Source organism: Hordeum vulgare, chromosome 7H (genome assembly GCF_904849725.1).
Source record: "Hordeum vulgare subsp. vulgare chromosome 7H, MorexV3_pseudomolecules_assembly, whole genome shotgun sequence".
NCBI lineage: Eukaryota > Viridiplantae > Streptophyta > Magnoliopsida > Poales > Poaceae > Hordeum > Hordeum vulgare.
In genome coordinates this window covers 373161535-373233623 of record NC_058524.1, presented here as the reverse complement: position 1 = coordinate 373233623, position 72089 = coordinate 373161535, and the positions used below count along the sequence as shown (strand labels likewise).

The 72089-nt window shown below is 45.1% G+C and overlaps 1 protein-coding gene across 2 annotated transcripts; it reads left to right on the top strand.

Annotated features, from left to right (window-relative positions):
- The first annotated feature begins 23198 nt into the window (after positions 1 to 23198).
- LOC123408317 (transcription factor MAMYB) lies at positions 23199 to 29580 on the top strand. 2 transcript variants are annotated; one of them, XM_045101445.1, is made up of 2 exons: positions 23199 to 24319; positions 29282 to 29580. In XM_045101445.1, exon 1 carries the CDS (start codon positions 23362 to 23364, stop codon positions 24295 to 24297), a length of 936 nt encoding a protein of 311 aa, XP_044957380.1. In that variant the 5' UTR covers positions 23199 to 23361; the 3' UTR covers positions 24298 to 24319; positions 29282 to 29580. The 2 variants fall into 2 exon arrangements, with proteins under 2 accessions (XP_044957380.1, XP_044957382.1); XM_045101447.1 differs by having other exon boundaries at positions 23199 to 24336.
- The last annotated feature ends 42509 nt before the right edge of the window (positions 29581 to 72089 follow it).

The following is a 72089-nucleotide window of genomic DNA, read 5'->3' as shown; positions in this document are numbered from 1 at the left end:
CACATCATTAGGGAATGATGTGATGGAGACGACCCAAATTATGAACGTAGTATATGATCGTGTCAGTTTGTTACTACTGTTTGCCACATGTCAATGTATCTATTCCTATGACCATGAGATCATGCAACTTCTGGGCAACGGAGGAATACCTTGTGTGTATCAAACGTTGCAACGTAACTGGGTGACTATAAAGGTGCTCTACAGGTATCTCTGAAGGTGTCTGTTGTATTGGGGTGAATCAAGACTGGGATTTGTCACTCTGTGTGACGGAGAGGTATCTCGGGGCCCACTCGATAATACAACATCACAATAAGCCTTGCAAGCAATGTGACTAAGGAGTTAGCCACGAGATCTTGTATTACGGAACGAGTAAAGAGAATTGCCGATAACGGGATTGAACTAGGTATAGAGATACCGACAATTGAATCTCGGGCAAGTAACATACCAAAGGACAAAGGGAACAGTATACGGGATTAACTGAATCCTTGACATAGAGGTTCGACCGATAAGATCTTCGTAGAATATGTAGGATCCAGTATGGGCATCCAGGTTCCGCTATTGGATATTGACCAGAGAGTGTACCGGTCATGTCTACATAGTTCTCGAACCCGCAGGGTGTGCACACTTAAGGTTCGGTGACGTTTCAGTATAGTTGAATTATTGATGTTCGTAACTGAATGTTGTTTGGAGTCCCGGATGAGATCCAGGACATCACGAGGGTCTCCGGAATGGTCCAAAAATGAAGATTGATATATATAGGATTGTTGCGTTTGGCTTTCGGAAAGATTTCGGGCATTACCCGTAAAGTACCAGGAGTGACGAATGGGTTCCGGGGTTTTACCGGGAGGGGCCACCCACCCGGGAGAGGACCTAATAGGCCCATGGGTGGCGCACCAGCCTTTAGTGGGCTGGTGAGGCCAGCCCAATAAGCCTATTTCGGCTGGAAGCAATAATAAGAAGGAAAAATAAAAATAAAAGGAAGAGGTGGACAAGATGGGAAGGAGTCCTCCACCAAACCGAATTGGAGGAGGAGGAGTCCCTCTTGGGCTCGGCCGAACCCTCCTACTTGGAGTAGGAGGCAAGCCACCCTCCCTCTTGTTCCTCCTATATATAGTGGAGGTTTCAGAGGCTTTTTGCAACACCAAGACTTTGTGCATCCCTCTCTCCCTCCACTACTTCGTGACACCCCGTAGCTAGTTCGGTACGGCACGGGAAGCCCTGGGAGAGTAGCTCCACCACCATCACCGCCACGCTGTCGTGTTGCCGGAGAATTCAGCTACCCCTTCGTCTCTCTTGCTGGATCAAGAAGGCAGAGATCGTCATCGAGCTGTATGTGTGCTAAACGCGGAGGTGTCGTCCGTTCGGTACTAGATCGGGACGAAGTTCGTGGGATAGATCGTGATTGGATCGCAAAGACGTTAGACTACATCAACCGCGTTTCTTAATGCTTCCCGCTTAGTGATCTATAAGGGTATGTGGATCCGATCTCCCCTCGGGTAGATGATCATCACCATGATAGGTGTTTCGTGTGCGTAGGAAATTTTTGGTTTGCCATGCAGCGTTCCCCAACACAAGCATGTTGTAATCAAAACATCCATCACAAGCACTCAAAAAGTTTTAATTGGTCCAAATTTTGTAAAAACATAATGTGGCAAAGTGGTACAAACACATGGTGTGACAGGTAGGGAGGAGGATGATGGATTTCGGCTCCAAGTGCAGTGCATGAATCTGGTAATGCGAGAGCACGACGTCGAAGAAGTCTGAGAATGGGGGCAGCAACCCGGAGAAGAGCGCTCGGAGATGGATGTCAATTGTGGTGGTCTCTAGTTCAAGGAGGTCCACGAAGTCGGCCAGATATTGGTCACCCCCACTAATTGGTAGTGGCGACAGTCACCGGAAGCACCTTATGGAGCCCTTCGTGGTTGAGCACCGTGGACTTGCTAAGGACAGGTTCCCGCGTCGATGGCTCATTGATGTCTACTACACAAGTTGTTCTCGTAGACTCGTGTTGGGCCTCCAAACACAAAGTTTTGTAGGAAAATAGCAAATTTACCTCAAGTGGATGACCTAAGGTTTATCAATCCGTGGGAGGCATAGGATGAAGATTGTCTCTCTCAAACAACCCTGCAATCAAATACAAAAAACTCTTGTGTACCGAACACACCCAACACAATGGCAAATTGTATAGGTGCACTAGTTCGGCGAAGAAATGGTGACACAAGTGTAATATGGATGGTAGAAATATATTTTTATAATTTGAATACATAAAAACAGCAATGTAGCAATTCGTAAAACATAGCACAAACAGTATTGCAATGCTTGAAAATGAGGCCTAGGGTTCATACTTTCGCTAATGCAATCTCTCAACAACGCTAATATAATTGGATCACATAACAATCCCTCAACATGCAATAAATAATCACTCCAAAGTTCCTATCTAACGGAGAACATAAGAAGAAATTGTTTGTAGGGTACGCAACTACCTCAAATTTATTCTTTCCGATCAGTCTTTCCAAGAGTTCGTACTAAAATAACAAGTTATCCTTTCCGATTGATCTATTCAAGAGTTCATACTAAAATAACACCACCGATGCATATTAATCAACCCTAATGTCACCTCAAGTGTACGTGAACTAATTATATGAGATGCATCAAACAATTTCAGATTCTTCATATTCAATCCAACACAAAGAACTTCAAGGAGCACCCCAAGATTTCTATCGGAGAACATAGTATGAAAACATGCAATCAACCCACATGCCAAGATCCCCAAGGTCACCGAAATCCACAAGTTGATGCCATAACATATATCAAGTGAATCACTTGAATACCCCAATGTCACTACGGGTATCCGCATGCAAGACATACACCATGTGTTCTCAAACCAGAATATTCAATCCAACATAATGAGATCTTAAAGCGAAATATTCAATTCATTAAAACAATAGCATGGGACAAACACCATATGATCCAACTATATTAACAAGGCCCGTGATATTTCAAGATCGTGACATCTCAAGAACACGAGAGAGAGAGAGAGAGAGAGAGAGAGAGATTAAACACATAGCTACCGGTACAAACCCTCAACCCCGATGGTGGACTACTCCCTCCTCGTCATGGCCTCCGCCGAGATGATGAAGATGGCCACCGGAGATGATCTCTCCCTACGGTAGGGTGTTGGAAAGGGCTCCCGATTGGTTTTTCGTGGCTACAGAGGCTTGTGGCGGCGGAAATTCTGATCTAGAATTATTACTGGAGGTTTCTCCATTTATAGGTTTTTTAGCGTTGGAATCATGCCAAGATGGGCCACGAGGTGCCCACTAGGTACCGCTGCGCGAGGGGGGCAGGTGCACCCTCATGCCTAGTGGGCAGCATGGGCCTCCTCTCATTGGCTTCCTTGGTCCTATGGATGCCTTTTGGGCAAAAAAAATCTCCAAAAAGTCCCGTGACATTGGGACTCCGTTTGATATTGATTTTCTGCGAAATAAAAACAATAAAAAAATAGCAACTACCACTGGGAACTATGTCAATAGGTTTGTCCCAAAAAAGGATATAAAGTTGTTATAAAATGATTGCAAAACATCCAAGAATGATAATATAACAACATGGAAAAATAAAAAATTACAAAGGGAAACAAAGATTTGTAGAGGTGCGAGAGCTCAAAGCTCAAATTGAGAGAAAAAATTATTTTGGATGGCATGCTTTTCGTGTCAACGAAAATGACTAAGAGTTTTCAATATCTTCCATGCTAAACAAATCATAGACAGTTCCCAAGCTGGGAAAAAAACTTTATTCCTTTTTCCACCATTCTTTCACACTCCACGGCTAGCCGCATCCACGGGTACCGTCCATACCAACACTTTCCAAGGAATTTATTATTTGACAACATAAAATAAATTTTCTTTGTTTTTCGGGACTCGGCATCCCTATTACCGCCGTACTGTTATGCAATGACAAGTGAATAAACACCCATCTTGAGAATAACCTATTTAACATGGAAGATATTGGTCACCCTCGCCGTTTCATGAGCGGTACGAGCACACAACAGAAGTTTATTTTGAATATTAGAGTTGGCACATACAAATTTACTTAGAATGACACTGAAATACCGCATATAGGTAGGTATGGTGGACTCATTTGGCACAACTTTGGACTTAGGATTTGGATGCACAAGCATCATTCCCGCTTAGTAGAAGTGAAGGCTAGCAAATAGATTGAGAAGCACCCAACCAAGGAACAAAAACCATCATAAGCAAACATTAAACATAACTAACACCGAGTAATGCAACAAAAGTATGATGTAATTTCATAGCATAATTATTGACTTAATGTGCATGCATAGGGAATCACAAACCTTAACATCAATATTCTTACTGAAGTATAATTACTCATCAACATAACTCACATATCACTATCTTCATATCGCAAAACTATTGCAAAGAATCAAGTTTAACATCCAATGATCTTCATGAAAGTTTTTATTATATCTCCCTTGGATATCTATCACTTTGGGACTAATTTCATTTAAAGAAAATTACCATTGCTAATAACAAGCTCTCAAACAAATATAAGTGAAGAATGAGAGCACAAGTTTCTTTAAAATTTTCAACTCTCAAAATAATATAAGTGAAGCAAGAGAGGATTATTCAAAGTTTCTAATAACTCTCAAAATAATCTAAGTGAATCATGAGAGAATATTTCTTCAAAATAACAACACCATAGTGCTAAAAATATATAAGTGAAGTACTAGAGCAATTCAATCAAACTACTCTCAAAAGATATAAGTGAAGACCAATAAGTAGTCAAACAATTAAGTGGCTATGTGAGGACTCTCTCTCAATAAATATTTTCAGATCTCATATTTTATTTTAAACACCAAATAAAACTAAAAACACTCCAAGAATAGCACATATCATGTGAACAAATAAAAATTTAGGCTTAACATAGGTAACCGATAGTTGTTGACGAAGAAAGGTGGGTTGCATAGCATCCCCAAGCTTAGATGCATGAGACTTCTTGAAATATTTACTTGGGGTGCCTTGGTAACTCACAAGCTTGAGTTTTTGTATCTCGTTCAATCCTCTCATATCACCTAAGTCTCAAAAACTTCATCCACACAAAACTTGAAAAGAACTCGTGAGACAGCTTAGTGCACATAAGCATAAATCAACTCTTTATGTACTGCCAAGACAAGTTTAATAATAATTTTCAAACATTAGGTACTGTATACTATCATTTCCATAATTTATATCTACCAATATAAGCTATGGAAACTATATGATAAGTAGATAACAAAATTATGACATCAATCTGTCTAAACAGAACAATCTTCAGCAATCTATATAAAAATTGTACTTATGTATCTCAAACAATTCTGAAAATTTAGGACCTTATAAATAAAGTGTATGATAGTACCGTGTAAAAATTTCAGAAACTTTCCATGTTCTAGTAAAATCTGATAATTCAAATACTACATCATAAGTTTCTGTTTTTGTACAACACACATCGCACATGCAATTCAAGCATTCTAAAGGCAATTCTTGGAAATTTTTATTGATAAAAAAAGATAATAAAGACCATATAACAGAGTAGAACATAATAAAATAACGCTCCAAGCAAGACACATATCATGTGATGAATAAAAATATAGCTCCAAGTAAGATATACCGATAATGTTGGAGACGAAAGAGGGGATGCCTTCCGGGGCATCCCCAAGCTTAGGCGCTTGAGTCTTCCTTGGATATTACCTTGGGGTGACTTGGGCATCCCCAAGCTTAGTTTCTTGCTGCTCCTTATTCTCCTCATATTGGCATCTCACCCAAAACTTGAAAACTTCAATCACACAAAACTTAACGGAACTTCATGAGATGGGTTAGTATGATAAATATAGATCATTCACTTAGGTACTGTCATGACAAGATTCATAATTGTTCACACATAATACCTATTGTATTATATCATTCCCATAATTTATATCACTCAATATAAGCTATGGAAAGACTAAAACAAGCAAACTATGCATGCAAAACAGAATCAGTCAAAAACATAATAGTGTGCCAAGATCTGAATGAAAACCTTATTTCCCTGACACTAAAAATTCTGAAAAAATAGTACAAGCACAAAATTTGCATACCAAAACTGTAAAATTTTAGGGATTTTTTGATGCCGCAGTAAAATCATAGAACTTCTGCAGTGGGCGTAAAAGTTTCTATTTTTGCATAGAATCAAACAAGCAAGTATCCACACTATCCCAAAGGCTTTACTTGGAACTTTATTTAAATAAAATCTATGAAACATGATTAATACAGTAGATTAATCAATATAACACTCAAAAACATCAAGGATAATTATTGAGTTATCTCCCAGCAAGCGCTTTTCTTCAATGCCTTTTAGCTAGGCATGATGATTTCAATGATGCTCGTGTAGGAATAGTATTTGAAACATGCAAGAGAGCATCATGAATCACATGAAAAGCACATTTAAGTGTAAGCCAATTCCTATGAATAGTGATTTCGCAAGCAAACATTTTATTGTAGAAATAGTCATCTTGCATAGGAAGGCAAAACAAGCATGACTTCAAAACTTTGAACATAAAGAGAGGAAACTTGATATTATTGAAATATGTAGAAACATATGTTCCTCCCTCATAATAATTTTCAATAGCATCATGAATGAATTCAACAATATAGCTATCACATAAATCATTATTTTCATGATCCACAAGCATATAATTTTTACTACTCTCCACGTAAGCAAATGTCTTATCATTCATAGTAGTGGGAGCAAACTCAATAAAATAACTATCATGTGATATTTAATTGATATAATCCATGTGAAAAAAAAATCATGATGACAAGTTTCATGGTTATCCTTATCCTTTGTAGCATAAATATCATCACAATAATCATCATAGATAAGAGTCATGATTTCATCATAATAAATTTGCTCATTAAAACTCGGGGGGCTAAACATAGCATCTCCAAGATTGTTCCTTTGCATACATTAGCATCATGGATATTCAGAGAATTCACACCAACAATGTTGCTATCATGCTCATCATTCAAGGATTTTAAATTAAGAATTTTCATAAATTCTTCCTCTAGCAATTGAGCACAATTTTCCAAACCATCATTTTCATGAAAGACATTATAAAGATGAACAATATGAGACCACCTCTATTACATTTTTTATAATTTTATTTTTATAAACCGAACTGGTGATAAAACAAGAAACTAAAAGATTCAATTGCAAGATCTAAAGATATACCTTCAAGCACTCACCTCCCCGGCAACGGCGTCAGAAAAGATCTTGATGTTTACTACACAACTTGTTCTTGTAGACTCGTGTTAGGCCTCCAAGAGCAAATTTTTTTAGGACAATAGCAATTTACCTCAAGTGGATGACCTAAGGTTTATCAATACGTGGGAGTCTTAGGATGAATATAGTCTCTCTCAAACAACCCTGCAATCAAATACAAAAAATCCCTTGTGTCCCCAACATACCCAATACAATAGCAAATTTTATAGGTGCACTAGTTCGGCGAAGAGATGGTGATACAAGTGTAATATGGATGGTAGAAATATATTTTTATAATCTGAATAAATAAAAACAACAAGGTAGAAATTCATAAAACATAGCACAAATGATATTGCAATGCTCGAAAATGAGGCCTAGGGTATGTAATTTCGCTAGTGCAATCTCTCAACAATGCTAATATAATTGGATCACATAACAATCCCTCAACATGCAATAAGGAATCACTCCAAAGTTCCTATATAGGGGAGAACATAAGAAGAAATTGTTTGTAGGGTACAAAACCACCTCAAAGTTATTCTTTTCGATCAATCTTTCAAAGAGTTCATACTAAAATAACAAGTTATCCTTTCCGATCGCTCTATTCAAGAGTTCGTACTAAAATAACACAATGATGCATATCAATCAACCCTAATGTCACATAGATACTCTAGTGTCACCTCAAGTATCCGTGGGCTAATTATACGACATACGTCAAACAATTTCAGATTCTTCATATTCAATCCAACACAAAGAACTTCAAGGAGCACCCCAAGATTTCTACCGGAGAACATAGTATGAAAACATGCAATCAACCAATATGCCTAGATCCCCAAGGTCACCGGAATCTGCAAGTTGATGCCATACCATATATCAAGTGAATCACTTGAATACCCCAATGTCACTACGGGTATCCTCATGCAAGACATACATCATGTGCTCTCAAACCTGAATATTAAATCCAACATAACGAGATCTTAAAGTGAAAGATTCAATTCATCACAGTAATAGCATGGGACAAACACCATATGGTCCAACTATATTAACAAGGCCCGTGATATATCAAGACCATGACATCTCAAGAACAAGAGAGAGAGAGAGAGAGAGAGAGAGAGAGAGAGAGAGATATTAAACACATAGCTACTGGTAGAAACCCTCAGCCCCGAGGGTGAACTACTTCCTCCTCGTCATGGCTTCCGTCGGGATGATGAAGGTGGCCATCGAAGATGATCTGCCACTCTGGTAGGGTGCCGGAACGGGCTCCCGATTGGTTTTTCGTGGCTACACAGGCTTGGGGTGGTGGAATTTCTGATCTAGGGTTATTTCTGGAGGTTTCTCCATTTATAGGAATTTTTGGCGTTGAATCACGCCATGATGTACGACGAGGTGCACACTAGGTACCAGGCGGCGCTAGGGGGTATGCACGCCCTGGTGCCTAGTGGGCAGCGTGGGCTTCCTCTGGTTGGCTTCCTTGGTCCTCTGGATGTCTTCTAGGCAGAAAAAAATCTTGAAAAAGTTTCAAGACATTTGGACTCCATTTGATATTGATTTTCTGCGAAGTAAAAGACAAGCAAAAAAATCAAGTGGCATTGGGCACTATGTCAATAGGTTAGTCCCAAAAAATGATATAAAGTTGCTATAAAACAATTGCAAAACATCCAAGAATGATAATATAACAGTATGGAACAATAAAAAAATATACATTGGAGACGTATCACTCATTTGTCGTTGCTGCCGCTCTGTTTCTCGCGCCAGGGGTGCCATGATGGTGCGACGAAGCGGAAGGTTGCAGGGGTCCGACGACGATCGGGCGGTCTGGCACGAAAAGGAAAGTGTAGGAGGAAGGGCAAGAAGGGCAATGGCAGCCCCGCGCCACGCGCGGGCTTTATGTCAGCCTGAGCAGTTGTCGAGGCGTCGTGGGGAAGTGGGGGGTATCCAGTGTCCCGTCGTGTGCCATGTGTCGTGCCTAGGTCGCACGCAGTTGCCCCCCCCCCCCCCCCGTCATTTCGCCCCACTGAATGGCAAGGTCGTGTGCATCGTGGACCCGGGGGCCACTATGGGGCCTTTGGGACTCGGGGTACCCAGGCCCATCTACCTGTGGCCCAAGATACGACACACATCATGGGCTTTGGATGGCGAGCCATTAGACTTCACGAACGAGGCCCTCGCAAGGATTCCCCTACGTCGTGAGGCACGTGGCGGCGGGCATCGAGAGGAACCACGCGTTGCCCCCTCGGGAAGGCGCCTCCCGAGGCTGCTCTCGAGGCCCTCGCGAGGCGGGATAAACATGAGCGACCCGACGAAGTCACCTAGTCCAGCGCTATCACGTGGGGAGGCGCACCCTATGCCACATGGCGCGAGGGGGTGTGCCAGCAGGCGCAAATGAGGGGGCTTACCCTTTTTGTGCTAAGGGAGCAGGGCCACCACCGGTTCCCAAAGCAATCCCTAAAGGTTTCCTCTTTTGTGCAAGAAGACCAGGACCACGGGCTCGCTAGGACGGAGGTCATCCACGAGCCCACCAGCGCGTCATGACAGGAAGCTTTTGCAGGCAAAGACCACTTTACTCAGGGTAGGGTAAAATTGTGTCCCCTTTTGAAATGGCCGTTGTGGTAGCTGTTACCGTCGGGTGTGTTTCCGGGGGAAGAGGGTCGAGGCTAGTATAAGAGAAAACTAGGCTGCCATCATAGAGGGGGCGGAAAAAGCACAGCTAGGAACCACCCTTGTACGTGCTATCTCTCGAGTTCTCGAGCAATCTAGACAAATCACGAGTAGGGTTTTACACTGCAAGGTGGCCTGAACCTGGGTAAACTGTTGTGCACACTGTTCTTCTTCCTCAACCCCTAAAACACCAGAGAGTTACCGTGAGGTGGCGTCGTAGAATAGGGCAGGAGAGCCCGCACACCTCAGAGTTCGAACCTCTTGGGTCCCAAGAGCCCTGATCCCGACACGTCCCACTCAATTGTTTGCATGTCCTCACTATCGTATTAGTCTAGAACTAACATCTCAGCCCGCTCTTTCTCCTCATCATCAGTGTCATCAAATCCAGCAGGGACAATTGGTTCTTTTGGGTATTCATCCTGCATTACTTGTTTGCTAATTTATCAACCAATTCAGGGTACATCGTTTCATCCTCATCATCGTTTCTAGGCATTAGTTCATGAGGTTTTGCATCATCTTCTACATCCACTATAACACTCGCCTAGCTTTCACTGCTAGTAGGTTTAGCCGACCTGGACCTACGAGGAGTGCGGGGCCGGTCACTAGTAGTAGAGTTATCACATGCGACATCCTTTCCCTTTTCTCATTCTTTTGGCGGCTAGAGCACGTCGATTTGAATTTTACCGAAACGGTTACACCATTCAAACTAAAAAGTAATTATAGATGCTCATCGCAAGTTAGTAGAACACATTGTTACTCACCGGTATCGAAAAATTCCAGATCAACAACATTCGCTTGACTCCAGGGATAATTAGAATAGAGGGATTTGCACAAACCTTTAAACAAAATAATTGTTTCTTCCACCTTTGGATAGCAAAATGAAGACAAACAATGCACTTTTGTTCCTCGCGGGATGCTAGTTTCCATCCTAAATGCGAGCTAAAAGGCAAACATTGTATCAATCCTACAGTTAGGAAGGCAATAATTCAGTCAGGCATGCAACAATTCATGTGCCCATTGGTCAAATGCTAGGCATTTTTTCGAGTTAGATCACATATTACAAGGGGTTCAAGGCTTACCAAGCCGGATTCCATGATTTCTCTAGTGCCCCAGGTTGGACCCAATCCTCCCCAGGGTCGATGGGATGGAGGGCGATATCCCTCGACATGGCCCAAGCCTATGCAACTCAAGCTACCGCTTCATGTTCACCTTCCACCCCCCCCCCCTCTACTCACTACAAGCCTGGGTCACAGAACACGGTGGATCAGTGCACCGTGGGCGAGGTTTCCTGCCAATTGCAGGCTTGATTGGGCGACAGTGGTGGAATCAATGGGTAGGGGTGGGAGGGGGGCGTACGTGCGGTGCAATACTTCTTCGGTCGACGCGCCGACTATCAAAGGATTGTGCGACGATGACGGTTGTGTGGGAAACAACTCAGGTACTAGGTGTTCGAGATGGGTAAGAGAGAAAGAAAGTCGTCCATCTACGAGGCCCCACTTGTTGTAAGCTGCTTCACCCTTACGTGTCGGGGTATAAAGTGGCCTCATTTGTGAGGAGCTAGTTAGGTGATAATGGTCAAAGGTTTTGACCGGAGGACAGTGCAACGCATGGGATTTTGTGAAGAGATGGTGGAGGGAAGGAAAAAATGGCTGCTTGGGTTTTAAAATGAGCAAAATTAGTTGCTTGGGTTTTTCTCTCTCTTATCTGGGCCTTGTTTGGGCTGTCCGGGAGGAGGGAATGGGTTCAGTGCCTTGTCCAGGCAGTCTGGCAGATGTTTAGGCCTTCCACTATGTAGGCCAAAAGAGGTGCCAAATCCACTTTATCATTATTTGGTACCGGTGCCCTCCATAGCCCATGTGGTGCCACATAAAGTTTTTTGGGAACCGGAGCAAGTTGTTGCTCCGATGCCCACTTTCAACATTGCAATATAATATATTATACTGTAACCATCATATGTACAGGAGCATTCCTATCTCAACTACCACTGAACAACAACCTTCAATTCCCAGCAAACAACATTAATTCACAACATATGACCGTTGCATTCCACCAGCAAAAAATGTCCATTTGGAGAAGTTGAAGATCTCTATGTAATGTACATCACAAAGTTCAGAGAGCACAATAGCTCCTGGGAAACCTATCCCCAAACCATGGATCATTCATCTTCTGAAAGCTTCACAAGCATGATGATCTCCTTCTCACCTTCAGATGCACATAGCCCAAATAGCCTACAAAATCCACAAAACCCCATTAGCCTGCAACACAATCCTAGTTTTCAGCCCCATCATCTGTTGGAAATATGCCCTAGAGGCAATAATAAATTAGTTATTATTATATTTCTTTGTTCATGATAATCGTTTATTATCCATGCTATAATTGTATTGATTGGAAACATAGTGCATGTGTGGATACATAGACAAATCACTGTCCCTAGTAAGCCTCTAGTTGACTAGCTCGTTGATCAAAGATGGTCAAGGTTTCCTGACCATAGGCAAGTGTTGTCACTTGATAACGGGATCACATCATTAGGAGAATCATGTGATGGACTAGACCCAAACTAATAGACGTAGCATGTTGATCGTGTCATTTTGTTGCTACTGTTTTCTACGTGTCAAGTATTTGTTCCTATGACCATGAGATCATATAACTCACTGATACCGGAGGAATGCTTTGTGTGTATCAAACATCGCAACGTAACTGGGTGACTATAAAGATGCTCTACAGGTATCTCCGAAGGTGTTCGTTGAGTTAGTATGGATCGAGACTGGGATTTGTCACTCCGTGTGACGGAGAGGTATCTCGGGGCCCACTCGGTAATACAACATCACACACAAGCCTTGCAAGCAGTGTGACTTAGTGTAAGTTGCGGGATCTTGTATTACGGAACGAGTAAAGAGACTTGCCGGTAAACGAGATTGAAATAGGTATGCGGATAGTGACGATCGAATCTCGGGCAAGTAACATACCGAAGGACAAAGGGAATGACATACGGGATTATATGAATCCTTGGCACTGAGGTTCAAACAATAAGATCTTTGTAGAATATGTAGGATCCAATATGGGCATCCAGGTCCCGCTATTGGATATTGACCGAGTCACTCGGGTCATGTCTACATAGTTCTCGAACCCGCATGGTCTGCACACTTAAGGTTCGACGTTGTTTTATGCGTATTTGAGTTATATGGTTGGTTACCGAATGTTGTTCGGAGTCCCGGATGAGATCCAAGACGTCACGAGGAGCTCTGGAATGGTCCGGAGGTAAAGATTGATATATAGGAAGTCCTGTTTTGGTCACCGGAAAAGTTTCGGGCTCATCGGTAGTGTACCGGGAGTGCCGGGAGGGGTGCCGGGGACCATCGGGAGGGGTGTCACGCCCCAAGGGGTCTCATGGGCTATGGGAAGAGATAAACCAGCCCCTAGTGGGCTGGAATAAGTTCCCACTAAGGCCCATAAGGTTTGAGAAGGAAAAAACACAAGGTGGAAAGAGTTTCCAAGTGGGAAGGTGGAATCCTACTCCAAGTAGGATTGGAGTAGGACTCCTCCACCTCCAATTTCGGCCAAACCTTGAGAGTTTGAGGCTGCCTCTTCCCTCCCCCTCCCTCCTATTTATACTGAGGTATTAGGGCTGATTTGAGACAACTTTTGCCACGGCAGCCCGACGACATACCTCCACGGTTTTTCCTCTAGATCGCGTTTCTGCGGAGCTCGGGCGGAGCCCTGCTGAGATTAGATCACCACCAACCTCCGGAGCGCCGTCATGCTGCCGGAGAACTCATCTACCTCTACGTCTCTCTTGCTGGATCAAGAAGGCCGAGATCATCGTCGAGCTGTACGTGTGCTGAACGCGCAGGTGCCGTCCGTTCGGCACTAGATCGGAGCGGATCGTGGGACGGATCGCGGGACGGTTCGTGGGATGGTTCGCGGGGCGGATCGAGGGACGTGAGGACGTTCCACTACATCAACCGTGTTTCTTAACGCTTCTGCTGTGCGATCTACAAGGGTACGTAGATTAGAAATCCCCTCTCGTAGATGGACATCACAATGATAGGACTTCGTGCGCGTAGGAAATTTTTTGTTTCCCATGCGACGTTCCCCAACAGTGGCATCATGAGCTAGGTTCATGTGTAGATGTCTTCTCGAGTAGAACACAAAAGTTTTTGTGGGCGGTGATGTGCGTTTTGCTGCCCTCCTTAGTCTTTTCTTGATTCCGCGGTATTGTTGGATCGAAGCGGCTCGGACCGACATTACTCGTACGCTTACGAGAGACTGGTTTCATCGCTACGAGTAACTCCGTTGCTCAAACATGACCGGTGAGTGTCGGTTTCTCCAACTTTAGTTGAATCAGATTTGACCGAGGTGGTCCTTGGATGAGGTTAAATAGCAATTCATATATCTCCGTTGTGGTGTTTGCGTAAGTAAGATGCGATCCTACTAGATACCCATGGTCACCACGTAAAACATGCAACAACAATTAGAGGACGTCTAACTTGTTTTTGCAGGGTATGCTTGTGATGTGATATGGCCAACGATGTGATGTGATATATTGGATGTATGAGATGATCATGTTGTAATAGTTAATATCGACTTGCACGTCGATGGTACGACAACCGGCAGGAGCCATAGGGTTGTCTTTAAACTAACGTTTGTGCTTGCAGATGCGTTTACTATATTGCTAGGACGTAGCTTTAGTAATAATAGCATGAGTAACACGACAACCCCAATGGCGACACATTGATGGAGATCATGGTGTGACGCCGGTGACAAGAAGATCGTGCCGGTGCCTTGTGATGGAGATCAAGAAGCACATGATGATGGCCATATCATGTCACTTATGAATTGCATGTGATGTTAATCCTTTATGCACGATGGTAGCATTATGAGGTGATCTCTCACTAAAATTTCAAGATGAAATTGTGTTCTCCCCGACTGTGCACCGTTGCGACAGTTCTTCGTTTCGAGACACCACGTGATGATCGGGTGTGATAGACTCAACGTTCACATACAACGGGTGCAAAACAATTGCACACGCGGAACACTCGGGTTAAGCTTGACGAGCCTAGCATGTGCAGACATGGCCTCGGAACACATGAGACCGAAAGGTCGAGCATGAATCGTATAATTGATATGATTAGCATAGAGATGCTTACCACTGAAACTATTCTCGACTCACGTGATGATCGGACTGGAGATAGTGGATTTGGATCATGTACCACTCAAATGACTAGAGAGATGTACTTTTTGAGTGTCAGTTCTTAAGTAATATGATTAATTGAACTAATTGTCATGAACATAGTCTAATGGTCTTTGCGAATTACGATGTAGCTTGCGCTATAGCTCTACTGTTTTTATATGTTCCTAGAGAGAATTTAGTTGAAAGTTGATAGTAGCAAACTTTGCAGACTGAGTCTGTAAAACCAAGGATTGTCCTCATTGCTGCGCAGAAGGCTTATGTCCTTAATGCACCACTCGGTGTGCTGCACCTCGAGCATCGTCTGTAGATGTTGTTAACATCCGACATACACGTTTCTGATGACTACACGATAGTTCAGTACAAAATACTTAATGGCTTAGAAGCAAGGCGCCGAAGACGTTTTGAAACGTCACGGAACATAAGAGATGTTCTAAAGAGATGAAATTGTGATTTCATGCTTGTGCCCTTGTTAAGAGGTATGAGACCTCTAACAAGATTATTTGTCCACAAAGTAAAGGAGAAAAGCTCAATCGTTGAGCATGTGCTCAGATTGTCTGAGTACGACAATCGCTTGAATCAAGTGGGAGTTAATCTTCCAGATGAGATAGTGATAGTTCTCCAAAGTCGCTGCCACCAAGCCGTGAGAGCTTCGTGATGAACTATAACATATCAAGGATAGATACAATGATCCTTGAGCGATTCGCGATGTTTGACACTGCGAAAGTAGAAATCAAGAAGGAGCATCAATAGTTGATGGTTTGTAAAACCACTAAGTTTCAAGAAAGGCAAGGGCTAGAAGGGATACTTCGTGAAACGGCAAAACAGTTGTTGCACTAATGAAGAGACCCAAGATTAAACCCAAACCCGAGACTAAGTGCTTCTGTAATGAGGGGAACAGTCACTGAGGCGGAGCAACTCTAGATACTTGGTAGATAAGAAGGCTGGCAAAAGTCGAAAGAAGTATATTTGATATACATGATGTTGATGTGTAATTTACTAGTACTCCTAGTAGCATGAGGGTATTGGATACTGGTTCGATTGCTAAGTGATTAGTAACACGAAATGATAGCTACGGCATAAACGGAGACTAGCTAAGGCCGAGGTGACGATACGTGTTGGAAGTGTTTCCAAGGTTGATATGATCAAACGTCGCACACTCCCTCTACCATCGGGATTGGTGTTAAACCTAAATAATTGTTATTTGGTGCTTGCGTTAAGCATGAACATGATTGGATCGTGTTTATTGCAATACGATTATTCATTTAAAGAGAATAATGGTTACTCTATTTGCTTGAATAATCACCTTCAATGATTTATTGAATCTCGATCGTAGTGTTACACATGTTCATGATATTGGTGCCAAAAGATACGAGGTAATGATGATAGTACCACTTACTTGTGGCACTGCCGCTTGAGTCATGTTGGTATAAATTGCATGAAGAGGCTCCATGCTGATGGATCTTTATACTCACTTAATTTTGAATCACTAGTGACATGCAAATCATACCACATGAGCAAGGCCTTGTTTTCATTGAGATGAAACAAGATAGTAACTTGTTGGAAGTGATACATTTTGATGTATGCAGTCCAATGGGTGCTGAGGCACGCAGTGGATATCATTATGTTCTTACTTCAATGACGATTTGAGTAGATACAAGAGTATTTACTTAATGAATCACAAGTCTGAAATATTGAAAAGTTCAATTCTGTTTCAGGAGTGAAGTTCGTCGTAACAAGAGGATAAACTGTCTACGATTTGATCATAGAAATGAATATCCGAGTTACGAGTTTTGGTACGTAGTTAAGACAATGTGGAAATTGTTTCGCAGTTCATGCCACCTTGAACATCATAGTGTGATGATGTGTCTGAACGTCATAGCCACACACTATTTGGTATGCTGCATGCTATGATGTCTCTTATCGAATTACCACTATCGTTTATGGGTTATGCATTAGAGACAACCGCATTCACTTTAAATAGGGCACCGCGTATTTCCGTTGAGATGACACAGTATAGAGTGAGGTTTGGAGAAATCTAAACTGTCGTTTCTTGAAAGTTTGGGGCTTCGACACTTGTGTGAAAAGGTTTCAGTCGAATAAGCTCAAACCCAAAGCGGATAAATGCATCTTCATAGGATATCCAAAACAGTTGGATACATCTCCTATCTCAGATCCGAAAGCAAAGTGTTTGTTTCTAGAAACGGATCCTTTCTCGAGGAAAGGTTTCTCTCGAAAGAATTGAGTGGGAGGGTGGTAGAACTTAATGAGGTTATTGAACCATCACTTCAACCAGTGTGTAGCAGGGCGCGGGAAGTTGTTCCTGTGGCGCCTACACCAATTGAAGTGAAAGCTGATGATGGTGATCATCGAGCATCGGATCAAGTTACTACAAGCCTCGTAGGTTGACAAGGTCGCGTACTACTACAGAGTGGTACGGTAACCCTGTCTTGGAGGTCATGTTGTTGAGCAACAATGAACCTACGAGTTATGGACAAAGCAATGGTGGGCCCGGATTCCGACAAATGGCTCGAAGCCATGAAAACCGAGAAAGGATCCATGTATGAAAACAAAGTGTAGACATTGGAAGAACTACCTGATGGTCATAGGACTATTGAGTAAAGATGGATCTTTAAAAGGAAGACAGACGATGATGGTGATAAGTCACTATTAAGAAAAGCTCGACTTGTCGCAAAGATGTTTCCGACAAGATCAAATAGTTGACTATGATGAGACTTTCTCACTCGTAGCGATGCTGAAAGTCTGTTAGAATTATGTTAGTAGTTGCTGCATTATTTATGAAATATTGCACATAGGATGTCAAAACATTGTTTCCTAGACGGTTTCCTTGAGCAAACATTGTATGTGATACAACCAGGAGGTTTTGTCGATCCTAAAGATACTAGCAAGTATGCAAGCTCCAGCGATCCTTCAATGGACTGGTGCAAGCATCTCGGAGTTGGAATATACACTTTGATGAGATGATCAAAGATTTTGGGTTTGTAAAAGGTTTATGAGAAACTTGTATTTCCAAAGAAGTGAGTGGGAGCACTATAGAATTTCTGATAAGTATATGTGGTTGACATATTGTTGATCAGAAGTAATGTAGAATTTCTGTGAAGCATAAAAGGTTGTTTGAAAGGAGTTTTTCAAAGGAATACCTGGATTGAGCTACTTGAACGTTGAGCATCAAGATCTATGGAGATAGATCAAAACGCTTAATAGAAGTTTCAACAAGATGCATGCCTTGACAAGTTTTTGAAGGAATTCAAAATAGATCAGCAAAGAAGGAGTTCTTGACTGTGTTGTAAGGTGTGAATTTGAGTAAGACTCAAAACCCGACCCCGGCAGAATAAAGAGAATAGACGAAGGTCGTCTTCTATGCCTTGGCCGTAGAATCTGAAGTATGCCATGCTGGGTACCGCACCTGATGTGTGCCTTGACTCAAAGTCTGTTGAGAGGTACAGAGAGTGATCCATGATTGAATCACTAGCAGCGGTCAAAATTTATCCTTAGTAACTGATGGACTAAGGAATTTTTCTCGATTATGGAGGTGGTTAAAGAGTTCGTCGTAAAGGGTTATGTCGATGCAAGCTTTGACACTAATCCGAATAACTATGAGTAGTGAAACGGATTCGTATAGTAGAGTAGATATTTGGAGTATTTCCGAATAGCACATAGTAGCAGCATCTATAAGATGACATAAAGATTTGTAAAGAACACATGGATCTGAAAGTTTCAGAACCGTTGACTAAAACCTCTCTCACGAGCAAGACGTGATCAGACCCCGTAACTATATGGGTGTTGGATTCGTTGGAATCACATGGTGACGTGAACTAGATTATTGACTCTAGTGCAAGTGGGAGACTGTTGGAAATATGCCCTAGAGGCAATAATAAATTAGTTATTATTATATTTCTTTGTTCATGATAATCGTTTATTATCCATGCTATAATTGTATTGATTGGAAACATAGTGCATGTGTGGATACATAGACAAAACACTGTCCCTAGTAAGCCTCTAGTTGACTAGCTCGTTGATCAAAGATGGTCAAGGTTTCCTGACCATAGGCAAGTGTTGTCACTTGATAACGGGATCACATCATTAGGAGAATCATGTGATGGACTAGACCCAAACTAATAGACGTAGCATGTTGATCGTGTCATTTTGTTGCTACTGTTTTCTGCTTGTCAAGTATTTGTTCCTATGACCATGAGATCATATAACTCACTGATACCGGAGGAATGCTTTGTGTGTATCAAATGTCGCAACGTAACTGGGTGACTATAAAGATGCTCTACAGGTATCTCCGAAGGTGTTCGTTGAGTTAGTATGGATCGAGACTGGGATTTGTCACTCCGTGTGACGGAGAGGTATCTCGGGGCCCACTCGGTAATACAACATCACACACAAGCCTTGCAAGCAATGTGACTTAGTGTAAGTTGCGGGATCTTGTATTACGGAACGAGTAAAGAGACTTGCCGGTAAACGAGATTGAAATAGGTATGCGGATACTGACGATCGAATCTCGGGCAAGTAACATACCGAAGGACAAAGGGAATGACATACGGGATTATATGAATCCTTGGCACTGAGGTTCAAACGATAAGATCTTCGTAGAATATGTAGGATCCAATATGGGCATCCAGGTCCCGCTATTGGATATTGACCGAGGAGTCACTCGGGTCATGTCTACATATTTCTCGAACCCGTAGGGTCTGCACACTTAAGGTTCGACGTTGTTTTATGCGTATTTGAGTTATATGGTTGGTTACCGAATGTTGTTCGGAGTCCCGGATGAGATCCAAGACGTCACGAGGAGCTCCGGCATGGTCTAGAGGTAAAGATTGATATATAGGAAGTCCTGTTTTGGTCACCGGAAAAGTTTCGGGCTCATCGGTAGTGTACCGGGAGTGCCGGGAGGGGTGCCGGGGACCATCGGGAGGGGTGTCACGCCCCAAGGGGTCTCATGGGCTATGGGAAGAGATAAACCAGTTCCTGGTGGGCTGGAATAAGGTCCCACTAAGGCCCATAAGGTTTGAGAAGGAAAAAACACAAGGTGGAAAGAGTTTCCAAGTGAAAGGTGGAATCCTACTCCAAGTAGGATTGGAGTAGGACTCCTCCACCTCCAATTTCGGCCAAACCTTGAGGGTTTGAGGCTGCCTCTTCCCTCCCCCTCCCTCCTATATATACTGAGGTATCAGGGCTGATTTGAGACAACTTTTGCCACGGCAGCCCGACCACATACCTCCACGGTTTTTCCTCTAGATCGCGTTTCTGCGGAGCTCGGGCGGAGCCCTGCTGAGATTAGATCATCACCAACCTCCGGAGCGCCGTCACGCTGCCGGAGAACTCATCTACCTCTCCGTCTCTCTTGCTGGATCAAGAAGGCCGAGATCATCGTCGAGCTGTACGTGTGCTGAACGCGCAGGTGCCGTCCGTTCGGCACTAGATCGGAGCGGATCGTGGGACGGATCGCGGGACGGTTCGCGGGGCGGATCGAGGGACGTGAGGACGTTCCACTACATCAACCGCGTTTCTTAACGCTTCTGCTGTGCGATCTACATGGGTACGTAGATCAGAAATCCCCTCTCGTAGATGGACATCACCATGATAGGACTTCGTGCGCGTAGGAAATTTTTTGTTTCCCATGCGACGTTCCCCAACATCATCCACATACAAAATATCCACCCACACAACTTATTCCTACTTTCCAACATCAACACCCACACCAAGCAAATTTATATGCCCAAGGAGGTTACCAGCAAGTTCCATCCATATCTTCAGACTACCATGGTGTTTCCTTCCAAGGTAACATGGGGAAGTACCCTCTAGGAGCAATTGGAGCAGGCTCAAGTAGCAGTCCTCATTCTCCTGTTGGATGCATGCCTTCTCTTGGATCTGCAAGAGGCACTAGTTCAAGAGGAGATGAGAATAGTCGAGTTGGAATAAGTTCTCCCATGTCACCAGCATATCAAGTGGATGAAGATCTGGCTGCCAACAATCAAGATGACAATGATAGTAGTCCTGATGAGATTCAAGAAAAGGGAAAAGGCAAGAACTGGAGTAAGCGCGAGGATGAATTACTCATAGCAGCTTGGGTGCACAATTCATATGATCCGATTGATGGAAACTCCAAAAGGACAGAGACCTATTGGAAGGAAGTCGCAACCGAGTACAACCAATATGCAACGAAAGAGCAAAAGAAAACAGTTGTGCAATGCAAGATGAGAGGCACACCTACAAGTGCTATGCCAAATATTTCTTGTTGCCGCATAGTGCAATGGTGAACATTTATTTCTTGTTGCCGCATAGTGCAATGGTGAACATTAATCACTGAATATTGCTATCTCCTAACTGAACAAGGGCACACCATGAATAGACTCAACACCATGCATATTTCTATTACCCAATTCATAGACTGAACATTACTATCTCCTAACTAAATATTGTAAGCCTTTTTTTCTTCTTTGTATCCGGCATGTAAACACCACGCATCCTCACCTATGATGCTTCCAGTTGCGTACCTGCTCGTGTAGCAGCAACGTCTGCCCGACTGTCCACGCATCCTTAACAACAGCGGCCGGCCGTCCACCAGTCCGGACGGCAGCGCTTGCTGCAGCATCGGCCAGCCACCCCTCACTGCACATCAGCCCGCTCACTGTGCCGCCTCAGATCATCTGTCCGCCACGGCACAACACCTCCACTCCCCGCGATGCCTCGGCGGATATCGCCAGATTCTTCTCCTCGCTCCTCGGATCTGTCGAGACCTTGGGCCGACCAATACGTAGCCTGGAGGTGAGGAGGTGAAAAAAGAGATCCACACTGGATCGGGACGAGGAGGTGAGGAAGGAGATAGATCTGAGGAGAAAGGGGATTTTTCTGTAGGTGGACGAGAGGAACTCGCGCGAAGGATGACTCGAGGTTGGCTTCCTCGATTTTTTATGTATGTATGAGTCTCATTTTTTTACGGGCTACACCTACACGATGTGAGACCGATGCCAAAGAAATTTATCAGGACATCGATGCCCAGTTTACTACCTAGTGGAAAGCACCTCCAACAACCTTTGTATATTGGTTTACTAAAAACTTGTTATAGCAAGAGGAGAGAGAAAGTTTACAAAGCCAACATGTTTTTTTTTGCTTTGGTAGCATTTCTATATTGGATTGCTATATTTGCAAAAAACACACAATGACATGTGGGGACAGTTTGTCATAGACACATTGCACATTAGCATACGTACATGTATATGTATACTAGCACATCTCGCGTCCACGTACACATGCACATACGCGTACACTTACACACATGCAACACACACACGTATACATGCAACACACACGCACACACACCTACATACACGTACACATGCATCACACACGCACACACACCTACATACACGTACACATGCATCACACACACGTACACGTACACACACGCACACACATAGCGCACACGCAACATACACTAGTACACGGGCCCATCTGTCATTGAGATAAAGTGAGGCTTGCTAAAAATTTACAAAGTGACATTTGGCTTGGCAAATATGCAATGTGTGGATGCAAATATAACAAACTTTGTAAAAATTGATGGGAGACCACTTATACAAAGACTGTTGAAGAAGGATTTTTGACCAAGATTTGTAAAATAGCAAGTGAATACAAATATACAAAGGCTGTTGGAGATGCTCTTCTCCAACATCATTGCTATTCTGACTTGGTAAAAATTGATATAGCAAGAGGAAAGAAAAGATTTAGCAACCCTAACAGTTTTTTTGCTCCAACAACATTGTTATAAAATTTAGGAAGCCTCTCAATGATACGTGGGGACCTGTGCCAATCTCAGGGCAACAAGAATCTAGGGGGTGGTGGGGTCCACTTATCAATGGAACAAAAGATGTAGGGGACCACAAAAAATGGGCTGTTAAAAATTATAGCAAATGCCTCTACATTTTACAAATATACCAAGTGTGGGTGTAAATATAACAAGCTTTGTAAAATAATTTATGAAAGGACCACTTATATAAAGGTTGTTGGAGCAATATTTTTGGCCAAGTTGCTGTATTTTCAGTTTTTAGCAGTCGTACGCAAAGGCTGTTGATCTTAGTGAGGAAATTGGGGGTTTTGGTCTTGTGGAGTAGCAGATGCTCTGAAACTCCGAATCTCGCCTCTTCCCTCCGCGGCTCCGCCTTCGGCGGGCCTCAACCTCGCCGCCGCCGGCTATGGAGTTCATCGACGACGACTGGGACTCCCAGCCGCGCGCGCGCGTCGTCCACTCTCGCGCCGATGACGCCGCCAATTCCTCTCCCCGCAATGCGAATCTCGCGTCCCGCTCTCTCCCCCACGTCGCCGCCTGCTCCGCTGCAGCCGTGCTCCTCCTCGCCGCAGCCTACTCTCTCGACTCGACCTACCAGGTCTTCGCCTCCATTCTCTTTTGGATCGCATCCTCGCTGCTCCTCGCTCCCTTCGCGCCATCGTCCGCCACCGGCGGCGACATCTCCGTCGGACGCGGCAGCCTCCTCCCCGACCAGGAACCGTCCCAGGAGCCCACCCCGGACCCCACCGCCCCCTCCCGCCGGGGTCGCCGCCAGAACGCCGCCCCGCCGCCCCCAAAGTCGTCAGATCCGGTCGCTCCTCCCGTCCAGCCGCCTCCACGGCGGCAGGAGGCGATGCGTGCGGGGACCGCTGTTCCTGACGCCGGGGAGAGGGAGGAGGAGGTTGGCGAGTGGACCGACCAAGAAATGGAGCTTCTCCGGCGGCAGATGCTGAAGCACCCTGCAGGAGAGCCCCAGCGCTGGGAGAAGATCGCCGCAGTGTTCGGCGGCCGCCGCACACCGGAGAGCGTCATCCGCGCAGCAAAGTCGGGCGGCGCCACGGCGGCTGGTGGCTCGTTCGAGCAGTTCCTGCGCAAGCGAAAGCCGCTGGACCCAAGGGCCGGGACAGCTGACGCTGACACAGGTGGCAATGCTGGAGGAGGGGACGGTAGTTGGAGTGCCGGCGAGGACCGTGCTCTGCTGAACGCGCTGAAGGAGTTCCCTAAGGACACGACAATGAGGTGGGAGAAGGTGGCTTCAGCAGTGCCTGGGAAGACAAAGGCGGGGTGCATGAAGAGGGTCACCGAGCTCAAGCGTGACTTCCGGAGCAGCAAGGAGTCATAGGAGGCAGCACCATAGCTTGAAGGTTGTCTTCCTTGCCTGGTACAATCTCGGTTTTTCATTTTAACGGCAGTAAAATGCTGGCTATCTTTATATGTTTCTACTTGACAATAGATTTATGTTTTGAGCTAATCATCTTGAAATCAGTGTTACATTTTGGTGAAGCTAAACGGCATCTTTTTATCATTCAGAAGTTGGAAACATGAAAACTAGGAGTACTATATTGTGTTGGCTGTCAAACCTTCATTCATTTGAAATGTTGGCATCATGCAAATTTGAGCGAAGCCTAAATGTTGCCCAAGAATGCAACGGAAATGATAGTGGTGTGATTTTCTGAGAACTGATTATAGTTATCAGTATTTACTAAAGTGTTGTACATGTCTTGTATTCGCGCGCTAGATGAAACCAGATACCTCATGATACGCATCCAGTTTGGCTTATGTCGCCTGCCTCATAAAGGTGACATGTTACTTGTCTTTACAAGGACCATAAGAAAAAGCTATTATGTGGCAATTACCACAAACACCTCATTCTTGATCACCATAGTATTCTTCCTCGTTTTAATTTTTGGAACTTCAGTATTGTTCAACGGAGCGAGAAGCCTAGATTTCCCCAACTAAACAATAGGATAATATTGGTTCAGTTCTAGAGTTGATCCTAGTGATGACGTGACACTCATCTTTATTAGTATTGCTGTTAAGCATATCACTAGTCTCACTAGATGACGCGTCAACAACAACAACAACAACAACAACAAAGCCTTTAGTCCCAAACAAGTTGGGGTAGGCTAGAGGTGAAACCCATAAGATCTCGCGACAAACTCATGCTTGTGGCACATGGATAGCAAGTTTCCACGCACCCCTATCCATGGCTAGTTCTTTGGTGACGCTCCAATCCTTTCAATCTCTCTTTACAGACTCTTCCCATGTCAAGTTTGGTCTACCCCGGCCTCTTTTGACATTATCAACACACGTTAGCCGTCCGCTGTGCACTGGGGCTTGTGGAGGCCTGCGCTCAGTATGCCCAAACCATCTCAGACGATGTTGGACAAACTTCTCTTCAATCGGCGCTACCCCAACTCCATCTCGTATATCATCATTCCGGGTGCGATCCTTCCTTGTGTGGGCACACATCCATCTCAACATGCGCATCTCCGCCACACTTAACTGTTGCACATGTCGTCTTTTAGTCGGCCAACACTCAACGCCATACAACATTGCGGGTCGAACTGCCGTCCTATAGAACTTGCCTTTTAGTTTTTGTGGCACTCTCTTGTCACAGAGAATGCCAGAAGCTTGGCGCCACTTCATCCATCCAACTTTAATTCGATGGTTCACATCTTCATTGATATCCCCATCCTTCTGCAACATTGACCCCAAATATCGAAAGGTATCCTTTTGAGGCACCACCTGCCCATCAAGGCTAACATCCTCCTCCTCCTCGTGCCTAGTAGTACTGAAAGTGCATCTCATGTACTCGGTTTTAGTCCTACACTCCTACTAAGTCTCAAACCTTTCGATTCCAAGGTTTGTCTTCAAGTTGACCCCTCCAACTATCATCGATTAGCACCACATCGTCCGTAAAGAGCATACACCTCCAACTATCATCGATTAGCACCACATCGTCTGTAAAGAGCATACACCATGGGATATCTCCTTGTATATCCCTTGTAACCTCATCTATCACCAAGGCAAAAAGATAAGGGCTCAAAGCTGACCCCTGATGCAGTCCTATCTTAATTGGGAAGTTGCCATCACTTGTTCGAACACTTGTCACAACATTATCGTACATGTCCTTGATGAGGGTAATCTACTTTGCTGGGACCTTGTGTTTCTCCAAGGCCCACCACATAACATTCCGCGGTATCTTATCATAGGCCTTCTCAAAGTCAATGAAGACCATATGCAGGTCCTTCTTTTGCTCCCTATATCTCTCCATAAGTTGTCGTACCAAGAAAATGGCTTCCATGATTGGCCTCCCAGGCATGAAACCAAACTGATTTTTGATCACGCTTGTCATTCTTCATAAGCGGTGCTCAATGACTCTCTCACTAGATGACATGACACTTGTCTTTAATATGATTGCATTGTTTGATGTTATAACTATAGAACAAATGCATTTTCTTCTTCTTTGCCTCGAATTTACCAGGATTATGCTTGAGGAAGAAATGTCGGAAGAGATAGCCTATCTGTTAACTTAGCTGATTTCTGGTGCCAATATGGCAGTTGGCCATAATTTATGTGCCGACAAAATGGATGATATGTGTTTCCTTTTTCTTAACCCTTCTTTTCAACAGATGTATGGGATTTGTCCATATCTTATAATGCAGATACTCCTGCATTGTTTGAACTTACTCTTGGAGAACTAGTGTAGATCAATGTATTCTGGATCAAGAAGCAGATGGATTGGGGAAACATAGATAATTATATTTTTCTTTGTACGTGAAGTAGTTACATAATACATGCTCCTATTCTTGTTCATGAAACATCGTTAAAAGTCACTACAAAATATGAAACGAGAAAAAAGGTAGAACTGTTGGGGATGTATGCAAACTGGTATTGTGATGTCTTTGCGCAAGGTGAAAGAGTGTTGTTTATGCCAAACTGTGTTTTTTTGCTATGATCACCAAAATGCCATGTTTTTGTATATCATGCACGATCGAGGGGGAGGCAGCTCAGACTTTCAAGGGGAGGGTTATCAAGGAGGGCCCTTAGGAGAAAGGAGGTGATGCAAACAACATGTGGATGAAGATTGCGATTTGTGTTAGTAAGGTGGCTTTTAGGAGTTTGGGTTGACGAGGGGAAGTGATACCTGGTGGTGGAACGATGACATCGAGAAGGCTATTAAGGAGGTGAAAGACTGTTTTAGACGGTTACATCAGGATAGAAGTGCTGACAATATAGAGAAGTACATGGTGGTAAAGAAGACTGCAAAACGAGCCGTAAGTGAAGCAAGTGGTCGGGCATACGAGGATCTCTACCTGCATTTAAACAGGAAGAAAGGCGAAAGGAATATCTATAAGATGGCCAAGAGTCAAGAGAAGAAGAGGGATATCAACCAAGTCAAATGCATCAAGAACGAAGTAAATGGAGAGAGTGAGAGCTCTACTTTTGAGCTGGACGACTCCTTTGATGATACCAGTAGGCATTTTGTGCGATGAATTCCGGAGTCTGAGGTCAAGGTGGCTTGAAAAAAGGATGAAAGGGGGCAAGGCGATGAGTTTTGATTGTATCCCAATTGAGTGTGGAAAGGCCTTCGAGAAATGGCAATAATGTGATCAATTAAACTTTGCAACCTCATTTATCAGGCAAACAAGATGCGAGGCAGAGTATATTGGTACCACTCTTCAAGAACAAGGGGATTTAGTTACCGTGGAATTAAGTTGACGAGCCATGCAATGAAGCTATGGGAGAGCCCCTAAGCATCGCTTAAGAAGAATGACAAGTGATATCAAAAATCAGTTTGGTTTCATGCCTGCTAGGTCAACCATGGAAGCCACTTCATGCCTGCTAGGTCAACCATGGAAGCCACTTCATGTCTGCTAGGTCAACCATGGAAGCCACCTCATGCCTGCTAGGTCAACCATGGAAGCCACTTCATGCCTGCTAGGTCAACCACGGAAGCCATTTTCTTGGTATGACAACTTATGGAGAGATCAAGGAGCAAAAGAAGGACATGCATATGATGTTCATTAACTTGGAGATACTATGAAATGGAATGTCATGTGGGCTTTAGAAAAACACAAAGTCCCAACAAAGTACATTACCCTCATGAGAGACATGTACAATAATGTTGTGACAAGTGTTTGAGCAAGCGATAGTGACTCTGATGACGTTCCATAAAATAGGACTGCACCAAGGGTTAGCTTTGAGCTCTTATCTTTTTCTTTGGCCATTTATGACGTCACAAGGGATATACAAGGAGATATCTCATGGTGTATGCTCTTTGTGGATGATGTGGCGCTAGTTGATGATAGTTGGATCGCGATTAATAGAAATTTAGAGCTGTGGACACAGACTTTGGAATTGAAAGGTTTTAGTCTTAGTAGAACTAAAACTAAGTACATGAGGTGTGGTTTCAATACTACTAGACATGAGGAGGTTAGCATTGGTGGGCATGTAGTATCTCAGAAGGACACCTTTTGATATTTTGGGTCAATGCTGCAGAAGGATGGTGATATTGATGAAGATGAGAGGCATCGAATCAAATTTGGATGGATGAAGTGGTGCGAAGCTTCTGGCGTCCTCTTTGACAAGAGAGTGTAAAGGGAGGTTTTGTAGGGCTGCAATTCGACCTACGATGTTGTATGTCATTGAATGTTGGCCAGCTAAAAGCGACATGTCCAACAGTTAGGTGTAGCGGAGATGCACATGTTGAGATGGATATGTAGCCACACAAGAATGGATCGGGTCCGGAATGAGCATATACGTGATAGAGTTGGGGTAGCACCGATTGAATAGAAGATTAGAAGCTTGTCCAATCTCGTTTGAAATGGCTTGGGCATATACAACGCAAGCCTCTCGCCGGTGCATATCAGATGGTTAAAGTGTGCTGCATATCAGATGGTTAAAGTGTGCTGATAATGTCAAGAAAGATTGTGTAGACCAAACTTGATATGAGAGGAGTTTGTTAACAGAGATATAAAGGACTAGGATATATCAAAGAACTAGTCATGACAAAGGTGTGTGGAAGTTAGCTATCTGCGGGCCAAAACTATGAGTTGGTTTCAAGATCATATGCGTTTCAACTCTAGTCTACTCCCAACTTGTATGACACTAAAAGGCACTGTTGTTGCTGTTGTTATTTTTTTACCAAGCAGCTGATCCTCGGTGGAGCGTAAATAGATATTTGTTTATCTTAGCCCAACGATCAGGTTTATTGTATACTAGTACTCTCTCATAGGACGGAAGGAGTATATGATAAACTCACTGTAAGATCTTTCCAAATATATGATAAACTCACTGTAAAATCTTTCCAAATATTTCAGGTACCGGACTCGATGCAGCAAATCATTGTCATAATTTCTCTTTCTGAAGTCAAGAAGAAGCGAATGACCATTGGTCTCGCTGAATCGGGAATCATGATGATGTTATATGAAGGAAACAATAGAGTTAAACAACATATGTTGTAGTTTTATTGTTTTATATATCAGAGTCAAGATTTGCCAAACAGAACAACACTAGACCTGTAGAAAAAAGGGTCACACGGAAAAGGAACAGCAGTCTCTGATGGTTTGGGTGTAATGTCAAGCTCCAAATTTTATGTTAGTCAGTTGTCAATGTGTCATTGCCTTCGTTGCTTCTATGCCCAATCGTTATGCTTCACGTTGTTCCCCCGGCTAACAGTGGCCCGTGTATCCTTCTAAAACTTTATAAGCTCCCAGGAAATGCTTGTCCCTGGTGCGTTGAGGGCTTTTCCTAGCGTTGTTGGGCACACTTGTAGGGAAGAGGATGGCAGGTGTGCGCGTTTTGGGTCTACTGCCATGTCAACGTGGCGTGCCTATGGTTATTCCTGTGTCATGTTCACGATTGAGGTTTTGTGTTGCTGGGAGAGGGATGGTTTTCTTTCTGCCACGTGTGGGGAGGGTTTGTCCCACCTGTCCCTTCCAGGGTCGGCCCTGAGGGAGGACAGGAGGGGCGGCCGCCCCGGCCCCCAAATCGAGGGGCCCCCACCCAGGTACGATACGAAGTAACCCAAGGATCTGGTTAACACATGCAGCTAGCGGGCTCTGCCAAACTAAGTAGTTTTGCATGCAAATCGCTCTACTCAAACAAAATTACTGTATGTATAGCCCACGATTCTAGGGGACTAGAGATCGTTCTTTCCTTCTGTTCGCTATGATCTTTTTAGCACAAGATCTTTACAATCCTTAATTTCCTATTTTGCTATTCCAAGTTCCAAAAGGCCTATCACTCCGATCTCGCCGATTCATGAATCGCGAGCGACGCCGACATAGATGAACTCCTTTCTACACTACCCGTTTTTAAATATAAGTCTTTTTAGAGAGTGTTGGCGGCGGTGGCTTGCCGAGTGCTTGCGCCACCACTTTGGCCGCCTTCCGCGTTGGTGTCCTCTGGTGCCTGGTGATGAATTCCTGCTGTTCAGGTCCCCGTGATTCACTCCGCCTTCTGCATTGCTCTCCTAGGCAATCTGGCCTTCCTTCACTCTGGTTGAGGTGTTGTTTCCCTTCTCTTATGATATGATTAATTCAGTTTTTGTACTTGGCTGTAGTTTGGGTGGTTTGTGGGTGGGGTTTCTCTGGAAGGGGGGATGGGGTGGGGTTTGTCCGGTGGATGCTGGTTTGGGGATGTGTTCATGTGGTGTACTTTCAGTTTGGTTTGGCAAAGGCCCTGTTTGGATACTCTAACTTAGCTAGAGGTTAGAGTTAGTTTCTAGCTCATGACTAGCCTTAAACTAACTCTAGCCAAAGAGGTGTTTGGATGATAGGGTTAGATTGATAATAGTTGTACTTGATGGAGAGAGGAAAGTGATTTTTTAGTGAGTCATTACCTGGTGGATAGAGAGAGAAAAATGACTTTTTAGTGGGCCCCATGAAAACTAGTTCCAATTAGCACCTCTTAGGTGGGCTAGTTTTTTTAGGTGGGTTAGATGCAACTAGCTCTAATCTAACCCTCATGTTTGGATACTTTAGTGCTATTTGAGTCTCAACTAGCTCAAACTAACTCTAGCCTATGGATCCAAACAGGGCCAAAGGTGTACGCGCCAACATCTTTTTTCAGCTTTCCATCCCTAGAGGATCATGACCATGCCGAGGGATTATAGGGTCATCACTTGTGGCTGTTCTAGGGATGCTTCATTTTGAGCGTGTACCCTGTGTAGTTGGCTTGCCGAGATTAAGGTTTCTTTGCTTGATTTATCGTGCATCTTGATGTGGCGGCTGATGAGCCTTTTTTCTTGAAACGAGGCAAAAAGATTTGCCATTTGCATTGATTAAGGAAGAAGGTTAAGAGTTGAGGTCGTAGGTCAGATAAGATACATCACTTTCGTGGCATTATATTACACAAATATTTCGCATCCATTAAGCTCCAAAGCAAGCACTTCTTGATCTTGGTGACCACCACACCAACCGGAACGGTCATGTTACGAAAAACTCTCGCATTGCGCTCTTTTCATATTTCCCAAGAGATGAGCATCATCAGGGAGACAATGGGCCCTCTTAGTGGCATTCTGACTCCACCAATCCTTAATAGAGTGCAAATTCGTTCAATCGTTGGGTAGTACATCGTGAAGAGCCATCCAGGTTTTGATCATGTTCCAAATCCAAATAGTGTATGGACACTTGAAGAGAATGTGGGCCATCGTCTCCTGAACTTGTTGGTAGAGCAGAGATAGGTTGCAGTTCGGCCATCTGCGATGATGCAGTCTGTCAGCCGTCCAAATCCTATTGTTAATAACAAACCAAGCAAATAATTTGCACTTTGGGAGGACCAGTTTTTCCACACATAATGGTTCATTTCCGTGCCCACCAAAACCATGAACTGATCCCCGTATGCGGAGGAAGCTGAGTAGTGACCGTCATATGTGAGCTTCGAGCTGATGGAGTCCCGCCTGGTCGGGTTCAAGTGGAAGTGGGTGAGTCTTTCCCAAAGCGTGACAAACTGGGTGATTTGCCAAGGGGAGACGACCGAGGCTGCCTTCACCTGAGAGATCCAGAAGGCATTAGACAATGCCTTGTGAACCGAGCAATTCTTCTTGTTGGAGATTTCATAGATTTTCGGAGCAATATCTTTGGGTCTTATGCCATCCCGCCAAGCTGACTCCCAAAGAGATGCACGGATGCTCCGTCCTGAACCTTGGAGACCGACGTGAAGATGTTGTGGTCATGCTTGTTGCAAGGAGTGCCCAAGCCCACCCAGAGCTTGGTCGGGTCCTGCCAGTCAAACCACAACCAACGGAGCCTCACAGCAGTCGCAAACTTTCCGAGGTTTAGAATCCCAAGACCATCGTGCAACTTTGACTTGCAAACTTGCTCCCAATTCAACTTACATTTGCCTCCCGTGACCTTGTCACACCCGGCCGAGAGATAGGCATGACGAAGAGCATCAATCTTTTTCAGGACTTCAACCGGGAGATTTAGAGCCGTCATGTAGTAGATGGCGATGACCGTGATGACGGACTTAACGAGAACCATTCTTACAGGGGCAGCAACGTGCTTTCTCATCCGAGATGTGAGCTGCGCCGCGATCTTGTCTTCCACGGGCTGAAAATGGATCCTTTTCAGACGCTTAACTGACAGAGGCAAGCCAGAATACTTAATCAGGAATGAGGAACGTTGAGCCGAGAAGGATTGCAGGATGTCCGGGAGGTCCATATTATTGCATCTTATAGGTGCAACCATGGTCTTGGAGCAGTTTGTGACCAATCCAGAAATATGCTCAAGACTCTTGAGGGTGTCGACGAAGAAGATCCTCCTTGATCGGGGCAATAAAAACTGCAACATCATCCACATAAAGGGAGGCTCGAATCGACATAGCACGTCTGCCAATAGGACGAAGGTGCCCTTGTGATGTGGCCTTCTCAAGAATGTGATGAAGCGGATCGATGGCCAGCACAAAGAGAAGGGGGACAAGGGGTCCCCTTGTCTCAGTCCACGGCCAAGCCGGAAAGGGTCTCCAGGCACACCATTGAGCAAAACACGCGAAGAGGCTGTGGACAGGAGGGCGGACACCCAGCCCCTAAAGCGCGGTGGGAACCCAAGGTGGTTAAGCAAGTCCAGAAGATAGTCCCAACGCACATAGTCAAACGCTTTCTTGATGTCAAACTTGAACAAAAGAGCTGGGGTCTTCTTGTGATGCAAACGTTTGGCAAGGTTGCGCACGTACGTGAAATTCTCATAAATACATCTCTTCTTGATGAAAGCGCCTTGGGCTCGGGAGACAAGATCATTCATATGGGGTGCGAGCCTTTTGGATATCATCTTCGCAATGATGTGAGCAATGGCATGAATTAGGATTATGGGGCGAAAGTTAGCAATATCCTCAGCACCATCCTTCTTTGGGATAAGCGCAATGTCTGCTGAGTTCAACCAATGAAGATGAGCGGTCTGTAGAACGGAGAAGTGATTGATAGCAGGCATTATATCAAGCTTGATCGTATTTCACTATGCTGGACATTGGTTTGATTTTGTCAATAGCTTAGTATTGTCTGTTTTAGCTTTGAGAAATTTAGTACTACTCCCTCCATATATAAATAATTGTAGTTGAAGAAAACTAGACTAGTTCTCTTCAACTACAATTATTTAGATATAGCGTGAATATTATTTTTGTCAAGGTTTCTTGGCAATTTTGTTGACCCTATTTATAAGGTGACAAGCGAGTTGGCATACCCTCTAGGAACAGACGACCGCCATGTGGTTAGCTCCTTGCTAGCCATATTTATGATTAATATAACATATATTTGTTGAGCATTTTATTAAGTTTCTTATGTGAACGAGTACATGTCAAATTATGCCTTGTAGCACAAATTCAGATGATACATTTGTCCCGCAAAATTATACTACAAAAAATGGTAAAACACTTAGGCCCCGCTTGTCGGTTCACTATATCTGGCCATCACTCGGGCCGGGCTAGACCAAGCCCGGCGTAGAAAACCTAGGCCCGAGCCCAGCCTGGCTCGGTTGTCGGGCCTAGATTTCAAGCCTAGGCCCGACCCGTCACTGCTAAATCCCGTCGGGCTTCGGGCCTCGGGCCAGGACCCTTTCCTAAAACGGAAAAGCACCAAGCCCAGGCCCGGCCCGAAATACTCTTCGTGCTCAAAATTTAGGCCCGAGCCCATCCCACGGGCAAGATTGGCCGGGCCGACTGGGCCGGGCTGTCCATAGCCAAATATACGGTTCATCTTCGTAAAACAGGGGCCGGTAAGATAAAGTTGCTTCGCTTGCCGTTTTAGATATGTAATATTTACACTGGTTTTCCGGACGCGGACGTTTGATCTATAAAACATCTACACCCTATATGTAAAAATAAACAATTCAACAAACGGTAAAAAAAATTTGAAAATATTTTTGAAATAAACTTGACCTTTCATTATACTTGTGAAAAAAATTCCACAAAAAGAAAAATCCCATTTAACTTATTTTCAAGAAAGATAAATTTTCGATTAAAATAGTGTGAATAATAGCAAATAAATTTTCGGTCGAAGTGCATTTCCCCCGGTTTTCCCTGCTACACTCGTTTCTAACCTGTATGCCGATACATGCCTTCATCCATCATTTTGTTTTCGGGCGAAATCCCTTGCGGCTGGTAAGATATATCTGTAAGATATAAATACCTCTGTATAAAATTACATGTATACCAAGGGCGGCCCTCCAAACCTATCAGATTGGATGAAGCCTCTACATACGGAGAATGGCAAGCGTATGTGCTAAGCGCGTATACCCAGTAGCTCTAAACCTATCAGATTGGATGAAGCCTCTACATACAACGACATACCTTCTAGCACTCTTGAAGCCGCTGAAGAGAAAGCAGAAGAGAACCTCATCGCTCTTTTATACAGGAAGTACAAGCCTGACATCAACGTTGTGATCAGCAGCATGTTAAATAATAGAGTGAATTTCATCTTTTACCCTATGGTTGTACGTTTGTGACACATATTATCCTATCTAATGAAACTTCTATCAAAATATAAGATTTTGGAGACTTTTGACACGGTTTTACCTTAGTTTTGCCTTTTGTTTGTTTATGTTACATATAGGACCGGCATGTTGCATCAATAATTCATAAAAAAATATACAAAGAACGGAGGGCATAATTGACGATTATGTGCAGACTCCTTTTGTTTACCTGTTCCATTCCTCGTCGTCGTTCAGATATTTTTGGACGTCAGACATCACCTCACACCTTGCTTAATGAAAGCGCATCAGAAAAGGGGTTCAAATCTTTTAAAAAGTCCCAAATGCATGTTTAGGGCGTAAATTATGAAATTTACTCTAAATAATATCTAGTAAATAGTCTTAGGTGGCTGGTACACACTTGTCGCTTACATGGGGTAGTAAGAGCATCTCCAGCAGATCCCGTATAATGTCTCGATCCGCAAAATAACCGTTAAAATACGGGTCAGTGCGAAAAAAACTGCCTAATCAGACCACACAAACGCGTCGGACCCGTAAATATTTTTGCAGGATGTGGCAAAATTCTCACCCCAACCAGTGAAAACACGGGTTCTCCTCCTTGCCCCGTCGGTGCCTTGTATATACCGGGAGGGATTGGCCGGGGGGGGGGGGGGGGGGGTGTGGGGGGCAACCGCTCCCGGTATATCAACATATGTGCTGAGGGATGAACACTCCTGGTTCACCCGATATGTCAAGTCACCAAACTTGGTCATATCAACTCTTTCAGATAACACCATTAAACACACACACACACACACACACTTGGTTTATGCGAAAACGACTGGACGTAATTTAAGCAGCACCATCCAACTGTCCTTGACCGTGGACACGACTATTCGAATAGTTTTACACTCTGCAAAGATTGTACGCTGTACCCACGAGATCCGGGAAACTGCCGTGTCATCCACGACTCGCAGTATATAACATACCCGAGATAAGTACCCAATCAATGCCTTTCCCCTGACGATACTAGACAAAGAGTTCCACTCGACTGGTACCCAGCCCACATGATGTACGTCTTACGAGCGCCAACTCTGGACAGTATCATTCATGTGGGGACCAACGGTGTTCCCGAAACACGTAAAAACGACGTAGTCGTCCTACCTGGCACGACCCTGTCACGAGAGTGGCCACATATCACTCTGCCACTAGTAATGTGGTTCTTTGCTAGCACCGACCAAAGTAATCAACAAAGCCCCATCTCATAAAGGGGTTTCGTGATCGTACATGTAAGGTTGGGACGGTCGATACATCATAAATCTAATCCCATTTCTGAAACCACTCACACCAAATATACCCGGTGCACCACTTCTTCACAAGTGGCCACCTAACTCATCATCACCCTCGGGCTTTAGTGGCACCCGACGGGGTTTTCATAAGCCTTTGATATTTACTAACATCATGCTCATGCTTCTACTGTCTACTTGTCAACATAATATTAGCGTGACCCTCATAGGTGGTAGGATCATGCTCAAATGCAAGGGCTCCGGCGGAGCCATCAGTAACATCATATTAATGATTTACCGAATACTCATGATTATACGTAACATAATAATTGCTCTATTAGCATGCAATATAATATTTTGCTCAAACATGGTCAAATGACTGCTTGCCTTTGCTCACATAAGTCCTCGTGGTCTTTGAGGTCTTCCGGTCCAACTTCGAGTACTCCGTCAACTATCGTCGGAAACGAACACAGTAAGCCATACATCAAGCAGAAACAAAAGTGTTATATAAATGGAAGTTTTATTTTTCTTGGACCTCTCTAGTCATAAGAAAAATACCTGAAGCTTGCCATAGGAGATTTGGATAATCAAGGATTTTGGATGGATGAAAGGAGGAATAGGTGATCTTTAAATAAGCCTACAGAAAATATTTTGATAAAAATGAGTGGACACACTCATTTAACACATCATGATTTTAGAAACAGTCAGGAAGTTGTTTCACTGGATTTGGAGTTGATATGTATAGCCTGAGGATTTTCTAATATAGGATAAATAGTAAGAGGGAGCTATTTATTTTATGCAACAGAAATATGGCATATAAAAATGTTGGCTAAGGCTCCAAAAATAGGGCATGATATATTAAGTCTCTGGAAATTCGAATCACTCCATTTGGATTTGATTTGAATGCTATAGGAGTTTACAAAGTGGGGTTTTAAAATATTCAAATGGGCATTTGAATATTAATCCCACAGAAAGTCTTATGAAAAATGTGCAATGCACATATTTTGATAGGTCTTGATTTTAGAAACCTGCAGAAACTTGAATCATCAAATTTGGAGGTCAAATGGATTTTTGGTGAAATTTACAAGTTCATGGTAAAAGAAAAATGCAAAGGGGGAGGGGGGTTACCCTCGAGCTAAGATGTGCTCGGGTGATAGTGAGGCAGATGGGCCGGCCCGGTAGCTCAGCCTGGGGCAACTGGCCATGCAGGAGGCGTATTCTATAGAATACGCCTTCGGCGAGGGGAAGCCGCAAGGCGCGGGGGCGCCTCCACTTACCTGCTAGGCCTGGCTCGCGGGTCGCCGACACCTGGGGCCCGCCAGTCCCCTCCTCTCTCCTCTACCCCTTTCTTCAACCTAACGACGGGTGGTAGATGGGGTGTGCCGGCCGCCATGGCTGGAGCCACCTGCCGGGCCAGCAGCCAAGCCAAGGGTGCGGGTGGGTGGCCTGCTCTCTACCGAGCCTGGTGGCGGTCTTGGCGGCCGTGGGGATGGCCGGGGTGAGTGGCCCGCCGCGAGGAGCGGCTGACAACTCCGGCCGCTGCAGAGGGGCATGGCGTGACCTCGGGGAGGGGCCCTAAATAAGTCCAGGAGGATGGGGGAGCTGAGGAGGCTCGACTGAAGGGAAGGCCCGAGGCCAGGGGAGGTTGGCTAGGTCGGGCACAAAGGAGGCCGAGGCGGCGCCATGGCGGTCGAAGGAGAAGGAGGAGAGCTTGAGAGCTCCAACTGCTGGGTCACGGAGGCTTCTGGGAGCTAGGAGGAGCTGGGAGAGCCAGAGAGGGCTCGGGTAGAGGATAAGACAGAGGGGAACACAAGAGGGCTCGGGAGCACCTCGGAGCTCGCTGGCATGGGGGAAGACACGCGTACCTGGGGCACTTTGGAGGCTAGCGAGCGTCGGGAAGGGCTTGAACCAGTCAAAGGGGATGCTTTGGTGCTCTGAGACACGCAACAACGACCGAAAATGAGCTGCATCAAGAGAACAAGGGGTAGAGCACCGTTATTGCATGTTGCCAGCGTGGTCACCGTGGCCACTCATGTCTACAGGGCACTCATGACCATTCAAACATGTCCAACATGTAGGGCACACATGCAAGAAGGAGATTGAGGTGTTTGGTCTCTAGTGGAGCTGGTTTGAATGGTTTTGACTGAAGTTAAGTCCGCAACAACAAACTTGGAGCTAAGAAAAGTGAGTCTCAGATGGGGAGTCTTGGGGAAGCAATGTCTGGCTGTGTTAGCTTTGCAAGGACTACAACACTGCCAAGTTTGAGCTCAAGCAGAGGAGGGTAGCTAGTACTTGCTGTACAAAGCTACATTTCAGCCAGAAATCAACTTGTAGATGTGCTGCACATTTTCCTACATGAGCATGCCATATCTTGGTTTGAAATGATGTATTGACATATTAGAGATGCCCTGGAAGAATGTGGGGGCTTTGGATTAAGTAGAAGTATAGGAGGAGGGGTAAAAATGGTGGTGCCATGGTGAAAATGAAGGGTAGCTACAAGGAGTCTCCCTCCAATAATTGACCAGTGGCCGTGGCAAGGTTACTGGAGGTAAAAGGTAACTAGGGAAGGCTATGGTAAAAGTTTAAGCTCAAGGGTAATAGTGGAAGGGGCCAAAGTAGCCAATTTGGTGAGTGCACACTGTTGGGGAACGTCGCATGGGAAACAAAAATTTCCTACGCGCACGAAGACCTATCATGGTGATGTCCATCTATGAGAGGGGATGAGTGATCTACGTACCCTTGTAGATCGTACAGCAGAAGCGTTAGTGAACGCGGTTGATGTAGTGGAACGTCCTCACGTCCCTCGATCCGCCCCGCGAACAATCCCGCGATCAGTCCCACGATCTAGTACCGAACGGACGGCACCTCCGCGTTCAGCACACGTACAGCTCGACGATGATCTCGGCCTTCTTGATCCAGCAAGAGAGACGGAGAGGTAGAAGAGTTCTTCGGCAGCGTGACGGCGCTCCGGAGGTTGGTGATGACCTTGTCTCAACAGGGCTCCGCCCGAGCTCCGCAGAAACGCGATCTAGAGGAAAAACTATGGAGGTATGTGGTCGGGCAGCCGTGAGAAAGTCGTCTCAAATCAGCCCTAAAACCTCCGTATATATAGGTGGGAGGGAGGGGAGGAGGCAGCCTCAAAACCTAAAGGTTTGGCCGAAATTGGAGGTGGAGGAGTCCTACTCCAATCCTACTTGGAGTAGGATTCCACCTTCCCACTTGGAAACTCTTTCCACCTTGTGTTTTTTCCTTCTCAAACCTTATGGGCCTTAGTGGGAACTTATTCCAGCCCACTAGGGGCTGGTTTATCTCTTCCCATAGCCCATGAGACCCCTTGGGGCGTGACACCCCTCCCGATGGTCCCCGGCACCCCTCCCGGCACTCCCGGTACACTACCGATGAGCCCGAAACTTTTCCGGTAATGCACGAAAACCTTCCGGTAACCAAATGAGGTCATCCTATATATCAATCTTCGTTTCCGGACCATTCCGGAAACCCTCGTGACGTCCGTGATCTCATCCGGGACTCCGAACAACATTCGGTAACCAACCATATAACTCAAATACGCATCAAACAACGTCGAACCTTAAGTGTGCAGACCCTGCGGGTTCGAGAACTATGTAGACATGACCCGAGAGACTCCTCGGTCAATATCCAATAGCAGGACCTGGATGCCCATATTGGATCCTACATATTCTACGAAGATCTTATCGTTTGAACCTCAGTGCCAAGGATTCATATAATCCCGTATGTCATTCCCTTTGTCCTTCGGTATGTTACTTGCCCGAGATTCGATCGTTAGCATCCGCATACCTATTTCAATCTCGTTTACCGGCAAGTCTCTTTACTCGTTCCTTAATACAAGATCCCGCAACTTACATTAAGTTACATTGCTTGCAAGGCTTGTGTGTGATGTTGTATTACCGAGTGGGCCCCGAGATACCTCTCCGTCACACGGAGTGACAAATCCCAGTCTCGATCCATCCTAACTCAACGAACACCTTCGGAGATACCTGTAGAGCATCTTTATAGTCACCCAGTTACGTTGCGACGTTTGATACACACAAAGCATTCCTCCGGTGTCCGTGAGTTATATGATCTCATGGTCATAGGAACAAATACTTGACACGCAAAAAACAGTAGCAACAAAATGACACGATCAACATGCTATGTCTATTAGTTTGGGTCTAGTCCATCACATGATTCTCCTAATGATGTGATCCCGTTATCAAGTGACAACACTTGCCTATGGCCAGGAAACCTTGACCATCTTTGATCAACGAGCTAGTCAACTAGAGGCTTACTAGGGATAGTGTTTTGTCTATGTATCCACACAAGTATTGTGTTTCCAATCAATACAATTATAGCATGGATAATAAACGATTATCATGAACTAAGAAATATAATAATAACTAATTTATTATTGCCTCTAGGGCATATTTCCAACAGTCTCCCACTTGCACTAGAGTCAATAATCTAGTTCACATCACCATGTGATTCCAACGAATCCAACACCCATATGGGGTCTGATCACGTCTTGCTCGTGAGAGAGGTTTTAGTCAACGGTTCTGAAACTTTCATATCCGTGCGTTCTTTACAAATCTTTATGTCATCTTATAGATGCTGCTACTACGTGCTTTTCGGAAATGCTCCAAATATCTACTCTACTATACAAATCCGTTTCACTACTCATAGTTATTCGGATTAGTGTCAAAGCTTGCATCGACGTAACCCTTTACGACGAACTCTTTAACCACCTCCATAATCGAGAAAAATTCCTTAGTCCATTAGTTACTAAGGATAAATTTTGACCGCTGCTAGTGATTCAATCATGGATCACTCTCTGTACCTCTCAACATACTTTGAGTCAAGGCACACATCAGGTGCAGTACACAGCATGGCATACTTTAGATTCTACGGCTAAGGCATAGAAGACGACCTTCGTCTATTCTCTTTATTCTGCCGTGGTCGGGTTTTGAGTCTTACTCAAATTCACACCTCACAACGCAACCAAGAACTCTTTCTTCGCTGATCTATTTTGAACTCCTTCAAAAACTTGTCAAGGCATGCATTTTATTGAAACTTTCATTAAGCGCTTTTGATCTATCTCCATAGATCTTTGATGCTCAACGTTCAAGTAGCGCAATCCAGGTATTCCTTTGAAAACTCCTTTCAAACAACCTTATATGCTTTACAGAGATTCTACATCACTTCTGATCCACAATATGTGAACCACATATACTTATCAGAAATTCTATAGTGCTCCCACTCACTTCTTTGGAAATACAAGTTTCTCATAAACCTTGTACAAACCCAAAATCTTTGATCATCTCATCAAAGTGTATATTCCAACTCCGAGATGCTTGCACCAGTCCATTGAAGGATCACTGGAGCTTGCATACTTGCTAGTACCTTTAGGATCGACAAAACCTTCTGGTTGTATCACATACAATGTTTGCTCAAGGAAACCGTCGAGAAAACAATGTTTTGACATCCTACGTGCAATATTTCATAAATAATGCATCAACAACTAACATAATTCTAACAGACTTTTAGCATCGCTACGAGTGAGAAAGTCTCATCATAGTCAACTGTTTGATCTTATCGAAAACATCTTTGCGACAAGTCGAACTTTTCTTAATAGTGACTTATCACCATCATCGTCTGTTTTCCTTTAAAGATCCATCTTTACTCAATAGTCCTCTGACCATCAAGTAGTTCTTCCAAAGTCTACACTTTGTTTTCATACATGGATCCTCTCTCGGATTTCATGGCTTCCAGCCATTTGTCGGAATCCGGGCCCACCATCGCTATCTCCATAATTCGTAGGTTCAGTGTTGCTCGACAACATGACCTCCAAGACAGGGTTACCGTACCACTCTGTAGTAGTATGCGACCTTGTCAACCTACGAGACTTGTAGTAACTTGATCCGATGCTCGATGATCACCATCATCAGCTTCCACTTCAATTGGTGTAGGCGCCACAGGAACAACTTCCTGCACCCTCCTACACACTGGTTGAAGTGATGGTTCAATAACCTCATCAAGTTCTACTACCCTCCCACTCAATTCTTTCGAGAGAAACCTTTCCTCGAGAAAGGATCCGTTTCTAGAAACAAACACTTTGCTTTCGGATCTGAGATAGGAGATGTACCCAACTGTTTTGGATATCCTATGAAGATGCATTTATCCGCTTTGGGTTCGAGCTTATCAGACTGAAACTTTTTCACATAAGTGTCGAAGCCCCAAACTTTCAAGAAACGACAGTTTAGATTTCTCTAAACCTCAGTCTATCCTGTGTCATCTCAACGGAAATACGTGGTGCCCTATTTAAAGTGAATGCGGTTGTCTCTAATGCATAACCCATAAACGATAGTGGTAATTTGATAAGAGACATCATAGTATGCACCATACCAAATAGTGCGTGGCTATGACGTTCAGACACATCATCACACTATGATGTTCCATGTGGCATGAACTGCGAAACAATTTCCACATTGTCTTAACTGCGTACCAAAACTCGTAACTCAGATATTCATTTCTATGATCATATCGTAGACAGTTTATCCTCTTGTTACGACGAACTTCACTCCGAAACAGAATTGAACTTTTCAATATTTCAGACTTGTGATTCATTAAGTAAATACTCTAGTATCTACTCAAATCATCATTGAAGTAAGAACATAATGATATCCACTGCGTGCCTCAGCACCCATTGGACTGCATACATCAAAATGTATCACTTCCAACAAGTTACTATCTTGTTTCATCTCAATGAAAACAAGGCCTTGCTCATGTGGTATGATTTGCATGTCACTAGTGATTCGAAATCAGGTGAGTACAAAGATCCATCAGCATGGAGCCTCTTCATGCAATTTATACTAACATGACTCAAGCGGCAGTGCCACAAGTAAGTGGTACTATCATCATTAACTCGTATCTTTTGGCACCAATATCATGAACATGTGTAACACTACGATCGAGATTCAATAAACCATTGAAGGTGATTATTCAAGCAAATAGAGTAATCATTATTCTCTTTAAATGAATAATCGTATTGCAATAAACACGATCCAATCATGTACATGCTTAACGCAAGCACCAAATAACGATTATTTAGGTTTAACACCAATCCCGATGGTAGAGGGAGCGTGCGAGGTTTGATCATATCAACCTTGGAAACACTTCCAACACGTATCGTCACCTCGCCTTTAGCTAGTCTCCATTTATGCCGTAGCTTTCATTTCGTGTTACTAATCACTTAGCAACCGAACCGGTATCCAATACCCTTATGCTACTAGGAGTACTAGTAAAGTACACATCAACATCATGTATATCAAATATACTTCTTTCGACTTTTGCCAGCCCACTTATCTACCAAGTATCTAGAGTTGCTCCGCCTTAGTGACTGTTCCCCTCATTACAGAAGCACTTAGTCTCGGGTTTGGGTTTAATCTTGGGTCCCTTCATTAGCGCAGCAACTGTTTTGCCGTTTCACGAAGTATCCCTTCTAGCCCTCGCCTTTCTTGAAACTTAGTGGTTTTACTAACCATCAACTATTGAGCTCCTTCTTGATTTCTACTTTCGCAGTGTCAAACATTGCGAATCGCTCAAGGATCATTGTATCTATCCTTGATATGTTATAGTTCATCACGAAGCTCTCACAGCTTGGTGGCAGTGACTTTGGAGAACCATCACTATCTCATCTGGAAGATTAACTCCCACTTGATTCAAGTGATTGTCGTACTCAGACAATCTGAGCACACGCTCAACGATTGAGCCTTTCTCCTTTACTTTGTGGACAAGGAATCTTGTTGGAGGTCTTGTACCTCTTAACAAGGGCACAAGCATGAAATCACAATTTCATCCTTTTAGAACATCACTTATGTTCCGCGACGTTTCAAAACGTCTTCGGCGCCTTGCTTCTAAGCCATTAAGTATTTTGTACTGAACTATCGTGTAGTCATCAGAAACGTGTATGTCGGATGTTCACAGCATCCACAGACGACGCTCGAGGTGCAGCACACCGTGTGGTGCATTAAGTACATAAGCCTTCTGTGCATCAACGAAGACAATCCTCGGTTTTACAGACTCAGTCTGCAAAGTTTGCTACTATCAACTTTCAACTAAATTTTCTCTAGGAACATATAAAATAGTAGAGCTATAGCGCAAGCTACATCGTAATTCGCAAAGACCATTAGACTATGTTCATGACAATTAGTTCAATTAATCATATTACTTAAGAACTCCCACTCAAAAAGTACATCTCTCTAGTCATTTGAGTGGTATATGATCCAAATCCACTATCTCAAGTCCGATCATCACGTGAGTCGAGAATAGTTTCAGTGGTAAGCATCTCTGTGCTAATCATATCAACTATACAATTCATGCTCGACCTTTCGGTCTCATGTGTTCCGAGGCCATGTCTGCACATGCTAGGCTCGTCAAGCTTAACCCGAGTGTTCCGTGTGCGCAACTGTTTTGCACCCGTTGTATGTGAACGTTGAGTCTATCACACCCGATCATCACGTGGTGTCTCGAAACGACGAACTGTAGCAACGGTGCACAGTCGGGGAGAACACAATTTCGTCTTGAAATTTTAGTGAGAGATCACCTCATAATGCTACCGTCGTTCTAAGCAAAATAAGGTGCATAAAAGGATTAACATCACATGCAATTTATAAGTGACATGATATGGCCATCATCACGTGCTTCTTGATCTCCATCACCAAAGCACCGGCACGATCTTCTTGTCACCGGCGCCACACCATGATCATCCATCAACGTGTTGCCATCGGGGTTGTCGTGCTACTTATGCTATTACTACTAAAGCTACATCCTAGCAAAATAGTAAACGCATCTGCAAGCACATATGTTAGTATAAAGACAACCCTATGGCTCCTGCCGGTTGCCGTACCATCGACGTGCAAGTCGATATTTCTATTACAACATGATCATCTCATACATCCAATATATCACATCACATCATTGGCCATATCACATCACAATCATACCCTGCAAAAACAAGTTAGACGTCCTCTAATTTTGTTGTTGCATGTTTTACGTGGTGACCAAGGGTATCTAGTAGGATCGCATCTTACTTACGCAAACACCACAACGGAGATATATGAATTGCTATTTAACCTCATCCAAGGACCTCCTCGGTCAAATCCGATTCAACTAAAGTTGGAGAAACCGTCACTTGCCAGTCATCTTTGAGCAAAGGGGGTTACTCGTAACGATGAAACCAGTCTCTCCTAAGCGTACGAGTAATGTCGGTCCAAGCCGCTTCAATCCAACAATACCGCGGAATCAAGAAAAGACTAAGGAGGGCAGCAAAACGCACATCACCGCCCACAAAACCTTTTGTGTTCTACTCGAGAAGACATCTACGCATGAACCTAGCTCATGATGCCACTGTTGGGAAACGTCGCATGGGAAACAAAAATTTCCTACGCGCACGAAGACCTATCATGGTGATGTCCATCTACGAGAGGGGATGAGTGATCTACGTACCCTTGTAGATCGTACAGCAGAAGCGTTAGTGAACGCGGTTGATGTAGTGGAACGTCCTCACGTCCCTCGATCCGCCCCGCGAACAATCCCGCGATCAGTCCCACGATCTAGTACCGAACGGACGGCACCTCCGCGTTCAGCACACGTACAGCTCGACGATGATCTCGGCCTTCTTGATCCAGCAAGAGAGACGGAGAGGTAGAAGAGTTCTTCGGCAGCGTGACGGCGCTCCGGAGGTTGGTGATGACCTTGTCTCAACAGGGCTCCGCCCGAGCTCCGCAGAAACGCGATCTAGAGGAAAAACTATGGAGGTATGTGGTCGGGCAGCCGTGAGAAAGTCGTCTCAAATCAGCCCTAAAACCTCCGTATATATAGGTGGGAGGGAGGGGAGGAGGCAGCCTCAAAACCTAAAGGTTTGGCCGAAATTGGAGGTGGAGGAGTCCTACTCCAATCCTACTTGGAGTAGGATTCCACCTTCCCACTTGGAAACTCTTTCCACCTTGTGTTTTTTCCTTCTCAAACCTTATGGGCCTTAGTGGGAACTTATTCCAGCCCACTAGGGGCTGGTTTATCTCTTCCCATAGCCCATGAGACCCCTTGGGGCGTGACACCCCTCCCGATGGTCCCCGGCACCCCTCCCGGCACTCCCGGTACACTACCGATGAGCCCGAAACTTTTCCGGTAATGCACGAAAACCTTCCGGTAACCAAATGAGGTCATCCTATATATCAATCTTCGTTTCCGGACCATTCCGGAAACCCTCGTGACGTCCGTGATCTCATCCGGGACTCCGAACAACATTCGGTAACCAACCATATAACTCAAATACGCATCAAACAACGTCGAACCTTAAGTGTGCAGACCCTGCGGGTTCGAGAACTATGTAGACATGACCCGAGAGACTCCTCGGTCAATATCCAATAGCAGGACCTGGATGCCCATATTGGATCCTACATATTCTACGAAGATCTTATCGTTTGAACCTCAGTGCCAAGGATTCATATAATCCCGTATGTCATTCCCTTTGTCCTTCGGTATGTTACTTGCCCGAGATTCGATCGTTAGCATCCGCATACCTATTTCAATCTCGTTTACCGGCAAGTCTCTTTACTCGTTCCTTAATACAAGATCCCGCAACTTACATTAAGTTACATTGCTTGCAAGGCTTGTGTGTGATGTTGTATTACCGAGTGGGCCCCGAGATACCTCTCCGTCACACGGAGTGACAAATCCCAGTCTCGATCCATCCTAACTCAACGAACACCTTCGGAGATACCTGTAGAGCATCTTTATAGTCACCCAGTTACGTTGCGACGTTTGATACACACAAAGCATTCCTCCGGTGTCCGTGAGTTATATGATCTCATGGTCATAGGAACAAATACTTGACACGCAGAAAACAGTAGCAACAAAATGACACGATCAACATGCTATGTCTATTAGTTTGGGTCTAGTCCATCACATGATTCTCCTAATGATGTGATCCCGTTATCAAGTGACAACACTTGCCTATGGCCAGGAAACCTTGACCATCTTTGATCAACGAGCTAGTCAACTAGAGGCTTACTAGGGATAGTGTTTTGTCTATGTATCCACACAAGTATTGTGTTTCCAATCAATACAATTATAGCATGGATAATAAACGATTATCATGAACTAAGAAATATAATAATAACTAATTTATTATTGCCTCTAGGGCATATTTCCAACACACACAAGGTGTTTGATGAGTGTTAGGGATACCAGATGGACTTCAATTGACATGAAATTTAACAAGATCAAATAATAGATGAAAATAAGCTTGGACACCAAGTTTGGGATTTGGTGCATAAGGTTTCCAATGTAGACTTGAAAAACCCATGAAATGGAGAGAAATGACCTTATGCCTACAAAAATATTCAAATCAATTCCCACAAATCCAATATTTGGTGTGGTGGCATTATTTGAGCATTAAAGCATGCCCAAAAAGTTTGGGGTCAATAGGAGAAACTTTATGATGTAGAGTTTCCCAAAGTCAGAAATCAACAAAGAGGGTTTTGAGGGGCTTGGGACAAGTTCTTCTATTCTCCTTGATGCACCACTTGGTGTGGATGAATTATTGGAGTATCAGAACATGTCTACCAAATTTGAGCACAATTGGAGATACTTGGCAATGTAGAGTTGCTCAAATTTGTATATGGACAGATAGGGTTTTAGAATAATTAGGGGAATCAAATCAACTTGGATTGAGGTGAAATTTGGCAAGATCATCACATATATCATGTGTGACATGCTAGAATTTTACACGAATTTATTGAGAATAGTTCTCATAGAAATGTTCCAAAAGCTTGAAATAGGCAGAATGGGTTTTGAAGGGTTTTGCCCAATATGATGAACATGACCATGTGTTGAAACTCATATATATATGGAATATATATGTCCACTGAGTTTCCCTAAATTTTCTCAAATATTTTGAAAGCAATAAAAATAACTTTCCTTCATAAGAGACCATTTGTGGTCTCACGGGAGGCATTTAAATCAAATAGTAAAAACTTTTAAAATAATAATATTGTGGTTTTGGGAAGCCATTTTGATAATGGGTTTTAAATAAAACATTTGGTGAAAAATAACTTCCCTAATTTGAGTACTTGTAGTACAAATCCCAACTCAAGGGTTTTGAAAGCTTAAATCAAGGAAATGTTTTTTGGTGAAAATTGTAGGGTAACGTAGCATAGATTCAAAATTTTCCTACGCATATTCAGATCTTCCTATGGAGAGACCAGCAACGAGAGAGGGGTAAGAGCATCTTCATACCTTTGAAGATCGCTAAGCGTAAGCGTTGCTAGAACGCGGTTGATGGAGTCGTACTCGCAGCGATTCCGATCTAGTGCCGAACTACGGCACCTCCGCGTTCAACACACGTGCAGCCCGGTGACGTCTCCCGCACCTTGATCCAGCAAGGAGGAGGGAGAGGTTGGGGAAGAACTCCAGCAGCACGACGGCGTGGTGTCGATGGAGAGACGAGGTCTCCCGGCAGGGCTTCGCCAAGCACCGGCACAAAGGAGGAGGAAGAAGGGTTGGGCAGCGCCGAGAGAGAGAGGGAAAGTCTATCTCCCAATGGCCAAAACTGCCCGGTATATATAGGTGAAGGGAGGGGCTGCGCCCCCTTGAGGGTTTCCCCCTCCTGGGGGGGGGGGCAGCCCTAGATGGGGGCTGGTGCGGCGACCAAGGGGGGGGGAGGAGGGGTGTGGCGCACCCCTGGTGGGCCTTAGGCCCACCTGGCTTAGGGTTTGCCCCCCCTTTTCTCTTCCTTGCGCATTGGGCTGAGTGGGGAGGCGCACCAGCCCGCCTAGGGGCTGGTTCCCTCCCCCACTTGGCCCATCTTACCTCCCAGGGTCGTTGCCCCCCTTCGGTGGACCCCCGGGGCCACCTCCGATGGTCCCGGTACATTACCGGTGATGCCCGAAACACTTCCGGTGTCCGAAACCATCCGTCCTATATATCAATCTTTACCTCTGGACCATTCCGGAGCTCCTCGTGACGTCCGGGATCTCATCCGGGACTCCGAACAACTTTCGGTAACCTCGTATAACAATTCCCTATAACCCTAGCATCACCGAACCTTAAGTGTGCAGACCCTACGGGTTCGGGAGACACGCAGACATGACCGAGACACCTCTCTGGCCAATAACCATCAGCGGGGTCTGGATACCCATGGTGACTCCCTCTTTCTCCACGATGATCTCATCGGATGAGCCACGATGTCAAGGATTCAATTAATCCCGTATACAATTCCCTTTGTCTGTCGGTATAGAACTTGCCCGAGATTCGATCGTCGGTATACCAATACCTTCTTCAATATCGTTACCGGTAAGTCTCTTTACTCGTTCCATAGCACGTCATCGTGTGAATAACTCCTTAGTCACATTGAGCTCATGATGATGTTCTACCGAGTGGGCCCAGAGATACCTCTCCGTCACACGGAGTGACAAATCCCGATCTCGATTCGTACCAACCCAACAGACACTTTCGGAGGTACCCGTAGTGCACCTTTATAGTCACCCAGTTACGTTGTGACGTTTGATACACCCAAAGCACTCCTACGGTATCCGGGAGTTGCACAATCTCACGGTCGAAGGAAAAGATACTTGACATTAGAAAAGCTTTAGCATACGAACAATACGATCTAGTGCTATGCTTAGGATTGGGTCTTGTCCATCACATCATTCTCCCAATGATGTGATCCCGTTATCAATGACATCTAATGCCCATGATCAGGAAACCATGATCATCTATTGACTAACGAGCTAGCCAACTAGAGGCTTGCTAGGGACACTTTGTGATCTATTTATTCACACATGTATTACTGTTTCCTGTTAATACAATTATAGCATGAACAATAGACGATTATCATGAACAAGGAAATATGATAATAACCATTTTATTATTGCCTCTAGGGCATATTTCCAACAGTCTCCCACTTGCACTAGAGTCAATAATCTAGTTACATTGTGATGTATCGAACACCCATAGCATTATGGTGTTGATCATGTTTTGATCGTGGAAGAGGTTTAGTCAACGGGTCTGCAATATTCAGATCCATGTGTACTTTACAAATATCTATCACTCCACTCTGGACATGGTCCTTGATGGAGTTGTTGCGGCGTTTGATGTGCTTCGTCTTCCGGTGAAACCTGGGCTCCTTGGCTATGGTAATGGCCCCAGTGTTATCACAGAAGAGTATCATTGGACCCGACGTGCTTGGAACCACTCCATGGTCGGTGATGAGCTCCTTCATACAAATTCCTTCATGAGCCGCTTCTGAAGCAGCTATGTACTCCGCTTCACATGTAGATGCTGCCACGACTTCTTGCTTGCTGCTGCACCAGCTCACTGCCCCACCATTCAGCACATATACGTATCCGGTCTGTGACTTAGAGTCATCCGGATCTGTGTCGAAGCTAACGTCGACGTAACCCTTTACGATGAGCTCTTCGTCACCTCCATAAACGAGAAACATTTCCTTAGTCCTTTTCAGGTACTTAAGGATATTCTTGACCGCTGTCCAGTGTTCCATACCGGGATCACTTTGGTACCTCCCTACCAAGCTTATGGCAAGGTTTATATCAGGTCTGGTACACAGCATGGCATACATTAGAGAGCCCACGGCTGATGCGTAGGGGACATAACTCATCTTCTCTCTATCTGCTGCCGTGGTCGGCGACCGAGTCTTACTCAATCTCATACCTTGCAAAACTGGCAAGAACCCTTTCTTTGAGTTTTCCATATTGAACTTCTTCAATATCTTGTCAAGGTATGTACTTTGCGAAAGACCTATGAGGCGTCTTGATCTATCTCTATAGATCTTGATGCCTAATATGTATGCAACTTCTCCAAGGTCCTTCATTGAAAAACTTTTGTTCAAATAGGCCTTTATGCTCTCCAACATCTCTATATTATTCCCCATCAATAATATGTCATCCACATACAGTATGAGGAAAGCTACAGAGCTCCCACTCACTTTCTTGTACAGACAGGCTTCTCCGTAAACCTGTATGAACCCAAACGCTTTAATCACCTCATTAAAGCGAATGTTCCAACTTCGAGATGCTTGCACCAGCCCATAGATGGAGCGCTGGAGCTTGCACACTTTGTTAGCACCCTTAGGGTCGACAAAACCTTCTGGTTGCATCATATACAACTCTTCCTTGAGGTTCCCGTTAAGGAACGCTGTTTTGACGTCCATTTGCCAAATTTCATAATCATAAAAGGCGGCAATTGCTAACATGATTCAGACTGATTTCAGCTTCGCTACGGGAGAGAAAGTCTCTTCGTAGTCAACTCCTTGAATTTGTCGAAAACCCTTTGCGACAAGTCGAGCTTTATAAACGGTTACATTACCATTTGCATCAGTCTTCTTCTTGAAGATCCATTTATTTTCTATGGCTCGCCGGTCATCGGGCAAGTTCACCAAAGTCCATACTTTGTTCTCATACATGGATCCTATCTCGGATTTCATAGCTTCAAGCCATTTGTTGGAATCCGGGCCCGCCATCGCTTCTTCATAGTTCGAAGGTTCACCGTTGTCTAACAACATGATTTCCATCACAGGGTTGCCGTACCACTCTGGTGCGGAGCGTGCCCTTGTGGACCTTCGCGGTTCAGTAGTAACTTGATCCGAAGCTTCATGATCATCATCATTAACTTCCTCTTCAGTTGGTGTAGGCGCCATAGGAACAACTTCCCGCGCTATGCTACTATCCTGTCCGAGATGGGGTGTAATTACCTCATCAAGTTCTACCTTCCTCCCACTTACTTCTTTCGAGAGAAACTCTTTCTCTAGAAAGGATCCGTTCTTGGCAACAAAGGTTTTACCTTCGGATCTAAGATAGAAGGTATACCCAATAGTTTCCTTAGGGTATCCTATGAATACGCATTTCTCCACTCTGGATTCGAGCTTTTCTGGTTGAAGTTTCTTCACATAAGCATCACAGCCCCAAACTTTAAGAAACGACAACTTAGGTTTCTTGCCAAACCATAGTTCATACAGTGTCGTCTTAACGGATTTAGACGGTGCCCTATTTAAAGTGAATGCTGCAGTTTCTAATGCGTATCCCCAAAATGATAGCGGTAACTCGATAAGAGACATCATAGATCATACCATATCTAATAAGGTCTGTTTACAAAGTTCAGACACTCCGTTGCGTTGCGGTGTGCCAGGCGGCGTCAGTTGTGAAACGATTCCACACTTCCTTAGGTGTGTGCCAAACTCGTGACTCAAATATTCTCCACCACGATCAGATCGTAGACACTTGATTTTTCTGTCACGTTGATTCTCGACCTCACTCTGAAATTCCTTGAACTTTTCAAATGTCTCAGATTTGTGTTTCATCAAGTAGATATACCAATACCTACTCAAATCATCGGTGAGAGTGAGAACATAACGATAGCCACCGCGAGCTTCAACGTTCATTGGACCACACACATCAGTATGTATTATTTCCAATAAGTCGGTTGCTCTCTCCATTATTCCTGAGAATGGAGTCTTAGTCATCTTGCCCATGAGGCACAGTTCGCATGTGTCAAATGATTCAAAATCAAGAGACTATAATAGTCCATCAATATGGAGCTTCTTCATGCGCTTAACGCTGATATGACCAAGGCGGTAGTGCCACAAGTATGTGGGACTATCATTATCAACTTTACATATTTTGGTACTCATACTATGAATATGCGTAACATCACGATTGAGATTCATCAAGAATAAACCATTCACCAGCGGAGCATGACCATAAAACATATCACTCATATAAATAGAACAACCATTATTCTCTGACTTAAATGAGTAGCCGTCTCGCATTAAGCAAGACCCTGATACAATGTTCATGCTTAAAGCTGGTACTAAATAACAATTATTAAGGTTTAAGACTAATCCCGACGGTAGATATAGAGGTAGCGTGCCGACGGCGATCACATCGACCTTTGAACCATTCCCGACGCGCATCGTCACCTCGTCCTTGGCTAGTCTCCGCTTATTCCGCAGTTCCTGCTTTGAGTTGCAAATGTGAGCAACAACACCGGTATCAAATACCCAGGAGCTACTACGAGCGCTGGTAAGGTACACATCAATAACATGTATATCCCATATACCTATAACGTTGCCGGCCTTCTTGTCCGCTAAGTATTTGGGGCAGTTCCACTTCCAATGACCCTTTCCCTTGCAATAGAAGCACTCAGTCTCAGGCTTGGGTCCATTCTTTTTCTTCTTCCCGGCATCTGGCTTACCGGGCGCGGCAACGGCTTTGCCGTCTTTCTTGAAGTTCTTCTTACCCTTGCCTTTCTTGAAACTAGTGGTCTTGTTGACCATCAACACTTGATGCTCTTTCTTGATTTCTACTTCTGCAGACTTGAGCATCGAGTACAACTCGGAAATGGTCTTCTCCATCCCTTGCATGTTGTAGTTAAGCACAAAGCCTTTGTAGCTTGGTGGGAGAGACTGGAGGATTCTGTCAATTATAGCATCATCCGGAGTTCGACTCCAAGTGAAGTCAGACGACCGTGTAACCCAGACATTTTGAGTATGTGCTCACTGACAGAACTGTTCTCCTCCATCTTACAGCTAAAGAACTTGTCGGAGACTTCATATCTCTCGACACGGGCATGAGCTTGAAAAATTAGCTTCAGCTCCTCGAACATCTCATATGCCCCGTGTTGCTCAAAACGCCTTTGGAGCCCCGTTTTTAAAGTGTATAACATTCCACACCTAACCAGAGAGTAGTCATCACTCCGCGTTTGCCAGACGTTCAGAATGTCCTGGGTTGCTGCGGGAGCGGGAGGGTCACCTAGCGGCGCATCAAGGACATAAGCCTTTTTAGCTGCTTCAAGGATGAGCTTCGAGTTGCGAACCCAGTCCGCATAGTTGCTACCATCATCTTTCAGCTTGTTTTTCTCTAGGAATGCGTTGAAATTGAGGTTGAAGTTGGCCATCTACAATATTTATAAAGACAACTTTTAGACTAAGTTCATGACAATTAAGTTCATTTAATCAAATTAAGTATGAACTCCCACTTAAATCGACATCCCTCTAGTCATCTAAGTGATACATGATCCATGTTGACTAACCCGTGTCCGATCATCACGTGAGACGGACGAGTCACCATGGTGAGCAACTTCATGCTGATCGTATTCAACCATACGACTCATGTTCGACCTTTCGGTCTCTTGTATTCGAGGTCATGTCTGTACATGCTAAGCTCGTCGAGTCAACCTAGGTGTTTCGCGTGTGTAAATCTGGCTTACACCCGTTGTATGCGAACGTTAGAATCTATCACACCCGATCATCACGTGGTGCTTCGAGACAACGAACCTTCGCAACGGTGCACACTTAGGGGAATACGTTCTCGAAATTTTAAGAGGGATCATCTTATTATGCTACCGTCGTTCTAAGAAATAAGATGTAAAACATGATAAACATCACAATGCAATCATATAGTGACATGATATGGCCATTATCATCTTCGCCCTTTCGATCTCCATCTTCAAGCATCGCATGATCATCATCGTCACCGACGTGACACCATGATCTCCATCATCATGATCTCCATAATCGTGTCTCCGTGAAGTCGTCACGCCAACTACTACTATCACTACTACTATAGCTAACCGTTAGCAATGAAGTAAAAGTAGTAAGCACATGGCGTTGCATCTCATACAATAAATTAAGACAACTCCTATGGCTCCTGCCGGTTTGCATACTCATCAACATGCAAGTCGTGAAACCTATTACAATAACATGATCATCTCATACATCATACATGTAACATCACAACTTTGGCCATATCACATCACATGTCAAACCCTGCAAAAACAAGTTAGACCTCCTCTAATTGTTGTTGTAAGTTTTACGTGGCTGATTTGGGTTTCTAGCAAGAACGCCTTCTTACCTACGTGACAGCCACAACGATGATATGCCAAATCTATTTAACCTTCATAAGGACCCTTTTCATCAAATCCAATCCGACTAGAGTAGGAGAGACAGACACCCGCTAGCCACCTTTATGCACGGTGTGCATGTCTGTCGGTGGAACCAGTCTCACGTAAGCGTACGTGTAAAGTCGGTCCGAGCCGCTTCATCCCACAATACCGCCGGAAAATAATAAGACTAGTAGCGGCAAGCAAATTGACAAATCATTGCCCACAACTTTTGTGTTCTACTCGTGCATAGAATCTACGCATTGAAAACCTGGCTCGGATGCCACTGTAGGGTAACGTAGCATAAATTCAAAATTTTCCTACGCATATTCAGATCTTCCTATGGAGAGACCAGCAACGAGAGAGGGGTAAGAGCATCTTCATACCTTTGAAGATCGCTAAGCGGAAGCGTTGCTAGAACGCGGTTGATGGAGTCGTACTCGCAGCGATTCCGATCTAGTGCCGAACTACGGCACCTCCGCGTTCAACACACGTGCAGCCCGGTGACGTCTCCCGCACCTTGATCCAGCAAGGAGGAGGGAGAGGTTGGGGAAGAACTCCAGCAGCACGATGGTGTGGTGTCGATGGAGAGACGAGGTCTCCCGGTAGGGCTTCGCCAAGCACCGGCAGAGAGGAGGAGGAAGAAGGGCAGGGCTGCGCCGAGAGAGAGGGAAAAGTCCATCTCCCAATGGCCAAAAGTGCCCGGTATATATAGGGGAAGGGAGGGCTGCGCCCCCTTGAGGGTTTCCCCCTCCTTGGGGGGGGGGGGCAGCCCTAGATGGGGGATGGTGCGGCGGCCAAGGGGGGGGGAGGAGGGGTGTGGCGCACCCTTGGTGGGCCTTAGGCCCACCTGGCTTAGGGTTTGCCCCCCTTTTCTCTCCCCTGCGCATTGGGCTGAGTGGGGAGGCGCACCAGCCCACCTAGGGGCTGGTTCCCTCCCCCATTTGGCCCATATTACCTCTCGGGGTCGTTGCCCCCCTTCGGTGGACCCCCGGGGCCACCTCCGGTGGTCCCGGTGGTCCCGGTACGTTACCGGTGATGCCCGAAACACTTCCGGTGTCCGAAACCATCCGTCCTATATATCAATATTTACCTCCGGACCATTCCGGAGCTCCTCGCGACGTCCGGGATCTCATCCGGGACTCCGAACAACTTTCGGTAACCTCGTATAACAATTCCCTATAACCCTAGCGTCACCGAACCTTAAGTGTGGAGACCCTACGGGTTCGGGAGACAGGCAGACATGACCGAGACACCTCTCTGGCCAATAACCATCAGCGGGGTTTGGATACCCATGGTGGCTCCCACTTGCTCCACGATGATCTCATCGGATGAACCACGATGTCAAGGATTCAATCAATCCCGTATACAATTCCCTTTGTCTGTCGGTATAGAACTTACCCGAGATTCGATCGTCGGTATACCAATACCTTGTTCAATCTCATTATCGGTAAGTCTCTTTACTCGTTCCGTAGCATGTCATCGTGTGACTAACTCCTTAGTCACATTGAGCTCATGATGATGTTCTACCGAGTGGGCCCAGAGATACCTCTCCGTCACACGGAGTGACAAATCCCGATCTCGATTCATACCAACCCAACAGACACTTTCGGAGGTACCCGTAGTGCACCTTTATAGTCACCCAGTTACGTTGTGACGTTTGATACACCCAAAGCACTCCTACGGTATCCGGAGTTGCACAATCTCACGGTCGAAGGAAAAGATACTTGACATTAGAAAAGCTTTAGCATACGAACAATACGATCTAGTGCTATGCTTAGGATTGGGTCTTGTCCATCACATCATTCTCCCAATGATGTGATCCCGTTATCAATGACATCTAATGCCCATGATCAGGAAACCATGATCATCTATTGACTAACGAGCTAGCCAACTAGAGGCTTGCTAGGGACACTTTGTGATCTATTTATTCACACATGTATTACTGTTTCCTGTTAATACAATTATATCATGAACAATAGACGATTATCATGAACAAGGAAATATGATAATAACCATTTTATTATTGCCTCTAGGGCATATTTCAAACAAAAATAATATTTGGTAAAAATAGTTTTTGGTACTACACACATGGCCTGATCATTAGGCAAGGGTTTGGGTCAAGGAGCTGAGTCTGGAGAGTAGCAGGAGCATTGGATTCAAACACAAGCAATAGACAAGCAAGCAAACATCACATCAAGCATCACAGGCATTCACAAAACTTTTAATTGGTCCTAATTTTTGAGTAAAGTCAAATCAGCCAGGAGAGTTAAAAACAAGGTGTTACTGTCCTTACCCCCTTAATAAAATCTCATCCCCGACATTTCTAGGATAGGTAGTCTTCATGTCCCCATGTTGCTTCGATGGGTCTTGAGGTGCTTGATGATACAATTTCAAATGCTCTGCTCGTCCTTGCATGACCGTGAGCGGATCCTGGCAATGAGTTAGGCTTGACTGAGGGTCGAGGGCTTGGTGCACTAAGTTCGTGCAAGGTTCTGGCTTGCAAGTGCATTCCAAGTCGAAATTCATGTCAAGATGGTGTGTGTGGGTTTTGGTCTCGGGGTTGCTCATGCTGGTTAGTGGCATCTAGATGTCTCGTGTTAGAACGTACGGTCAAGGTCTTCGTGTAGCTTCCTGCTGACGGGGAAGTCCTTGACTCCCTTAAGGCAGACAAGCTATGGTCATAGGTGGTCTTCATCCTCGAGGGTGTTGCAGTGGGTTTTCGAAGCTTTCTCGCAAAAGGGTGTGGGTTGGGTCTCACCCATGAGTCTAAGCTCAGAGACTCAGAGTCCAGAACAGGTCCTACCATCTCGGAAGGTTTGCGAGGGGTTCTGGATGAGCTGGCTACCCAAGAGTATAGACCAGTCATCCACTCCCAAGGTCTGCGGCTCGACAAGCGGGTGAATCACCTTTAGCAGGTTTTCACCATGATCCAATTAGGACTCTCGTCCTTGATTTGGACCAAGAAGAGACCGTCTGATTTCTCTTGCTGTCCAAAGGCTTCATCGTCTTGAATCGTCGAGGCTTCTTGACGTCGTTGATGTAGTCGGTGCAGGATCGGTGGTTGACTTCTACTGCTTCTTCTTCTTTGCCGTGGCGAGCCTTCCTCTTGTCTTGGGTAGGATAGACTTCCGCTATCTTGAGGTGGCTTCGAGAAACCCATCCTCTTGAGATAACACCTTATTCCCGAGAGGCATAGCGATCAGTGTCCCTGGGGCTCGTCCAAACATGACTAAGGCGTTCATCCTCTTATTGGTGTGAATATGTATCTCATTCGTGAGGATAACAACATATTTTCCCATGCATCACATAAGCGCAGTGCTCATGAAACAGGTGAGGAGAGCGGGGACTTGCTACGGGCGGTCACTGGCCGAGAGGTTCGTGGTCCAACACGATCTAGTCCTTCATGCCCATGTTTGTCATAGACACGATGGTGGTGGTCGGGCGGGGTACTGGCCATATTCCAACGACTTAGAGTCGTTTCTTATGGTTGTAATCCTACTATCTTATGGCTCGGTGAAGCTTTTGGGTTTCCACGAACTTAGGATGTGAGTGAACATCTATCATCTTATTGATAAGCACAATCCTTAGATGCCAATAGTCTGACCTCTAACTCTGGACAAAAATCACCCTATTTATCAAAGGTACCATCTTATGTAAGCCGACTCCATACCACTCATGCTGGTCAACTCCAAGGTTGAGGGAGGGACTAAACCCAAACACCACAAGTATGGTGTAGCTACATTGCACATGCATCCCTATGCAAGAACCTCGGGGAAGCATACAAGCTGCTATGCTTGAACTGAGATGCTAGAAATTGTGGTGCTCTGCCTGATTACCACTATATCCAGACGGTCTCCCCGCATACCAGCCGAGGAAATCACTCTAGCATGCACGTTTACAACAAGTATCATGAACACATGCATTTCTATTAATGGATATAATAGTCTTACATGGTATACTACAAGGGTGGTGGCATCGGAAATACTCTATCTAAGGCAGCATGGTCTTGGTGCGGCTCCAAACCACAGGGATCTGACTCGGTTACGCTCCTAACCCATGAACGCTCTGTCTCCTTGACGACGGACGACGGATCCTTGTGTGAACCTCACCATGTTAAAAGCCGTTGAGTACTTTTGAATGTACTCCCAAGCAAATCAAACTAATATATACACTAAGGAATGCAATCTATAGCATTCAAGCAAGCATTTGTTATTAGAGGAATATTAATCATTATGACATAGCATACCTATCTAGCAACATTAATTATCATGGTATAACAGGATTATCCAGCAAGATAACTTCTAAAGTAAATACGATAAGGTAAAGCATATTCAGTAAATGATGTATACTCCGAATATTCCCAGATCCAATCTGAATATGATCCAAATCCAATCCAACTCATGTGGTCATCCGACCACTCATCTCATAGCCATCCCATAGCTAACATGTTATATACCTGACATCTTCCGATGTCGGCACAAGACGAGTTATTCCATCATCATTATCACTGATACGGTTGACCACCTACTAAGGTCTGGACGGACAGTCTAATACCGTGGACGTGGCTATTAAAATAGATTTGACACTCTGCAGAGGTTGCACACTTTACCCACACCATGGAGCCCTGACCTGATGATCCCATTCGGGTGGACTAGTGTTGCTCCAACGAAACTTGTCTGACCCGTGACTCTTTCATCATACCACCGGCATTCATCCTCCCCCGGAGTCCTGCCCTGGGTGGCCCTGTGTCCTCATGACACCTGTCACCGTCGTGGCCAAACTAAGCTGTCTCAAACGGGGACGTGCGCACAAAACAACTCAACTGGCTCACAGGGTTATCACCGCCTACCTAATCAGGGTAGCGCGCGTGCATAACCCTCCCTCTTTGGAGGTACTGATGAAAGAGAACGCGATCAGACCAAGTCACGGCCGACCCATACCGACAAATGTGGTTGCACGGATAAGCCCGGACAGGTGACTCTGGATCAACCACTAAGTTTGGTTTTAACAACATATTTATTAAGCTTGGTTGTTCATCAACAATAACTTATCATGATGATAATTGTGTATGAAATAGCAACGGTAGAAACACAACAACCTATGTCCATATCACCATGAGTTATTAATAAGACATGATGTAAATGACAAGTTATTACTTTACAAGTTCTAGAAGTAAATTAGACCCTCGGAACCTTCGCATAGAACCGACAAATAAACCAGTAGCCACCAGAACGGTCTTTACTGCACAGATCTAGGGCATTACTGGATTAACTCAACCTCGGCTCAAGACGGCTGGAAAGCAGCTCAGAGCATGGGGCGGTGTTGATAAGAAGAATGTAGCAGTTCCCTAAGACGGCCGAAGAACAACTCAGAGCATAGGGTCACTGCCACGGAAAGAAATTCAACATCTGCCCGCGACGGCCGAAAAGCATCTCAGAACACGGGCTAGCTGCTGACAAGAGAAATATAAAGTCGGCATACACCCCGACGGTCGAAAGCAGCTCAGACTCAGGCGTGGTGCCGTCATTGAAGAAAATGCGAGCAAGGGTTCGTCAGCATCTCATACAACACATTACTATACACTCGGACATAAGCATTATAAATTAAATATGCAAGAAAATCACAGAGAAAATCTTGAGGGCATATATTAGATGGTCTACTTGCCTGGGCTTGAAGAATACTCCCGGAAGAGGTGCGGAGAGTCCGCGGAGCGATACGCCGGAACGGTTCTATCTCAAAGAGGGCTGATAGGAGGGCAAGGGCAACATGGTCATTTTCAGAATGTGAACACGTAATTAAAATGATACCAACATGAAGGGATCGATGCGACGAAGTCGTGGGCTTTGGAATCACCTCAATCGGAGTCCCGAGCAAAAAGATATAAGCGTTTGTCTGCCAGGGGCCTTTCTGTAAAAGAAATATTCACAAACGGGTCCCTGATAGCGCAGCTGGTCGCGCATCAGGGGAGAATACGCTTTCCAGAAGCCAAAGCGTATTCCTTAGAATACTCTTCCACTTATCCATGCGGGCGGGTGGCTTTCTCACCGACAGGTGGGGTCGAGGCCCACCTGTCGGGTCCTTTTCTCTCTCTCCTCTTTCCCCTTCTTCTACCTCCCGACGTTGCACGCACAGCAGAGGAGGGCCGCCGTCGCCGGCGTTCGTGAGGACGGCTCCGGCCACCTCCGACGATGCTCCAACCATCGCAGAGATCAGTGTGGCGCGGCGAATCCATCCCGGCAGGAGGCGGAGCTCCGGGAGGGCGGGAAGGTGCGCGTCCATGGCTGCGACGGATGGCAGCTACTGCAGCGATGGCGTCGGTGTTTCGGTGGCGGGGAGAGCAGATGAAGGTGGGGGAACGCTTCGCCGAGGTCCGGTGGGACTGCTAGAGATGGCATAATAGGGAGAGGGGGCTGACATTCCGCGAATTTAGTAGAGGAGGGGTGGTGGCCATGGCGGCGATTAGAGCGCAGGGGGCATCCTCGCGCTCGATGGAGAGGCAGGGAGGCTATAGGAAGGATGGAGAGGAGGCTAGAGATGCTCAGGTGCTCGGGGAGGGCTCGGGCCGTGGCTATTTATAGCCACCCGAGGGCGAGCGGATTAGCACAGTGTTGTGACATCCTTGTCACCACATTGGAGCTCGCGGTGAGCTGGCTTGGACGCGCTCGGTGCCAACCTGACGCTCCACAGGAGGATGGGATGGCTCGGGGAGGAAGAATACAACAGATAGGGGAAGACGACGATGCACATGGACGGGACAGTGCTGCGGCGGCGACTGCCGTGGCGTGGGGAGGAAGAAGGAGGAGGGGGAAGCTGCTGGAGAGTGGGCACGTGGACGCTACGGAGCCACTAGACACGTTGGGACACGCCAGAGCTGGCCGGAGTGAGGCACCCGACGAGGACAGTAACTAGAGTGCTGTTTCTGCATGGCCGTGTCGTGGTCACCACATGCACTACAAGCTATGGCACTCTCCTGCGTGTCCAGTCGTGTCCAACAGTTCCCTCACTGGTCAAATAGATAGCATATGAGTGTGGAATAAACTGGGAGGCTCTAGGATGAGAGAAACTTGCACAAACATGATTTGGCAGCAACCTGTTTGTGATGGTTTATGGAATATTGGCTAAAGAGAATATGGTAAATTTTGTTGTGTGGCAATGGTTTGCTAAGATGAGTGCCTTGGCAAATTTTCAGGACAAATGAACCATCCTAGCTAGCATTTCCTTCACACCATGACAAACTGGACAGAAATAAAGATGGACAAGCTGGGGTCAAATGGCTACATGGATTTGGCTTAAATTTGCTGGAGAATGATGATTTGAGCATAGGAAGCTAATGGAAAAATTTCAGCTCATTTGAAAATGCCAAAATGACACTTCCTTCATAGAGCTTCCAAAGGGGCAGAAACTTAGGAAAATTGCCGAGGAAGATTGGCTAGAATAAATGGGCTGATATTTCGTGAACAATTTTAATATATCATATTGTTTCACCATGCAAAATTTTAGCCCAAGGAGATCAAGGATTCAAGCACTTCCTTTGCAAACAAGAAATGTGGATAGAATTTGCAAAGGGTTGTTGTGCTCAAATTTTGAACTATGGAGCTTGGGATCTTGATGGAAATGGGGAAGATATGGATATGAGAAGCTCCACAAATTATTTGGGATTTTTCCTCGCTACCAAAATGGCAGTTTCTTTAGAAAGTGCCCAAAATGCAATATTGGCATTAAATAGGAAAAGGCAATTTTCCCCTATTTAATAATGGCCAATATTTTATGGGAGCTTAATATGATCACAAAGAATATCTCCACAAGTTTTCATGAACTTTGGATATGGATAGATATTTTCCTAGATTTAATTCCTTCAACCGACAGGAAAAGGAATTAATTATAAATAAAAAGTATTGCAAATGGATTGGCAATATTTTTGCATATCCAGGGTTTACAAAGATAGGATGATCACTGGGGAAAAGTTTGGGAGTCAAAAGACCAAAGGAGGTTGGGGTTTCTTTGAAACTGACAGGATTAGGGTTTCCCTTTCGGGAATTCGGAAGGTAGAGTTTTGACGGCAAAACACTGAGAAAATATCTTAGATGGCAAGGTCAGACTAAGGATAATCTTTGGTTGGATAGGGAAGGCAAGGCTACATGACCATCTTCATATACCCAGGAGTGAAAGAAATCTGATAACACCGAGAAAAAGACGGGAGTCAAATCCCGCAAATGAGAAAAAAACAGGGAGCGAAAACCAGGGTTTTACAAACCTACCCCCTTAAGAAAATCTCGTCCTCGAGATTTCCAAGCTTACCTTCCGGTGAAGGGGGACTTACCTGTGTGCGACTTGGATCCATCAATTGTCCCGCCTTCATTGGTTCTCTGACTTCTAACTGCCTCTTCGGAGGGACCAGGTGTTGTACCTGTAGATAGCTTTCTTGAGTCCTTCTCTTTCCTGTCAGGTGTACTCTTTATTCCGATAGTAGTGTTGCGGGGTGGGGTAGCGGGTACTACCAACAAACATCTTAGTTACAGGGCCTGGAAGTATCTGCTTCGGGCTTTACCATAATGCTTCGTACCCTAACTGTCACCGGTAGTACATCCTCTCCTGGTACCAGGTTCATGTGCTTGTATGGTCTTGAGTGACTAGGGGTGGCTTTCTTCTTGCCGTGTCAGAATGCTCAATCTGGTTGTAGATTCCATACTGGTGTTTCTTTCTGCCTTAGGCATTCTGACCTTGTCCCACGTGTTCCACAATTCCAGGAACCACATGACCGACCTATTGGTGTCATATCCCTAGCTGGAGTGTCGGGCATGATCACAAAGTAATCATAGTCAGTAACCTCTTGATGTCATGATGTCTCTGAGCTGTTGGTGCTGACGTGCTTTGAGTCATTCTATCAAAATGTCTTGTTTCAAACTTGGTCACTCGTGGAGATGGCTCTGCCATATATAGCCTCTGTAGTCCCTGTTGTGACCACTGAGATGAGCATAGTATGGCTATCCTTTGGTGTATCTTTCAGGGCATAGTCTCTTATCTGGGTTGATGGCCCATATTCGTGAAGAGTGCGGCAAGCTTGCTTGTAACTGCAAGTACTGCATTGTCGTGGCCGCATATGCAAGAGCCTGACAAGAATTGGTAATATCTCTGTCTGCGAAGCTGTATCTTGTTGACCATCATGGAGGTTGTTTGTCCACAACTTCTTTGTTCCTTTGATGTACTTTTCATGTCTTGCCAACGTTATTCCTTGATTGTTTTCCCTGTGTGTTGGCTTGTTCTCACAACTTACTCTTGCATATCTCGTAGGGGTTGCTGTGCTCATATTCTTCCTTTTAACATAGGGCCGATGTTTCTCTGACACAGTCATTCCCGTGTACGGGTGGCTCACATGAACTGATTCACTGGAATGCGTTCTCACAACATATGCAGGTGTAGGATGAATCCTTTCGTAACCACTGAGTTCTGAGGTGAATATGTGTACCGACTATTTCTTGCTTCTGACAAGCTCTTTGACGGCGTGGTGAAGAAGACTGAATTCCTTATGCTCGAAGCTTCTACTAGAGTGGTGTGATATGCTGAAGAAGGCTGGGTGTCATACCTCAAAAGCTTTCCTTCACGTGCCTTACTGCCGAAGGTCATGTTCCTTATATCAGAGATTTTTCGCGGTAGCATGCTATGGAAGATGGGGGTGTCGTATCCCAGAAGGATCTTCCACCGGGTGGCGTACTGAGGCAATGTGGTACCATAAGCTCTTTTTGGTAGCTCGTGGGGGAAGGCTAGGTTACTTATTCCATTAGCCTTTTTGCTGTGATGAATCGTCAGATCTAGGGCTGGTTCTGGCTTCCTTTTGAAGTATCCGGAATTTTACCCATAGCAGAGCTAGAACTTGATATAAGCCATACCTTGGCTGAATATATTCCATTGGCCATGCACATCGCTTGTCCTACTGCTCGTCTGCTTATTATTGCTGTAAAGCTTGCATGACTGATGCAGACCTCATGTCGTTAACCGATTCAGAATACTCCTTGCATTCAACCCAGGTGTTGCTGATAGTAAGCAGTTGACAGTCAATTCCATTCGGTTTAGCTGAGCTTCAAAGCATGTGAAGGTCTCATTGATTCTGGCAACCGCAAACTTACCCATATTCCTTGCAATCCTTGTTCAGAGTGTCCAGGAAACTTCGTATTTGTACTAGTGAACTTCAAAATATGCTTTGAAGTTTGTACCAACGTACCGGAGTTTTGTTGCTTTTGGCTTATTCACATTCTGGAAACATGGTTCTCGATGGGTAATAGATGGTTTTGGGTCACCTTACTTACTGAAATAATCCTTGTATCGTGGACGGAATGATTTGTCCTACCGATGTTCATTCTTGGTAGCTCATCTGCGTGTCCCTTAGGCGCGATTTGTTCTGAGGCAGACTTTCTCGGGTATATTCTGGCCTTGTGTGTTGCACATATATATTCTGCCTTTGACTCATTCTTCATTCGTGACATATCCGGTGCTGCTATTCTGAATACCACGCAGTTGGCTTGGCTCGACTCTTGCTGAATTTGGATTATTGGGGATTATCCAAGTTGTATGCTGATCTTCTTAGGCAACTCTTGCATATGGATCCAGTCAGAGCAGAAACACGAAATCGACAGAAGAAACAAGAACCGCGAAAAACCAAAAAGCAAATAAAGTTCAAGTGTTGCGGACCTTACACACATGGCCAAGGATTCACTAGTATAACTAATATAGCGCACTCGATCCACCTCTAAGGATTTAGAAGTGAAACCACAATGCTACCGGTAGTACTGGTGTCCAGCTCCTACTATTTCCTTAGGGAGCATCACTCTCGACGCAGGACCATACACAAAGTGGCTCAGTCAATGATCCTATGGTTATCGGGGAAAGATGGAATTTATAGGCGTTTCCCAAAGGAAACTAGAGTAAGGAGACAAATGTCATGGCTAGCGAGCAGGGGTAAGGATATCTGGTTGGCCTAGAAGTTTTAGGGCTCACAGGTCGTTGCCGGGTGCGAGCATTTCACACCGGCGACAAGGGCCACGAGAGTTGGGGTCTGATGGAGCCGAAAACCTATGGGGTTGCCTTCTGATCAATAGTAGATGTGCCAGATGGCAAAGATGGCTGAAATCCATCTAGGCTTTCTACTGAACACAAGACAGTAAAGTCTGGCTAGGGTAACCTATAGTCAGCCTGGCTGCTCTGATACCATTCGTTGTGGGGCTCCGCCTGATTACCACTGTAGCCAGACGGTCGCCGCGCATACCAGCCCAGTAAAATCACTCTGGCATGCACGTTTACAAGAAGTATCATGAACACATGCATTTCTATTAATGGATATAATAGTCTTACATGGTATACTACAAGGGTGGTGTGTAATACCCGAGATGTAACCTTGCCATATTTGGAAACCTTTCATGTTTGGATCCATGTGGTCATGCTATGAGAGTTGTCATTTCATGTCTTCCCCTTTGCATCATACCATTCATTGCATTCATGCCATGCCTTGTGTTGTTGTTGTTGTTGTTGATCAATATGTGTGGTGTGATGAGTGCATGTGGTGTGTTGATATGGTGTGCAAAGCTTGGGCTTAAACTATGTTAGTTTTCAAACTAGGTTTCAAAGTAAACCCCTTCTTCTTTATTTTTCTTGAGCTCAAGTTTATTTGCTCCAAACCTGATTTCAAAATGTAGATTATTTAGTGCCCTCTCTTGTGGATGTGGAAATGTGACTAGGGTATTTTTAAACTTTGGTTAAATGGGGTTTTATTCACAAAACAGATTAAATTAATTTTGTTTTGTAAATATTTTATTTCTCCAAAAATCATCTTTGTATTTTATTTAATTGGGTCATAATTCCCTGATGACCAGGGTTATTTTATTTTTATTTTTGGAGACCTAGATTTCGCTAAGTGTTTTATCTTGCTGTGTATTTGTTTTAAATGGAAAACCCTTTGGGTTTTCCTTTCTGTCTATCTGGCGCCAGTGGATGGGCTCTCTTCCATCCCAGGCCCATGTCCCTCTTCTCCTCGCAGCGCAGCCCATCCTCCCCGTTCCTTCTTCTTTTCTGACGGCGTCTCCTTCTTCTTTGCTTTCCGTTAGTCCCGAGAGAGAAAGAGCGAGCGCGCCTTCGCCCTCACGGACGTCGAGGCGTCCCCCTCGCATCTAGTTAACCCCCCTCGATGTCTGGGCCGTCTAGGGTTCCTCCTCGTGCCTCCACCCCTCGTTCCCATCTCTCTTCCTCTCCCTTTGAAGTTAAGATCCAGTGTCAGTAAGGTTCAGAGAGGTCGCCGTCGACGATCCTGTCGTCCCTCCCCTCATCGCCAGCGCGTATCCGTCAAGCCCGAGGTGTCCGCGAGGATGGGGGATCTTCCCCCGTCCCATTTCCGATGCTAGCGGGGCCGCTCCTCCTCCGTGGCGTCCCCTCCACGTCGTCGTCGCCGGAGCGAGCTGCGGGCCGTCGTGGAGTCTCCTTCCTCTTCTTCCTCTATGCGGTAGCAAGTCTTCCCCGAGCACGCCAGGTGAGCAGATCATCCCCACCTTCCTCTTCCCTCGCGTAGAGTCGCCAGAGATGCGTAGCGCCGCCGTTTCTGTCGCCGTCGCCGCCGTGATGCACAACACAGGTGCGCTGCCATAGCGGGCCTCCTCCTGCTGCGGTTGGCACGAGAATGGATCCTCGAGAGATATCTCTTCCTCCCAGCGAGTTCTTGTAACAACCAAGATGCGGTCCTTTCCGATCTGGGGATCGAGGTCCCAAATTGGAAAGGAGCGCATCTAAGCGTCTCGCAAACAGGTAACACAACACATACATAATAATAATAAAGAGACAATCAGGGGTTCAATTTCCTTCTCATAAATATATCAGAGTACAACACGCATACAATCAAAGTAGTTCCGCTACGGACTACAAACAAGAGAAAAAGGCTATGCTACCCTGCCTGTTGGCCCACGATCACGATCACGCCTCAATCTTCTAGATAGTTCACGTACAGGCTGTCGGTCTCCTCATCGTAGTGCCACGCCAGCTGCGTGCCGTCGGGATCACATGTCTCTGGGGTACCTGAACCTGTTGGTATTGTGGAGGAATCTGTGAGCCACGGGGACTCAGCAATCTAAGACCTTGGTGCCAGAACTAGTCAAGTTATTAGGTTGGATAGGGTAGAGTGTTTAAGGTTGCAGCATCCTAAGCTTGATATGGTGGCTATCTTACGTAGAACATTAATGAAGGTGTTCTATTCTAGCGGTCGAGAATACTTGATCACTAAGTGATCCTGAACACCTACCTACGTCAATCATAACCCCACCGTGTTCCCGATCGAAGAGAGATTTTCGAGGGGACAGTCACGGTTACGCACACCGTTGGCAATTTTATTAGCTTAGGTTTAAGTTATCTATTACCGGATGTTAACAAAGTATTCCAAGTTGCCACATAACCGCGGGCACGGCTTTCCGAAAGATTAAACCCTGCAGGGGTGCTCCAACTAGTCCATCACAAATGTACACGGGCCGCAAAGTAATCCTCTATCACGAATCTCGTGATCTCGTCGGATTCCTTAGAGGAAAACCTCAACTCTGGGGGAACCAAAGCTTCACCGAGATTCCTATACGCAGGATATATCGCTAAGGTAAGACAAGACTAGCAAGACCTCCGACGTGTCGACGACCCTGATAAGAGCCACGTATCTCAGTCTCAGGACACGCCGGATGGAACTAGCTACAGGTACCAAACCTCAAGTTTCCTTGTGGTGGCCCCGCAGGCAGACCAGTTTGGACCAACACTCATGAGGAGCACTGGCCCGAGTTGTTGATTAAAGATCCTCGGGGTGATCATTCCCTTTACAGATTAATGTCGGACCAGTTGAGCGGAGTACGACACTTCCTGCCATAGAGAATTTCAAATGGAGCCTTGCCAGAACTAGCTTTATAATTGTTGTTATACGAGAACTCCGCGAAAGGCACACAATCTTCCCACTTCATGCCAAAAGAGATAACACAGGCTCTCAGCATATCCTCAAGAACTTGATTCACTCTCTCCACTTGACCACTAGTCTGAGGATGGAACGCTGTGCTGAAGCGGATCTTCGTGCCCATAGCAGTCTGAAAGGAGTCCCAGAACTTGGAAGTGAAGATACTTCCGCGATCCGAAGAGATCATCATAGGCACGTGGTGCAAAGAGACAATCCTGGAGGTGTACAACTCTGCCAGCTGAGCTGCTGAAATGGACCCCTTGACTGGAAGAAAATGAGCCAGTTTACTCAACTTGTCGATGACGACGAAGATGGCATCATTACCCTTCTTGGACTTCGGAAACCCGGTGACGAAGTCCATCTTAGTGTGATTGAACTTCCACTCGGGAATCGACAAAGGCTGCAACAGGCCTGCTAGGCATTGATGTTCTGCTTTCACCCTTCGACATACATCACATTCATTTATGAACTGAGCAATCTCGCGCTTCATACGAGTCCACCAGAAGGTCTGCTTCAAGTCATGTTACATCTTGGAGCTTCTAGGATGAATAGAGATCAGAGAGTTATGAGCTTCCTCCATGATTACCTTCCTGAGATCACCTTTCGGGACGACAAGGCGATCCTCGAAGAATAATATGTCTCTGGCATCAACAGTGAAGCACTTATACTTAGGAAGACTCTTTCCCACGCCAATCTTGACCTTCTTCACCATAGCGTCAAGAAGCTGTGCTGCTCGGACCTGATCTTCCAAGGTAGGAGAGATCTGAAGGTTTGCAAGAAATCCCTGAGGTACTAGCTGAAGGTTGAGCTTCCTGAAAGACTCACCAAGACCAGGCTGAAGAGGTTGCAGAATCAGACTGTTGCAATATGCCTTCCTCCTCAAAGCATCCGCCACGACATTAGCTTTGCCTCGCGTGTACTCAACACTCGGATTAAAATCCTGGAGCATTTCCACCCAACGTGTTTGCCGAAGATTCAAGTTAGGCTGAGTGAAGATGTACCTGAGACTCTTGTGATCGGTGAAAACTTCAACCTTACGTTCCAACAAGGGGTGTCTCCAAGTCATCAGAGCGTGTACCACAGCTGCTAGCTCAAGATCATGCACATGATAGTTCTTCTCCGCTGGCTTCAACTTCCTGGAGGTATAAGCAACCACCTTCTTATCTTGCATCAGGACTGCACCAAGACCCTGGAGAGAAGCGTCGCAAAAGACCTGGTACGGGTTGGAATCATCCGGAGGAACCAAGACTGGAGTGGAGGTAAGCTTCTCTTTGAGTGTATCGAAGGCCAGTTGACACTCTGGAGACCAAGCATACTTAACACCCTTCTGAAGAAGACTTGAGAGCGGCTTGGCGATCTTGGAGAAGTTCTCAACGAACCTTCTGCAATATCCCGCAAGCCCGAGAAAGCTTCGAAGCTGCTTCACATTCTGCGGAGGCTCCCATTCAAGAATGGCCTGAACCTTGGACGGATCGACTTTAATGCCCTCTGCAGAGATAATGTGCCCAAGATACACCACTTCTTTCAGCCAGAACTCGCACTTGGAAAACTTGGCATACAGCTTGTACTCTCCCAGCTTATGAAGCACCAACCCGAGATGTTCTTCATGTTCTTTCTCAGTTTCAGAAAAGACCAGAATGTCGTCAAGGTAGAGCAAGACAAAGTCATTCTTGAACGGAGAGAAAATGTAGTTCATCAATCGATAGAATGTCGGAGGATCATTTGCCAGACCAAAAGACATGACCGTATACTCATATGAGCCAAAACTAGTCCTGAAGGCAGTCTTCGGAATATCTTCCTCGCGAATGCGAATTTGATGATAGTCCATCCTGAGATCAAGCTTGGAGAAGACCTTAGCACTTTTCAACTGTTCGAACAACTCAGTTATGTTCGGAAGTGGATATTTGTTCCTGATTGTCTTCTTATTCAATGGATGGTAATCGACACACAGCCGGTCCGTACCATCCTTCTTCTTGTCACACAGAACTCCACAGCCCCACGGAGACGAGCTCGGTCTGATCAAACCCAAACGCTCCTGCTCATCGAGTTGCCTCTTAAGTTCCTTCAATTCTTCTGGACCCAGCTTGTACGTCCGTTTGCACACTGGCTCTGTGCCTGGCTCAAGCTCAATGACAAACTCAACTTCACGGTGCGGAGGCATGCCTGGCAGCTCTTCAGGAAACACATCTTCATATTCGCAGACCACTAGGACTTGCGCAATAGGATTGATCTCACCCTTTTCATTCAAAGAGAACAGACAGATTGTATCATCGTGCGCCGTGAATATAATCACGTCCTCCGAAGAGTGGGTAAGCTTCACTTCTTTGGCTTCACAATCAATTGATGCCTTGTTCATGGCCAGTCAGTCCATACCAAGGATTAAGTCGATGTCGGAATTGCCCAAGACAATAGGAGACGCCAGAAAAGCATAAGCACCCATCTTGACAGAAACATCCGGGACGAACAACTGAGAGCTCATCCGCATACCCGGAGACACAACTTGCAATAACTTGGGAAGGAACTCGGTCGCAATATTATTACCAAATGCAAAGGGGTATGACATGAAGGAATGTGAAGCACCGGAATCGAATAACACTTTAGCATGAATATCATTGACGAGGAGGTTACCCATGATCACATCTGATGAGATCTCTGCCTCAGCTGCATTCACCATGTTGACTCGAGCTGATGTGGGGTTGAACTTGACAATAGCGTTGCTTGGAGGTTTGCCTGGAGGAGGAGGCGGCAGTCGGAGCTGAGAAGTACACTTGTTGGCATAGTGACCCTTCTGCCCACACTTGTGACAAGTCACCTCTGCTGGCTGCCGGTACTGAGTCTGAGGAGGCCCTTGATTCTCATGCTGGTATCTTTGCTGGAAGACGGGGTTGGGTGGGTGGGAAGAACCACGACCACCTGAGTGCTTGAGCTGCTGCGAGTGCCGAGGAGGAGGAGGAGAAACCAAAAACTTCTGTTGCTTCTGAACCACCTGAGTCGAGGAAGAGCTGGAATC

What these genes read in the sequence shown, in the direction of transcription:
- LOC123408317 (XM_045101445.1), top strand. Translation starts at nt 23,362, where the DNA reads ATGGAGTTCATCGACGACGACTGGGACTCCCAGCCGCGCGCGCGCGTC.